Source organism: Bufo gargarizans, chromosome 2 (assembly GCF_014858855.1).
Source record: "Bufo gargarizans isolate SCDJY-AF-19 chromosome 2, ASM1485885v1, whole genome shotgun sequence".
Lineage (NCBI taxonomy): Eukaryota > Metazoa > Chordata > Amphibia > Anura > Bufonidae > Bufo > Bufo gargarizans.
The window spans coordinates 147,956,760-148,028,848 of record NC_058081.1 but is presented as its reverse complement, the minus strand read 5'-3'; the positions used below and the strand labels follow the sequence as shown (position 1 = coordinate 148,028,848).

Here is a 72,089-nt window from a genome sequence, read left to right as displayed (position 1 = left end):
ATGTCATGCCCCCTTTTTTAGACCTGACATGAGCGGGGGAAAAAGTAGCAGATTCTGCCACAACATGGCACACAACAGAATCTGCGCCAGATATATGCCACAAAAGCAGCATATATCGTTTCGTAAGTGACCCCCAATGTAATTACAAATTTTGTCAAATTTCAGTGCGGTTTATAAAACAGTGCATAAAAATCTATCAGTGGTAAAGTGTGCATGCCGGCTCTTACAGCGAGTCTTGAAAAAAAAATGAAATCAATTTACAGTACAGTTGTCGATTAATTCCTTCTCTCAATCTATGAATCCCTGTTCATACAGCTCATCTACAAACATGTATAACAACCTTGGGGCAAATGCTCTTTCTTTGTGATTTTGTCTCTTTGTTCTCCAGGTCTCATGGGGGGAGGCATGGATTTGCAATAGAGAACGTATAGGAGTGTTAAAGCCTGTCCCGCCTGATCAGGGACATTGACAGCAGGGCATTCATGCATCTATGTTTGCAGTGAAGCAGAAAACAAGATTTCAGTTTATTGAAATTAGATAATAGGAAGAATACTGTGACTGAATCGTTCCTCTACAAGCAAGTAAATATACATTTTTCTTCCTCCATTCTTCAGACTTAAAGGGGTTGTCCCACTTTGCTTTTTTAATCTTATCAGCAGTAGATGTCCTGATAACTTCCTGGTTCTCAGGCAGTTGAGTGAAGGCCACGCCTCCTCATGACTCACCCTGCGTGCTCGTTCATGTGTATGAGGTCATCCACATGGAGCCGTATGTGAGGTCCCGCCCCCCCCCCAGTATAATAAACATTGAGTGCGGCCCCCCCCCCCCAGTATAATATACATTTAGTGCGCCCCCCCCCCAGTATAATATACATTCAGTGCGGCCGCCCCCCCCCAGTATAATATACATTCAGTGCGGCCACCCCCCCCCCAGTATAATATACATTCAGTGCGGCCACCCCCCCCCCCCAGTATAATATACATTCAGTGCGGCCACCCCCCCCCCCAGTATAATATACATTCAGTGCGGCCACCCCCCCCAGTATAATATACATTCAGTGCGGCCACCCCCCCCCCAGTATAATATACATTCAGTGCGGACCCCCCCAGTATAATATACATTGGTGGCGCAGTGGGAAGTGCCAATGAGGGTTAAAAAAATAAATAAAAAATTAACTCACCTCCTCCAATTGTTCGCGCAGCTGCCGGTCTCCTGTTCTATCTTTAGGACCTGTGAAAGGACCTTTGGTGACATCACTGTGGTCATCACATGGTACATCATATGATCCATCACCATGGTAATGGACCATGTGATTAGCTCAGTGACGTCACCAAAGGTCCTTTCACAGGTCCTAAAGATAGAACAGGAGACCGGCAGCTGCGCGAACAATTGGAGGAGGTGAGTTAATTTTTTATTTATTTTTTTAACCCTCATTGGCACTTCCCACTGCGCCACCAATGTATATTATACTGGGGGGGTCCGCACTGAATGTATATTATACTGGGGGGGGGGGTGGCCGCACTGAATGTATATTATACTGGGGGGGGTGGCCGCACTGAATGTATATTATACTGGGGGGGGGGGGGTGGCCGCACTGAATGTATATTATACTGGGGGGGGGGGGGGGTGGCCGCACTGAATGTATATTATACTGGGGGGGGGGGGGGGGCGCACTGCGCCACCAATGTTAATACAAATGCAGGAGGTGGGTGCCGGAGTGAAATAGCCGGCACCCGACCTCTATGATAGGGGGCTGCGATCAGCGGCAGTTAACCCCTAAGGTCCCGCTCCCTGTCATAGAGGTCGGGTGCCGGCTATTTGATTCCGGCACCCGCCTGCTGTATTTGCGCATGCGCGGGCGTGCGCGTACTTGTAGGAATGGAGAGGCGGCCCGAGTACTTGTTCAGCCGTTGTGCGCAGGCGCGGCACAGCGATGCGGCCGGACGAAAGAGGCCGTATCCATGGGATACAGAAAACAACAAAGGAATCGCTTTACATGATTTTTTGAATGAAAGGTAGCTTTTGGATAATAACATGGATAGGAAGATATGTTGTGTGGGGGTAAATAGATTAGATAAAACCTATTTTATGAAGTGGGACAACCCCTTTAATAAAGAATGATGACCGCTATCTCTCTGGCTTTATCGTTTTAATGCCTCAGTTTATGTTATGGCTGATAGCACCATTATGAAAATGAGCAAGTATGCATGTAATATCTGCTGCTCTTTTTTATACATTAAGGGGGAAATTATTAGAGATGAGCGAATTTCTAAAAAAGTCTATATGAACGGTTCGCCGAATTTTCCAAAAAGACTCAATTCGATCCGAATTTGTTTGTGACAAATCACATTACAAGACAGTTATTTCCTGGCTGCTGAGAGCCTGTAAAGTGGTGTAGAACACTGTGCCTTGCAGTAACACGCATAGGGAGTCTGCTGTGGTAGTGAAATGATACTGTGAGTCAGTATGACACGCACCTGACAGGCGTCGCTCTTAGAATCACTGCACACTTGTTAGCGTCAGGAAGAAGCGCACTCTTTTTACACCGTCATCAGCTGATTCCACATAGATTTCTACAGAACCTGTTCTGTTACACGCTGAAACAATTAGTGTCCCCCTGACCGAGTGGTGAGGTGGCAACAGCATGAGGAGTCTACACAGTGGCCCAGTCACAGAGTATTGAGGGTGGGAATCGCATGAAGAATCACATGAGTCGCCAACACAGAGTGGGCCATGTCACAGAGTGGGCCATGCTGATCGTCCTCCGGTGGCTTGATGAAAAATTCCCACACCGCCGAGTATGGCATTTCCCCCCCCATCGGTCCCTGTTGACTGCCTGATACCGCTGCCTCCGTGAACCCATGCACCGCTACTTCTTTTTGGACAGGTAGGCTCCTACATAGAAGGCGGTCTACCCCGGGCACATTTGGCTACAGATCTCACACTGCTGCAACCCTGCTTACTCACGGCCACACTACCACCCTGCTGGCTCAGCCGCTGCCTCACACACAAGCTGCCACCCTCTTCTCCTGATGATGATGATGATGAAGCCCCCTCTTCACCCGGCTCCCACGTGTTCTCGGCCACATCATCATCCTCCACTGTCAGCATGTCACTGATGTCACTCTCACCAGTCTTAGGGCCACGTGTCTGATAACTCGCAACACCAGCTCCCACACGACTATCATCGTCACTACTTGACCGCCTACAGGAGGAAGCAGCGGATTTCTCCTCCTCACCTGTCTGTCTGACATACTGTACTCTGACATTAACGGCAAGGGTAAACAATAGCATCAAATTAAGTGTAAAAGAATTTGAATACCCTAAAATGTGTAGTATCAAACCAGGTTTGGGTCAAAAACACAGAACGGGGGCAGATCTTTCCATTACACCTTATCTCTGAGTAGGCTTTACTACTGGTTTTGGCTCACAAAAAATGATAGTAATAACTGATCAAATAACTGAAGTGTGAACTCACCCTAAAGTGTGTAGTATCGGCAGCTATTCCACACCAACTCCACAACTACTGACGCATAAAATTAAGAGTAAAACAATTTGATCATCCTCAAAGTGTGTAGAGAAGTGTTCTGCTTTGGTGAATAGCGGCCTCGGCGGATAACCCTTTTCAGGTTATCTGTTCTCGGCCTTTATGGTCTGATCATCTCTAGTATCTTTTTTTTTTTCTTAAGCCCGAGGAGCATGCTTTCTTCACCCATGCAGCATGCCAGACCGCAAGTACTTATATATAAACTAAATACACCTCAAAACTGTTTGTGTCAGAATGCAATTTCGCCCCAGAATGAAGGAGGAATGGATGTACATATATATAAACTAAATATACCCCAAAACTGGTTGTATCAGACAGCACTTTCAGTACAGAAGCAAGGGTAAATGGAAGTAGTTATATATCAACTAAATACACCCTAAAACTGTTTCAAACTGCAATTTAACCCCAGAAGCAAGAATGAATGGAAGTACTTTTATGTATTTAAAAGAAACACACTTCAAAACTGGTTGTATCAGCATACAAATTCACCCCAGAAACAAGGATGAATGGAAGTACTTTTATATATATATATATATATATATATATATATAAAAAATCCACCCCAAAACTGGTTGTATAGGACTGCACTTTCACCCCAAAAGCAAGAATAAATGGAGCCACTTTTATATATAAAAATAAACACCCCCCAAAACTGGTTGTATCAGACTGCAAATTCAAAAACAAAAATGAAAAAAATTATAATTTCAAATATCAGATAATGCAAAAAGAGACCTGCAGGTTAGTACATCCACTGGCATCTCATCCAAGCGCCATTGTGCAGTCTACAGAAATGATCCCCTGATGAACCGATTTACTGCATAAAGGGGAAACTCTTTGGAACGCATGCAACTTGGAGATGCCACGATATATAGGGTTGTTAAACAGGCAGTATAATATATGGAATTCCTTCTGGATAGGAATGGACTTCTAGGAGAGGGAAAGCCACCGATAAGTGGGGCTGCCCCTTTCGGGGCGATTACTCCGCTTTTAGGCAGGGACATCATAAAAAAATAGGGAAAGTATCCCACTGCCTACAAGCAGACTTGTCTCTTTTCCTCCTCGATGGTACAAGATCTAATAGAGCTGCAGCATCCAGTATGCAACTACTTCCAAGGAGTGATTTGGTCTATTGAATACCTCCATCTTTAAGGTCCAAAGAACCGTGAGTGACCACATGTGTGGCAATAGTTTATGTACACCTCATCGTACCATTATACTGTGATAATTGTCTCTTTTTGCATTATCTGATATTTTAAATTATATATTTTTTCATTTTTGATTTTGATGTGGGATTATTTGAGTCTATAATTATTAAAAGTGATGTTTTGAGGGTATTTTTGTTTTTCTCAGTGACAGTTTTCTATATACTTACCCAAGTTTTGATATTATTTTTCAGTGAAATTCAGACAGCAAATTCACCCCAAAAGCAAAGATGAATGGATCCACGCTTTACACTCTCCTATTGGTTCCTGATCTCTCCCTACAGTGTGGGTAATGCCTCCCTATCCTTTCTCTACACTATGAATATTCTTTCCTTGAACAGCTCAATCTTTTAGTTTTTTTGAATAAACTCTTTCCTAATCACTGTCCCTAGTGCCTGCAACATCTCTCCCTGTACTAAGTTCACTGGAAAATGGTGGAAACTGGGCATGAAGAGTCTATTTATAGGGCTGTGACATCACAGGGGCTGGCTGTCTGATTGGCTGCATGCATTGCATTGTGGGTGCTCCCTCATTCCTGGGCTTTTTACTTTCACTTTGTAACATGTTCAGCAGCCATTTTAGAAAAAAATTGTTTCGTCTTATACTCACAAATCATGGGCGAATCACTTTCATTTATTTTATTAATTTGTAGAGACTTCCATATAAGGGAAGTACCACCTTTGGAACTTCTAAAGGGAACCTGTCATTAACTTTATGCTGACCGTACTGAGGCCAGTATAACGTAGTGACAGAAATGCTGATGTCAGCGGCATGTCACACATCAGCTAAGAGTAAGTGGTTGCCGAGAACCAACATCACAATCATTGCAGACTGGGCCTTGAAAAGAGTCATGGCCACCTGAGAAGAGTCCTGGTTATTCATGAATTCCTGCTCTCCTGCCCACCTGCTGATGACTGACAGTCTAATACCAAGTTTTCTCCCTTTTTCTCTAGGAGAGAACTGCCAATCATCAGCAGATGGGTGAGAGAGCAGGAGATTAGGAATAACCATGACTCTTCTCAGGTAGATCTGACTCTTTTCAAGGCCTGGGCTGCAATGATTATGAGGCTGATTCTCAGCAACCACTTACTTTTAGCTCATGAGTGACACACCGCTGACATCAGCATTTCTGTCACTATTTAATGCTGCCCTCAGTACGGTCAGCATAATCAGTTAATGACAAGTTCCCTTTAATATATTGGCCTTGTATATAATGAGCAGTTTCTTAATATTATCTAATACCTGAGAGGCAATTTTTAAAAAGGGGATAATTAGCCATTGAAAATTCTTAGTGGCGGCCATGCCTGCGACCTTATGAGAAAAATAAGCAACTGCAGATGAACTCAGTGGGGAAAGCATATAAAGGTTTAACCTCTTGCGGTTCCTTTTTAAGGTGCGGAAGGGCATCTTCAGAGTGTACCAAGAGGCCAAAAACATTCAGAAGTGACTTAGAAGCACAGTCTTTGCATCAGAAATCAAAGGAGAACAGATTTATATTTAAAGAGGACTGATCCTCCATGACATACTCAACTTAAACCTTGAATGGAAATATACTGTATTGTTCTTTGATGATAGTTGGGTCCTGGTTAAAATGCCCTCACCTCTAAAGTATCGGATGATAAATATTATAAGTAATACAAGTCTGCAACTCAATATACTGATAAGAACCCATTACCAGCATTTACTGTGAGCTGTAAAATGATAATAATTACAACTAAAATAATGTAGTTAAGTACCACCAGCCTCAAAAAAAATCACGAACACGTCCATTTTTTTTTTTTTTACGGCGACGGGAAAAAGTCATCTATTTTTACAGACTGTCCAGAAATTTATGGACGGTTGGAAACTCTGCCAACCACGTGTGTTAATTCACAGAAAAAGTATTGGCACATGGAAAATTTGCCCAAAATTCCAAATGGTCTGGAATTATAAAAAAACAAAAAAAACACAATTCCGCCGCAGTTCTATAGGTTTTGTTTTTACAGCATTTCCTGTTTGGTAAAACTGACTTGTTACTTTCATTCTACGAGTCAGTACGATTACAACAATACCACATATATAGAGTTTTTCTTGTTTTTTAATACTGAAGAAAAAAAAAACTTTGGAAAAGACAAATTCTTTCTTTGCATCACCATATTCTTACCCCCATAACTTTGTACAGAGCTGAGTGAGAACTAATTTTTTGCAGAGTGATCTGTACGTTTCATTTATTCATACTTTTTGCAATTCATTGATACCATTTTGTAGTGTGTATGACTTTTTGGTCACTTTATATTACATTTTTGTGGGAGACAAAGCAACCAAAAACAGCGAGTCAGCCATTTTGACTTTTTTCCATTTTGCCATATGATATAAATATTTTTATATTTTAATACTATGGGTGTTTTCACACGTGACAATGTCCATGATGTTGAATTTTTTAAATTTTTTATGTATTTTTAATTTTGGTAAAAGGGGGATGATTAAAATTTTTATATTTTTTGAATAATTTTAAAAACTTTCTTTTTTTATACTTTTTAATAGTCCCCCTAGGGAACTTGAACAAGCAATCAATTGAGTGCTTCATTCATACACTCCATTGCATTAGCATTGGAGTCTATGAGAATTACACTAAGTTCCTATAGAGCCTTGCCACAGGAAAGCTCTCCATAGGACCTTATGTGTGGCATCCTCATATCACTCAGAGGACCGCTCCTGCCGCACACACCATCCGGTTCCCCCGATCCTCCCTAGGAGGAGATGGTGCACTGCTGGGATCATGTGCTCCTGGTTTTTATCTTCACAGATGCTGTGGTCACATTTGACCATGACACCTGAGGCGTTCAAAGTGTGTGATCAACGTTATCATCATTGTTTTAAAACAGCAGGCACCCATCGACATCTTTAAAGTCCCGACCACCGATGTATATATATATGTAAGGCGGTCAGGAGCAATAATTTATGGCATGGAAATATTTTTCCTTATAATATGTACTGTGGCTGCTGCAGTACTTATTTTATGGTGGAAATTAGAGCTTAAAAGGTTATTCCATTGTTTATGTCAATTTCAATTTGGCCAGTAGAGTGCTGATCTTAAAGCAAAAATGTCTCTCACATGTTCTCTGCCACTCCTTTCCAGTATTGTGGATCCAATTAAGCTCATTTTGGGTCTGTCTGTAAACCTCCGGATGAGGTCACATGTGCTGCTACAGAATATCACAGGCCTCAGGGGTTACGTGTGCACAAGCGGTATGTCAAGCATCTGCCTGACCCTAGCCTGTACACATCTGGACAGGTTCACATGCGCTGCTGTGGCCACTTTCCTTAGTGGTGACGTGTCCACAAGCGGAACATCGTTGGTGGGTCATGTGCTGCTTGGGGACATGCCACCTCTCAGGGCAGTGATTGGCCGCAGTGGCGCATGTGAACCCATCTGGGTGTGTACAGGCTGGGGACAGGAAGTTGCCAGACTCTCAGTACTGGGACTGAGCGGGAAGCAGGGAAGTGACTCTTTTACTTTGGGCTAGGCACTCTACTGGCCATTGCAAATTGCCATAAGAGTGGACTAACCCTTTAATGTTATATTTGAATAATATAAATCTGCAGCAGAACCCCATTCACATGCATGGGATTAGAACTGCATTGAAATATATTCAAACTGAAATTCGTATTTTGTGTTAACATACCCTAATGGTCGCTTGCAACATTTGCCACGTTTAATCTATGCTTTCAATGGAATTTTGCTAAAAATGTATAAATGATTTAAAAAAAATATATCTGAAATCTCCTATTGTTACAAAATGTATGCACCCTGCAGTAGAAAATGTCACACTTAAAGGGCTTCTGTCAGCCCACTAAACCGTTATTTTTTTTTGTTAATATTAATCCCTACACTGCAAGCTCCCTGTACATATGCTAAATATTCATTTTTGTTCAGTAGATTTTGTTAAAAATCAAGTTTTATAATATGTAAATTACCTTGCTACCAGCAAGTAGGGCGGCTACTTGCTGGTAGCAGCCGCATCCTCCTCTCATCATGACGCCCCCTCCGCCGTTTGATTGACAGGGCCAGGGAACGGGTTCGTTCTCTGCTGGCCCTGTTTGAATTCAAAATATCGCGCCTGCGCCGATGACGTCACATCTACACCCGGCGCAGGCGCATTGAGGATGGAGCGGCCGAGAGAGCGGCCGCCTCTCAGTGCGCCTGCACCGATTAAAGAAAGGTACGGCGCAGGCGCGATATTTTGAATTCAAACAGGGCCAGCAGAGAACGATCCCGTTCCCTGGCCCTGTCAATCAAACGGCGGAGGGGGCGTCATGATGAGAGGAGGATGCGGCTGCTACCAGCAAGTAGCCGCCCTACTTGCTGGTAGCAAGGTAATTTACATATTATAAAACTTGATTTTTAACAAAATCTACTGAACAAAAATGAATATTTAGCATATGTACAGGGAGCTTGCAGTGTAAGGATTAATATTAACAAAAAAAAAAACGGTTTAGTGGGCTGACAGAAGCCCTTTAAAGTCTCATAGTAGCTATAAAATATTTTTTGTACATTTTTCTTGATGAATCTAATGAAAAGCTAAGATGTCAGGTTGCACTTGTGTTTTCTTTGGGCTGTAAAAACACCAGAATATGTACATGTGTTTTTTTAATGGCACCTGCATTTTTTGCTTTCTGTTTTTGTATACAGTGGGGGGAATTTTATCAAAAACTGGCCTTTTACGATGTCTTTGATATCACCTGCAACACTGGAGCCACAAACTTACAGAGCATCCTTAAAGGGAGTCTGTCATCAGCATTTCACTTTTTTAACCCTTCCCATAGCTCCCTAGCATGCTTACAGTTAATAAAAACTTTAACTCTGGCATCAATCCTGGACTTATAAAACCATCAAAAACGATCTCTATAACATATGCAAATGAGGTCTCGCAAGTGCCCAGGGGCGGCGTTAACCTCGTAGGTGCCCTGCTAGCTCAGCCTTTTCATTGTTTCCCCCAGCCCCTTCCTACCCTCCGCTCGCCCATCCTTTCCCTCTGACCGCCTATCTACCAACTTGTTATTCCGCCAAGATCCCGCGCCTGCGCATTCATTCCTTTGGCCGGCGCATACGCACTGCGATGCCCATTCCTTGTATGGCATCACAGTAACTATTGCGCATGCGCCGCCTAACGATGCGAAAACACAACAAAGGAGGCGGTCCATTGGCACATGCGCCGGCTGCGGGATCTCGGCGGAATAACAAGTTGGTAGATAGGCGGTCAGAGGGAAAGGATGGGCGAGCGGAGGGTAGGAAGGGGCTGGGGGAAACAATGAAAAGGCTGAGCTAGCAGGGCACCTACGAGGTTAACGCCGCCCCTGGGCACTTGCGAGACCTCATTTGCATATGTTATAGAGATCGTTTTTGATGGTTTTATAAGTCCAGGATTGATGCCAGAGTTAAAGTTTTTATTAACTGTAAGCATGCTAGGGAGCTATGGGAAGGGTTAAAAAAGTGAAATGCTGATGACAGACTCCCTTTAAGGATGCTCTGTAAGTTTGTGGCTCCAGTGTTGCAGGTGATATCAAAGACATCGTAAAAGGCCAGTTTTTGATAAAATTCCCCCCACTGTATACAAAAACAGAAAGCAAAAAATGCAGGTGCCATTAAAAAAACACATGTACATATTCTGGTGTTTTTACAGCCCAAAGAAAACACAAGTGCAACCTGACATCTTAGCTTTTCATTAGATTCATCAAGAAAAATGTACAAAAAATATTTTATAGCTACTATGAGACTTTAAAGGGCTTCTGTCAGCCCACTAAACCGTTTTTTTTTTTGTTAATATTAATCCTTACACTGCAAGCTCCCTGTACATATGCTAAATATTCATTTTTGTTCAGTAGATTTTGTTAAAAATCAAGTTTTATAATATGTAAATTACCTTGCTACCAGCAAGTAGGGCGGCTACTTGCTGGTAGCAGCCGCATCCTCCTCTCATCATGACGCCCCCTCCGCCGTTTGATTGACAGGGCCAGGGAACGGGATCGTTCTCTGCTGGCCCTGTTTGAATTCAAAATATCGCGCCTGCGCCGTACCTTTCTTTAATCGGTGCAGGCGCACTGAGAGGCGGCCGCTCTCTCGGCCGCTCCATCCTCAATGCGCCTGCGCCGGGTGTAGATGTGACGTCATCGGCGCAGGCGCGATATTTTGAATTCAAACAGGGCCAGCAGAGAACGAACCCGTTCCCTGGCCCTGTCAATCAAACGGCGGAGGGGGCGTCATGATGAGAGGAGGATGCGGCTGCTACCAGCAAGTAGCCGCCCTACTTGCTGGTAGCAAGGTAATTTACATATTATAAAACTTGATTTTTAACAAAATCTACTGAACAAAAATGAATATTTAGCATATGTACAGGGAGCTTGCAGTGTAAGGATTAATATTAACAAAAAAAAAAACGGTTTAGTGGGCTGACAGAAGCCCTTTAAAGTCTCATAGTAGCTATAAAATATTTTTTGTACATTTTTCTTGATGAATCTAATGAAAAGCTAAGATGTCAGGTTGCACTTGTGTTTTCTTTGGGCTGTAAAAACACCAGAATATGTACATGTGTTTTTTTAATGGCACCTGCATTTTTTGCTTTCTGTTTTTGTATACAGTGGGGGGAATTTTATCAAAAACTGGCCTTTTACGATGTCTTTGATATCACCTGCAACACTGGAGCCACAAACTTACAGAGCATCCTTAAAGGGAGTCTGTCATCAGCATTTCACTTTTTTAACCCTTCCCATAGCTCCCTAGCATGCTTACAGTTAATAAAAACTTTAACTCTGGCATCAATCCTGGACTTATAAAACCATCAAAAACGATCTCTATAACATATGCAAATGAGGTCTCGCAAGTGCCCAGGGGCGGCGTTAACCTCGTAGGTGCCCTGCTAGCTCAGCCTTTTCATTGTTTCCCCCAGCCCCTTCCTACCCTCCGCTCGCCCATCCTTTCCCTCTGACCGCCTATCTACCAACTTGTTATTCCGCCGAGATCCCGCAGCCGGCGCATGTGCCAATGGACCGCCTCCTTTGTTGTGTTTTCGCATCGTTAGGCGGCGCATGCGCAATAGTTACTGTGATGCCATACAAGGAATGGGCATCGCAGTGCGTATGCGCCGGCCAAAGGAATGAATGCGCAGGCGCGGGATCTTGGCGGAATAACAAGTTGGTAGATAGGCGGTCAGAGGGAAAGGATGGGCGGGTGGAGGGTAGGAAGGGGCGGGGGGAAGCAATGAAAAGGCTGAGCTAGCAGGGCACCTACGAGGGTAACGCCGCCCCTGGGCACTTGCGAGCCCTCATTTGCATATGTTACACAGATCGTTTTTGATGGTTTTATAAGTCCAGGATTGATGCCAGAGGTAACGTTTTTCTTTATTAACTATAAGCATGCTAGGGAGCTATGGGAAGGGTTAAAAACGTGAAATGCTGATGACAGACTCCCTTTAAAGAGCGTCTAAGGGAAGAGAAATTACGTTTAGATATTTCCAAACAGAAATAACATATTAATATATGTCATTCATTTGTAGGAAAGCAGTGAATACCCTAATTAGGAATAAAATATCTGGCATAGGCATTTACAAAGCCCAAGCCAATTAAAATCTAACAATGTTGTCATGATTAGAGGCACTACTGCAAATTCTCCTGTGAGTACCAAACACACAAATAGCCACACAAACACTTAAATAAATAATGAATACATCAAGCCTGTTTAATAAAGTCCCATGTGATTTATAAGTGATAGATTCAGAGTGAAAGATAAATAGGCTGCTCTCTTTCTAGGAGTAGTATGATATATATATATATATATATATATATATATATATGTGTATGAATATATATATATATATATATATATATATATATATAAAAATATACACACACACAGTTACCTAACCACAGGTTGTGTGCACATAGTGTAGTGCTCTATAAAATATAGCTTATAATATTGAGTTAATACATGTATTGTTCACAGTCATATCTACAGCTCCTATCCAATAATATAGATATGTAGAGTAATGTATTTGCTAGCTACAGTAGGATGTTTGGTGCCTGGATGTAAACCACAATTAAAGGTAATGCAATGGTGCTTGAAAGTTTGTGAACCCTTCAGAACTTTCTATATTTTGAAATAAATTTGACCTAAAACTACATCACATTTTCACCTAAGTCCTAAAAGTAGATAAAAATAACTGAATCATACAAATGAGTCTGAAATATTAGACTTGGTCATTTATTTATTGCAGAAAATGACCCAATATAAAATGTCTGTGAATTACAAAAGTATGTGAACCTTTAGGATTAGCAGATAATTTGAAGTTGAAATTAGAGTCAGATGTTTTCAATCAATGGAATGACAATTAGGTCATGGCACAAACAAATCTCTAAGTTCTTCAGAAGAAGATTTGTTGATGCTCATTAGGCTGGAAAAGCATAGGAAACAATCTCTAAAGAATTTTCCACCAATCCACAGACAGATTGTGTACAAATGCAGGAAATTCAAGACCATTATTACCCTCCCCAGGAGTGGTCATGAGGTCACAAAGGAACGCAAGGTAACATTAGCTAGTGTTAATATTGATGAATCGACCATCAGGAGGACACTGAACAACAATAGTATGCATAGTAGAATTGCAAGGGGAAAGTTGCTGCTCTCTAAAAAGAACATTTCTGCCCACCTGCACTTTGCTAAAGATCACCTGGGCAAGCCAGAAGGCTGTTGACGCAATGTTTTGTGGATGGATAAGACCAAAAGAGAACTCTTTGTTTTAAATGAGAAGTGCTTTGTTTGGTGAGAGGAAAATATGCATTTCAGCATAAAAACCTCATGCCATCTGTAAAAAACAGTGGTAGTAGTATCATGGTTTGGGCTTGTTTTGTTGCATCTGGGTCAGGACGGCTGGCAATCATTGATGGAATATTGAATTCTGAATTATACCAGCAAATTCTAAAGGAAAATGTCCGGACATCTGTCCATTACATAAAACTCAAGAAAAAGTGGATCATGTTGCAAGACAATAACCCTAAGCACGGAAGTCCTTCCTAATGGTTAAAAAAGAATAAAGTTAAAGTTTTGGAATGGCAAAGTCAAAGTCCTGACCTTAATCCAATAGAAATGTTGTGGAAGGGCCTAAAGTGAGCAGTTGATTGAAGGAAACCATCAACATAACAGAGCTGAAGCTGTTTTATACAGACGAATGGGCTAAAGTTCCTCTCAGCTGATATGCAGGACTAAATAACAAGTACTGGAAACATTTGGTCCTAGTTATTGGTGCACAAGGGGGTCATACCATATACTGAAAGCAAAGGTTCACATCATTTTACCACTCACAAACATTAATATTGGATCATTTTCCTCAATAAATAAATTACAAAGTCTAATATTTTTTATTCATTTATTTCATTTGGTTATCTTTATCTACTTTTAGGACTTGTGTGAAAATCTGGTGTATTTTTAGGTCAGATTTATGCAGAAATATTGAAAATTCTGAAACTTTCAAGGACCACTGCAAATAGAAAAAATACATAAGAATAATAATTTAAGAAAACATATTGCAGTATCCGTCTTTAATAGTGGTTTTAAAGAAGTTCTCCTATTTCTTATCCTTAAAATGCCACTGTCTATCATAAGACAGTGGTGAATTATATACAAGCATGTATTAAGTGCTCATAAGGAGTTAATACCTGGCACACAGAACTGATGAGATGCTCTGCACCACTGATGAAGTGGGTTTGTGATCTGCAAGATACAACAAAAGACAGGACACGCACTAGAAAGCCCAAGGAAGGCCTTCCGAGTGTTTCTGTGGGCTTCCGATCTGTGCCTTCACACTGCAAAAGATAGGACATGTCCTATCTTTTGCTGCATCTTGCCAATCACAGACCCATTCAAGTCAATGGGTCCACACCTGTGATGCAGAGTTGACATGGCTGGTGCCCGTGTTTTTGTGGACCAGCTGTTTGCAGTCCGCCACACGGGCATGGTGGCCATATGTTCGTGTGAATGGGGCTTAATGGCACTGACTGACAGGGCTCTGCTGCTCAAATTTTGTCAGTATATCCTTTTTAGAAGGCCTGCTGGAGTAGCATGCTGTAATTACTCATTAAACAGTATCTTACAAATACCTGTATCATTTACATACAAATCAATAGTGTATACAAAGATAAATAATTTTGAGATTGTGAAATATCTTATTAAACCCCTTAACCCCATAACTTGAGCCTTAATTGGATCTTTCACCAGTAAATCCTTCACTTCCTTCTGGAGAAAAAGTACTTTTATTCTGTATGCACATGAGCAGTTAAGTGCACGGAGCATGGACCCAAGCCACTCTGTGCACCCTTGCTTCTCCTCCTGCATCCTCTGCCAGGGCTTCTCGCTCCTTTTTATTGACAGAGCAGGTGAGATGACTGTGCAGGAACTTGGCCCTATCAATCAAGAAGGAGGGGGAGGGTCTGGCAGAGGAAGCAGGAGGAGCAAGGGTGCACTGAGTGACTTGGGCCTACCCTCGGTGCCTTTAACTGCTCATTTGCATATGAAATAAAATAATTTGTCTCCAGAAGTTATCACGAAGTGAAATATTTCATTGCATTCAGCTGAGCTAGCCCTACAAGGCAGTATGCCTGGTTTAACAGTCAATTTTCCGGTGACAGATTTACTTTCAAGACTTCGACCACAAAAAAAGGTAAGATTATACATAACTAGCTTAATTGGGAATGTTGTGACATGACTTGTCTTTCTTTTTCCATAGTTTAGTGAGGTGTGACTGTGGTTCGCTCTTGCGGAGGAAGTTTAAATTTGAAATTAGTTTTAGTTTGAAAAAGTCTTATGGTTCTGGATTCTGAGACCATGCAGCAGCAAAACCTTCTCCCCCAGATTTCAAAAGGAACTGACACAGACAGACATTGCCCCTTCTGATGGTCAGTTTCCTCTAACAGCTCCAGCACTTTTCAGTAGAAAATGTAGCAATTGGAAATGGACGCCTCCTGAAAGATACATGAAGTAGAACATAGTAGGTGCATGAGAATTATGAGTTGTCATGGTAGAAGATATCCAATCTGCTATTATTATTTAGTCATCATCGGCCTTTTTCTTAGGTGGCCACTGATCCTGCAGGAGATTGCACGGGGGTTAAACACCTACTTGGTCCCAGTATGGTTTCTGATACTACATGGAAAGATGATTCCTATTCTAATAATCATATAAAACAATCATATAATTTCCATTGCTCTAAAAAAGTGACTTTAAAAAGTTGCAAGTGTTTGCGACTTTCTAAATGCAAAGTTCTCTTTTTACGCCACCCTCACAACTAGGGATAAGCGAATCGACTTCGGATGAAACATCCGAAGTTGATTTGCATAATACTTTGCTTCATACAGTATTAAAATGTATTGGCTCTATGAGCCGAAGTTATTACGCCTCGAAGTCTCGCTAGACTTTGCATAATAACTTCATAAATCTATTTCTACTGTAAAAAAACATTTCCCGAACTCGGGAAACCATTTCCCGAACTTCGCGAAGTAATAACTTTGGCTCATAGGAACCAATACATTCTAATACCTACAGAGCACTCGCTCCATACAGTATTCAAGCAAAGTATTAAGCGAATCGACTTTGGATGTTTCATCCGAAGTCGATTCGCTCATCCCTACTCACCACTTTTCCAAAAGGGACGTGGCAAAGGTAAGAATCAGACGTGGCCAACAGGAGAGACAAATTCATCTTCATTTACACCAGTTTTCTGGTACAAATAAAACCAGAAATCTACAACAGCTCTGAGCTGTCGTGGATTTCTGCTTAGGCACATGGACTATTGGAGGATGTGCCTAATTTATGATGAGACCGGCACCTTGTCATAATTGTGGTGCATCCTCCAACAGTGCAGGGGATATCAAGACCTTTGCAGAAAGCACCTGTCTTCATAAATCTCCCCCTATGAATGTAATTACAAATATATAAAAATGCACCTACACATACTACATTAAAGTCATTCATTACTTATAGACCTGTATATGAGCACTGAGTACCATAGGCATGCACAACCAATTTAGGGTGCACATGGAAAGAAGGGGTGAGGTTGTTTTCAGCAATTAACTTTTTTGCCAAGATACAGTGCCAGAACCAAGCCTACTACATCAACACAGCAACAGAACTCCAACATACAATACCAGAACCTAGCTCTGTGCATAAATATGGTACCAGAACAAAGCAACCTGTGTACATACAGGACCAGAACAGCAGGCAAACTACATAGATACAGTACCAGAATTATTAAAGACTGGACAAGTGAATCCATTACTTATCCTAAGCAGTCATGGGCAGAATAAACAATTAAACCCTGTGATTACTTTTCTAATTGTATTAATTATTTTTCCTCTTTTACTTTCCACTTAGCCCAGACCTCCATGATGACTTCTACCAGCCACAACTTTGCAGTCTGTGAGTCTGTGCCCTACACTTCATTAAATCCACCAATGGCTTCCAACTGTTCGTTAACTTCTGGACTCCTGGTATTAGATTAAGAAAATGAATCTGAATCTGGAAGCACTTATTCATGTTATTGTTACTATCATCATATTACAGCTAAATGTAGCTAATGTGTTTATATGAGTGTATTGATTGATACATATTTCAAATCTGTGCTTTTACAATGTCCTTAAACAATGTTGGTTGTCTGTGATTTTTGGATAAGTTGTCCAGAGAAAAGAAAAAATACAGGTTGGCAACCCTGTATCCACCTTAGGTGGGTATTGGTTACCAGCAATATTGAGATACCTGTTAGGAGGAAACAGAAGGCAGAGACAGTGAAGCTTATGGTGGAGGGAGAGAAGTAGCAAGAGTGAAGGCACCTGGTGGGAGGGGATGTCTGGTTGGATAGGGACTGCAAGACATTGTTGGAAGGAGGCAGCAGGAACAGAAAGGTACATAGTGGGAGGGAGTAGCTGGAATGGGGGAAAGGGCAATGGGAACATAGTAACATAGTTTGTAAGGCTTAAACAAGACATATGTCCATCCAGTTCAGCCTCTTATCCTGCAAGTTGATCCAGAGGAAGGAAAAAAAAACTGGAGGTAGAAGACAACTTTCCTCATTTGAGGGGGAAAAATTCCATCCTGACTCCAGTCAGTAGTGATGGCCTTGCAGTTCGCCCAGCGGTCAGGTTGGTGAAGAACTTTGCGCATCCGCCATCCGCCGAACATGCGAATATATCGTGATGTCAGCGCGAGCCATATTATTTTGCACTGCGCCGAACTTTGGCCCATGACACATCCATCAGGTGGGACAGGACAGCCAATTGAAACGTTTCAGCACATGGACACCCCCCCAACCCTATAATAGAACCAGATCTGGCAGCCATTTTAGATTATGTGTTTTGCCAGTGTAGGGAGAGGTTGCATTTTGGAGCAGGGACAGGCTGTTAGGGACACCAAACACTAGCTAATAGAGCCACAAAAGTCCTTTTAAGGACTGGTAACGTTGTGCTATCGATAGGTGTGATACACAGAGGGGTGTGATATTCTTATAATATACTTTCTAACATAGAAAGTATATTATAGTGCATTTGTATGCTTCCAGAAAATACTGATTGAGGGCTGAGATCTATCAGCTTCCACAAAATAGTGATTGAGGTTTTCCATTAATCTGCATCCACAAAATTACTGCTTGAGGGTGATATACCTGCTTCAACTAACAACTGATTGAGGCCTGCCATATATCAACATCCACAAAATAGTTATAGATGTTTTCCATATACCTGCGTCCACAAAATTACTGCTTGAGGGTGATATACTAGCTTCAACTAATAACTGATTGAGGCCTGACATATATCAGCTTCCACAAAATAGTGATAGAGGTTTTCCATATACCTGCGTCCACAAAATTACTGCTTGAGGGTGATATACCTGCTTCAACTAACAACTGATTGAGGCCTGCCATATATCAGCTTCCACAAAATAGTTATAGATGTTTTCCATATACCTGTGTCCACAAAATACAGATTGCGGGATTTGATATACCTGCTTCAACTAACAACTGATTGAGGCCTGCCATATATCAGCTTCTACAAAATAGTGATAGAGGTTTTCCATATGCCTGTGTCCACAAAATTACTGCTTGAGGGGGATATACCAGTTTCAACTAACAACTGATTGAGGCCTGCCATATATCAGCTTCCACAAAATAGTGATAGAGGTTTTCGATATACCTGTGTCCACAAAATACAGATTGTGGGCATAGGCGTGCGCACGGGGTGTGCTGGGTGTGCCTGGGCACACCCTAATCAAGCTGCTGGCCATCGAATACTAATGAAGCGCTCATTAGTACTGGAGGACCAGTAAGCGGTAAACGCTATGTACTTACCGCTTCCTGGTCCTCGGCTGTCGGCTGTGCAGGGCTGCACACACAGGGCGACGCTTTGTGATGTCACGCTGTGCGCGCCAGTTCAGAGCACAGCCGACAGCAGGAGGAAGAGGATCGCAGGTGGTGAGCAGCGGCGGCGCCCAGGAGCAGAGAGGTAAGCGTTTTTTTATTTTATAAAAAATGATGCTGCCGTGGGCATAAGGGAGGCTAATGAGAGGCTTAATGGGGGCTAATGAGAGGCATAATGGGGGCTAATGAGGCATATAGGGACTAATGAGAGGCATAATGGGGCTAATGAGGCATAATGGGGGTTAATGAGGCATAACGGGGGCTAATGAGAGGCAAAATGGGGGCTATTGAGGCATAATGTGGGCTAATGAGAGGCATAATGGGGATTAATGAGAGGCATAATGGGGACTAATGAGGCATAAGGGCTGATAATGGGGGCTATCAAGGCATAAGAGCTGATAATAAGGGCTAATGAGGCATAAGGGCTGATAATGGGGGTTAATGAGGCATAAGGGTTGATAATGGGGGCTAATGAGAGGCATAATGGGGGCTAATTAGGCATAAGGGCTAATAATGGGGCGCGCGAGGTGTGTTTGTTTGTGCTTTAGGGTGCATACCCTAATGCAATAGGCTGCACATGCCTATGATTGCGGGTTTTAAGATACCTGCTTCAACTAACAATTGATGAAGGCCTGCCATATATCAGCTTCCACAAAATAGTGATATAGGTTTTCCATATACCTGCGTCCACAAAATTACTGCTTGAGGGTAATATACCTGCTTCAACTAACAACTGATTGAGGCCTTCCATATATCAGCTTCCACAAAATAGTGATAGAGGTTTTCCATATACCTGCATCCACAAAATTACTGCAATGCTGTCAGAACCCACAAAGCCACACTCCCGGCGCTCCACGTCCTGCCTCTTCTCCTTCTCCTCTCTCCTCCCATTTGTCCTCCACTCCACCTTCCACAGTGCCGTCGTCGTGTTCATCTGGCACAAGGCAGGCTTCCATTGCCCAAATGTTTGAGCGTAAAAAAAATGATGACGCCAGATAATCCTCTTGCTCAACGACTGACCGCTGGCTTGTCGGAACTGCTAGCCTTCCAACTATTGTCATATAAATTGGTGGACTCGGAGGCCTTTAGAAAATTTGTGGCCATTGACAATGGAAGGTCCTCGGAAGGAAATATTTCTCCCAGAAGGAAATCCCTGAACTATATGGCCACGTTCAGCGGCAATTTAATATATCTTTGGCACACAGTGTTGGTGCCAAGATACATCTGATCACAGACATGTGGTCTAGAAAACAGGGGCAGGGAAGGTACATAACTTTTACTGCCCACTGGGTGAACCTTCTGATGGCTGTCAAGCATGCAGCCTGTGGCACCCGTGTGGATTTGTGTTACCGCCATGGATTGCTTGCAGGCCCGCCTCTTCTTCTCCTCCTCCTACTCCAACCTCTGTCTCCTCCTCGGCTGACTCCTCCTTTTCCACTACTACCGCCTCTTCTGCTGCACCCCCCAAGCTCCCAAGAACCTATTTGATGTGCCAGGTGAGAAGTTGCCATGCTGTGCTTCGGCTAATTGCGCCTGGAAGCCAAGAGCCACACCGGTCCTGCACTGCTTTCGGCTCTGTGGCCACAGGCCGATCAGTGGCTAACCCTGCTCAATTTGACAGTTGGTAAAGTGGCGTGCGACAACGGTGGCAATTTGCTGAGCGCACTGAAACAGGGCAAAATGACACACGGCACTGTCACACATCCTGAACTTAGTTGTGCAGCGATTCGTTGCCAAATACCCCGGGGTCCAGGACGTCTTGCGGCAGGCCAGGAAAATCTCTGGCTATTTTAGAAAATCTTACACGGCCATGGCTCGCCTTGCTGACATTCAGCACCACTTGCCCGTCATACGTCTGATTTGTGACAGCCCGACGCGCTGGAACTCCACCTTGTATATGCTTGATAGGTTGCTCCATCAGCAACATACCGTTAACGACTGCCTGTACGAACTCTGCAGCAGAACAGGTTCTGGGGAGCTTGGTTTCTTTTCACCACGCCAGTGGCTGCTCATGCGCGACACATGCAGACTTCATCATTATTCAATGACCGTCTAATATACCTCCAGCCACATAATCACTTGATCTTTTCTGTCCAGTGAATGCCTAATGTTTGGGGCCTGTACTCCACTGGCCTGCAGTAAAATTGTTATCCACTGACCGTCTAATATACCTCCAGCCACATAATCACTTGATCTTTTCTGTTCGGTGAATGCATAATTTTGGGGCCTATAATCGAACTGGCCAACAGTAAAATTGTTATATGGTGACCGCCTAATGTATCTCCAGCCACATAATCGCTTGTTCTTTTCTGTACGGTGAATGCCTAATGTTTGGGGCCTGTACTCCACTGGCCTGCAGTAAAATTGTTATGCAATGACCGTCTAATATACCTCCAGCCACATAATCACTTGATCTTTTCTGTACGGTGAATGCCTAATGTTTGGAACCTGTACTCCAGTGGGCTACAGTAACAATTTTTATCCATTGACCGCATAATATACCTCGAGCCACATAATCACTTGTTCTGTTATGTCAGGTGAATGCCTCATTTTTAGGGCACGTACTCCAGTGGCCTAAAATAAAAAATTTCTAGGCTCCAGCAGGGCACATTTTTGAGAATTTCCCTTTAAGATGCATAAAAATGGCCCCTGAGTAAAATACATATTTTTTGTGTGAATTTTTGTCATTGATTCCCCTGTAGTATGGCACTGTATTTGGTGGCTGCAAATATGACCTTAAAGGGAACCTGTCACCGGGATTTTGTGTATAAAGTTGAGGACATGGGCTGCTAGATGGCCGCTAGCACATCCGCAATACCCAGTCCCCATAGCTCTGTGTGTTTTTATTGTGTAAAAAAAACGATTTGATACATATGCAAATTAATCTGAGATGAGTCCTGTCCCTGACTCATCTCACATACAGGACTCATCTCAGGGTAATTTGCATATGTTTCAAATCGTTTTTTTTACACAATAAAAGCACACAGAGCTATGGGGACTGGATATTGCGGATGTGCTAGCGGCCATCTAGCAACCCATGTCCTCAGCTCTATACCCGAAATCCAGGTGACAGGTTCCCTTTAAGGTTTTCCAGGTTCGTCTGCCATTAAAGTGAATGGGGCCCGCGGCGAACATGCGGTTCACAAACATTTGATCGCGTTCGGGAACCATGCCGGCCGATGTTTGTCTATCACTAGTCTGCACGTCACTGATGTCCTCCTCAACGGTCTCTGGGTCGGGAGCCTGACCGCTCACAACAGAAGCTCCTGCTCCACTCTCTTTATCACTACTTGCCCGCCTAGCAGAGGGAGCGGCAGATGTCTCCTCCAGATCTTGGCTGGGCAGTAGCATCTGACTTTCCTCTAGCAGATCGTCCTCGCTGTATAGTGGAGCTGAGTAGTGTTGGGCGAGCACCAAGTGCGAGTACCTGAGCACTATGAAAGTCAATGGGAGAACACCAGGCACCCCCTGCTCTGAAGAAGGGAGGGTGTCGGGACTTTAGTTTGACTTAGGAGTCCCTGCTCCATATATAGTTATATCCATATATAGAGTCAGTGCTTGGGGACACCCCAGTGTATTTAAATCTAATTTCTGAAAAGTTTCTGCCATTATTTAAACTCCTAACGTTGTACATTAGAAGCAAGGACCTTATCCACTCAACTATAAAGCTGAATGCTAAACTATGTCAGAAAAACCTCATAGTAGTTTCTGATGTAGTGAGTATTCTGCATGGATTTGAACTACCAAGCTTGTACATTAGAGGCAAGGATGTTAACCACTACACTATACAGCTACATGTTAACATGCACAGAAATATAAAATAAGTCTTCTGCTGAATAGGAATACTCACTACATCAGAAACTACTATGAGATTTTTCTGACACAGTTTAGCATTCAGTATTATAGCTGAGTGGATAAGGTCCTTACCTCTAATGTATAAAGGGTTGGGAGTTCAAATCCTGGCAGAAACTTTTTAGACATAGATGCTAAATTACATTTAAATATACTGACTCGAGAACACGTGGTGTTCGGCTGGACTCCCCGATGTGCCAAGCATAGCGATGCTCAAGCGGAACTGGTGTTTGGCCGAGCATGCTCATCCAACACTAGAGCTGAGCCCACAGCATATAATACTTCTGTAGTTGAGGGAACAGCAAAGGACAGAGACAGGTGAGGGCACAGGGCCTGCTCCAAGGCCATGCCAACTAAAGGGTTGTGTCTGACGAACCCACCGACTGTTGGCTGGGGTTGTCACGACCGCTAGATGAGGCCTCTCGCTGCGACTCCTGCTGCCACACCCACTTAATCTGCTGCAACCTCTGCTTGCGCCCCAAACATTTAGGTCTCTGCCACTCCTCTGTGTATGGCCTGGCACTTCTCTGCTTGACATACTTGTAGCTAAACTACACAAATTAAAACGGAAATTAAAAAACCCCTAAAAGTGACGAATATATTTTTCTTTTTGTACTAAAATAGTCTGCTAAACGGTTTCACCACAATTAACTGCGGTACTGAAAAACGCCCCTATACGCTTTGACCAGAAAAAACTTAGAATGAAGTGCGTATATATTTTTCTTGTTGTACTGAACTACGCCCATATACGCTTTCACCAGAAATAACTGCAACAGTGCAGTGTGTATATATTTTTATTTTTTGACTGTAATACGCCCCTATATGCTTTAAACAGAAATAACTGCAGAAGTGAAATGTGTATAAATTTTTCTTGTAGTTCTGAAATACACCCCTATATGCTTTCACCAGAAATAACTGCAACAGTGCAGTCAGTGCATATATAGTTTTCTTTTTTTACTGTAATACGCCCCTATACCCTTTAAACAAAAATAACTGCAACAGTGCAGTGCGTATATATATTTTTTTTTTTACTGTAATATGCCCCTATACTCTTTAAACAGAAATAACTGCAACAGTGCCATGCCTATATATTTTTCTTGTTGGACTGAAATAGGCCACTGCGAAAAGAGGTTGAAAGAAATCCAGTTCCACTTGAATAAAGGAATGTAGATTTATTTTGCTTGCGGTAAAAACTCATCCATGAATTACAAAAATAGCAGTCTTGTCTACGCGTTTCGGGCTACCAGAGACAATTCCAGCCCTTCCTCATGACATGGCCATAAGGAAGGGCTGGAATTGTCTCTGGTAGCCCGAAACACGTAGACAAGACTGCTATTTTTGTAATTCATGGATGAGTTTTTACCACAAGCAAAATAAATCTACATTCCTTTATTCATATGGAGCTGGATTTCTTTCAACCTCTTTTCGCATTTGCTGCCCGTTACCTGACACGGGCCTTCCGTGCTCACAGCTGAAGGAGGGGCAGGTGAGAGCTGCTGAATTTCCTTTTTCTTCATATATGAAATAGGCCACTATACGCTTTGACTAGAAAACAAAGAGTGAAGTGTATATATATTTTTCTTGTAGTTCTGAAATACGCCCCTATACGCTTTCACCAGAAATAACTGCAACAGTGCAGTGCATATATATATATATATATATTTTTTTTTTTAATGATGTACGCCCCCATACGCTTTCAACAGAATTAATTGCAGAAGGGAAATGCGTATATATTATTCTTGTTGAACTGAAATACGCCCCTATACGCTTTCACCAGAAATAACTGCGGGAGTGCAGTGCATATATATATATATATATATATATATATATATTTTTATGTAATACGCCACTATACGCTTTAAACAGAAATAACTGCAACAGTGCAGTGTGTTTCTTGTTGGACTGAAATAGGCCACTATACGCTTTTGACTAGAATACAAAGAGTGAAGTGCGTATATATTTTCTTGTAGTTCTGAAATACGCCCCTATGTGCTTTCACCAGAAATAACTGCAACAGTGCAGCGCTTATATATTTTTCTTTTTTTAATGAAGTACGTTCCTTTACGCTTTCAACATAAAATAACTGCAGAAGTGAAATGCGTATATATTTTTCTTGTTGGACTGAAATAGGCCCCTATACACTTTCACCAGAAATAGCTGCAACAGTGCAGTGCGTATATATTTTTCTTTTTTTACTGTAATACGCCCCTATACGCTTTAAACAGAAATAACTGCAACAGTGCAGTGCGTATATATTTTTCTTTTTTTTTTATCTGTCCCTGCACTCTGAATGCTGGAAAATAGCAGAATCTAAAATGGATGCCGTATTTAAAGGGCTGTGACATCACAGGACTGGCTGGCTGATTGGCTGCATGTCAATCTGGGTGATCCCGCCTTCGCAGAGTTCCTTCCCCCATGTCCTCAGTCCTCACACGTGTAGCCGTCATTTTAGGAAAATTGTGGTTCGTTACCATGAAGCGCGAGGAAATTCGCATTCGATGCAAATCAAAATTTTCCTGAAATTCGGCTCGAATTCCACTTCGTCAGCTTCGATTTGCTCATCTCTAGTAGGTATAGTTCCACTGTAATCCCAAATAATCCCTAAACGCTAGTTCTTTTGTTCGCATGTATAATAGTGTGCTGCCATACAATTTTTATCTAAAATGTTAGCAACAGTTGATATCAAATATGTTTCTTCATGTCTAACACTGTACATTGTCTCCTTATTGGTAGGCTGTGTACATAGAACAGTAATCTATAGCATGTGGTTAGAAGAGAGACAAAAAACAGCTCTGTCTGAATCTAATTGCAAGCCCTGGAAAGCAGAGGCTAATAAGGGATAGTACTGTGATGCTCAACACAAAGCAAATTTCAATATCAATATACATCCAAAGAGGAAAAAGTAGTGTTACCCACCAATCCTTAAAATGTAACTTTTTATGCTCCAAAATATGTGGGAGAAGAGCAGGCACAAATAGGTAACAGCCGTTTCGTGTGGAACATGTTTCTTCTGACTTCAAAAGACGGGTGTTCCACGTGAAACGGTAAAGAGGGCTACTTTTCAACGATTATTGAGTGCTATTACTTTTTCCTCTTTGGATGTATAGAATAGTGATATATTTGCTAAATGTGATAAAATGTGGATGGTTGAAAAAAAAAAAGCACTATTAAAGGGGTATTCTAATTCAGCAAATACAGGTTATTTTTTGTTTCATGAAAAGCTTATTCTGTATCAATAATATTTGCAGGTTTCAAGATCCCGACTCACTGTCATTCAATGGGGACCTTTATAATTGCACTTCCAGTAAAAAAAAAAATCCATCCCGGGTATGCGATCACACAAGTGAGCGGCTCGTTACAGTACGGTTATCAGAGCTATGCTGACTGTAGGAATGCACTGCGGCCAGTATCATGATGAAGGTACTTACTATATTTGATATAATAATGTTATTGACTCATAGAATAAAAGTAACATTATTTATGATGCTTTGTGAGTCTTGCAAAATGTATAATGCAAAAAATAGTTGCAAAATTGTTGTTGTTTTACCATTTCTAACCAGTACAAATTAGGTTGGTGTAAGATGGCCATGTGTGGTCTGGGAAAAATGGTTCGTATATCAGCTGCATCTCCTGGACTGACTATGGCTCATCTGTTCTGAACTCACAGCACCATAGTGATTTATGATGCTGTCAGTTCCTGTCTGACTGGAGGTCTACTGTATTCTCTGGTGCAGTGAGTTTGGGTCAGATGATTCACAGCCAGTAGAGGTGGCTGACACATGGACCGGTTTCCTGGTCCACATGTGGCGATATGACACAGACCTTAATGAAAGTTAATCCATAAGTGATATGTGCCCCAAAGTGGTTCAGTTACACAATACAACTTATTCCACAAAAGAAAAAAACAAGCCTCATACGGCTACATACAAGAAAAAGAAAAATAGTCCTGGACAGGTTAAAGGTGGCTTAATAACATTGCTCTAAAGTGCTAAATAAATTGAAAATAAGGCGAGGATATGGGATATGCAATAACAGCCCAAAGTATGGCCATATTTCTGCTTAAATAGTATCTTCAACCTTCCTCCAAGACCCCCTCCCCCTAATAGCGTGAGCAACTAGAAATAGTCATACTATTTATCTAGTTTCCTCAGAAAAGAAAATGCAGTAGTAAATCTGATAGCTTAATAATTATTGGCAGCATTTCAGCTGGCACTGTCGTAGTCGCCATGAATGCAAGTGTTAATGTTAGTAATCCTAGAAGGTCACTGTCATCAAGCTGAGGAAGGCAGTTCCTGGACTGCTGCGGTGCAGCAAACAAAATCTCATATTGCAATATTATGCCATGATATGACAGGCTATTAACAACGTGTAAAGCTATGACAGACATGGGGTGCAGGGAAACATTCTGACTCTAAAATCGTATCAGTGTAGCATTATGCACATTGAAGTGATATTGGTTGGTACATGAACTGTAAAAAGCCAACTTTATGCACAAATATCAGTTGCTGTTATTATTAGATCATTTTTATGTGAACATAAAAGATGTGATTAATGGCAAATTCAGCATGTTCTCCTTTGTGGTTTATTCACTGAGCATGTTTGCACAATAGGGAGAAAATCTCTGTACAAATACACATTTGGCCGATCATTGGCCCGAGTGAAAAGGCCTTTATTTCAGTGACTAATCTAAGGTCTAAAGGCTATGTACACTCTTGGGGGCATTTTTTATGATGGCATATTACTCTTGTTGGGCTAAAAAAAAAAAAATATTCAATAGGTCTTGTAATAGATCGCTCTCTCAAGCAGCGGGGTTAAAGTCCAAATGGTGCTTTATCTGGCACTTCAGTGCCAGTGGAAAAGGACCTAAGAATTTTAGTGAACAGCAAACTAAGCTGTAGAAACCAGTGTCAGGCCGCTGCTGCCAAGGCCAATAAGATAATGGGTTGCATCAAAAGGGGCATAGATGCCCGTGATGAGAACATAGTCCTACCATTTTACACATCATTACTCAGACTACACATGGAGAACTGTGTACAGTTCTGGGCTCCTGTGAACAAGGCAGACATAGCAGAGCTGGAGAGGGTTCAGAGGAGGGCAACTAAAGTAATAACCGGAATGGGTGGACTATAGTACCCTGAAAGATTATCAAAAGTACAGTTATTCACTTTAGAAAAAAGACGACTGAGGGGAGATCTAATTACTATGTATAAATATATCAGGGGTCAGTACAGAGATCTCTCCCATCGTCTATTTATCCCCAGGACTGTGACTGTGACGAGGGGACATCCTCTGCGTCTGGAGGAAAGAAGGTTTCTACACAAACATAGAAGAGGATTTTTTAGGGTAAGAGGAGGTGGTGATGGTGAATTCACTAAAAGGCCTCTTTCACACGGCCGTTGAGGAAAAATGTGCGGGTGCGTTGTGGGAACATACGCGATTTTTCCACGCGAGTGCAAAACATTGTAATGCGTTTCGCTCTCGCGTGAGAAAAATCACGCATGTTTGGTACCCAAACCTGAACTGCTTGGGATCGGTATTCTGTAGATTGTATTATTTTCCCTTATAACATGGTTATAAGGGAAAATAATAGCATTCTGAATACAGAATGCATAGTAAAATAGCGCTGGAGGGGTTAAAAAATAAAATAAAAAATAATTTAACTCACCTTAGTCCACTTGCTCGCGTAGCCGGCATCTCCTTCTGTCTTCATCTTAGCTCTGTGTAGCAACAAGGACCTTTGGTGACGTCACAGTCATCACATGATCCATCACCATGGTAAAAGATCATGTGATGGATCATGTGATGACTGTCATGTCACCAAAGGTCCTTCTTGCTACAGAGAGCTAAGATGAAGACAGAAGGAGATGTCGGCTATGCGAGCAAGTGGACTAAGGTGAGCGCTATTTTACTATGCATTCTGTTCAGAATGCATTCAGAATGCTATTAATTTCCCTTATAACCTTTTATTTTTTCAGCCTTATAAACTATGTTACTATGTTACTAGTAATACAGATGATCACCCAAATATATTGTCACTGGATGAGGTGAGGTCAGGTTCCAGCACCCCAAAACACAAAAACTGCAAAATAAACTCCTGCCCGTCTGGGCTCTAACTAACACAAAGTTGTCTCTAGCTCACCTATTGAGTGCAGATCACACATGGGGAATCAGGCTTCAATTCCCCATGTGTGATTTTGAACAATTTGCATAGTTCCTTTATCCCTTAGACATAAAGGGTGTACCCTGGTCAGTAAGAATGTCCTTAGGTATCCTTGTGTGGGAAAACATGTGAAACAATTCCCGAGCAATATTTTTGGATGCCATATTTGGTTGGGGCACCGCTTCCGGGTACCAAGTGGCATAGTCCAATACAACCAAAATGTATTGGTGTCCCCTAGTCAACCTGACAATTGGACCCATCAAATCCATAGCAAGTCTTTAGAATGGTGCCTCAATGATGGGAAAAAGTACTAAGGGACTATGGAAGTCTGATGCTGGGGCACTTATCTGACAAGTGGGGCACAACTCGCAGTATGATTTTACTTCCTCATGCACTCCAGGCCAGTAAAACCTTTGCAGTACCCTCTCCTGTGTTTTGCTAGTCCCCAAATGACCCCCAAGTATGTGGTTATGTGCTAGGTCTAGTACCATACGTCAGTAGGGTTTTGGTACCAGAAGCTGTTCCACAATTTCGTTGTTTCATTTGGTAACTCCGTACACTAGGTTTCCATTCATGGCAAAATGTAGAAATTTCTGGTTAGCTTCTGGTTATTGTGGTACACCATCTAACACGATAACATTTCCTCGAGCATTCACAAGAATGGGGTCTCTCAATTGCTTAGTACCAAAGTTACCCTGAGACACTTCTAAGTCCAACAAATTTTGCCCAGATGGGGAAGCTTCTTCGTCCCCAGCTAACACCTGCAATGGAAAAGAGTCATGACCATCATGCATTTCATACATTTTCACTTTGCCTTTTATTTCAACCATTGAATTTAATCAGCAGTTCACTGAAATGACCATTTAAAGGGAAAGGCACAGATTCTGCAGGAATTTCTTCACCTGTTGCAGAAGAGTTTTTCTTCTCCCATAACTTCCAAAACAATGGTAAGTCCTGGCCCAATTTCACATCATGCATAAGTCTTTTGCCGACCCCGACTTCATATGTCACAGTTCCAGCAGGAGTCACCAACTTAACCCGAGCCACTGGGTAGGACTTGGCATCCTGTGGATGCACAGCACATTTATGCATTTATCTGGCACATAGTCCCCAGCAACAAAGCTGGCATGCACCAAGGTGACCAGATTACCGGAGTCCAAAAGATCCCTGACGGAGCAGTTATTTACCACTATGGTACATATCTGCGGCTCAGTCTCTGGTCCTGGGGATGCCTCACAAACAGGCACTGCATACAGCGACTGTCTCTGGCTAGCCTCACACTCCATGGGCTCTGAGGTAAGAGGGCAATGGGCAGCAATGTGTCTCCACTCACGGCACCTCCAGCACTGGAGTATCCTTCCTGGGTCTCCTCGGTGGGAAGACCTCTCCGTGACCCGACTGCCGCTGTGACTGATATCATAACCAGTCTTTTGCTTACGCCCAACCTCTAGTTCCTTGCTCCCTCTTGCACCCTTCCACACACCCCAACAGCCGGAACTCTCTTACCCACAGATGACATGGGTCTGATACTCCAGCGAGGTATTTGTGCAGCAGGGACATCACGGAGGTAGTCCTCAGTCACCAGGAACCTTTCCACCAGGTTGACGAGCTGGTCAGCAGTTTTGGGGTCTCCATGTCTAACCCACTGTTGTAGCTCCACAGGGAGGGCCCTGAAATAATAATCCACCACCACTTTCTCCACGATCTGGGTTGGTGTAGAGGACTCAGGATCCAGCCCACTTCTGTACGAGATAAATGAGGTCATACATCTGAGATCGGGCAGGCTTGTCCATCGTGTAGCTCCACGTGTGGACCCTCTGGGCCGAACAGACGAAGGTTCGCCGAAATGCGCGCCATCCCGGAGGAAACATAGCACGAGTAATATGTCCTGCCTTTGATATTTGTATTATTTGTATATTTGTATTTGCACTCACCTATCTACACCTACCTATTAACTTGTGGAGCAGTGAGGATATTACCAGCGTGTTTTCCCTCTGTGATGTTGCCTTGTCCCTGCACTTGTTTTTGTTTTGTGATGTAATTTATTGTATGTAATAAAAATCTTTTGTATTTCATGCGGTCTGGTAACTTTTTTGTAGGTTATATGTATTGTATTTTTACCATAGGCATGGGTTTAACTAGATAAAAGCAATAGGTTATTTGGTTGCGGTATTGGGCCTTTATTATTGGTGTAGTAAATAAAAATTTATATTCTGAACATAAATTTACCTCATTGGTCGCAGGAGGGAGGGAGCAATCCTGGATGTATTGCTCATTTGTCATGGGGATTCTTTAAATGGCCGGACGCTAGCGGCTTCGGCAGGTGACGTCATCACGCCGAGGTAGAGAGATCGCGCGCGTGCACATTAGTACCAAGCAATCGGTACACTGTGGTTATAGTGTGCGCATGGCAAGTAGGGAAGGATGATGAAGCAAGAGCCTGGCAATTAGGGCAAGAGAGAGCGGACATCTGAGAATAATTGGATTGAATATGGAATGGAGTAAAATGGTAAGGGGGGGATAATAGGAATAATGATGTGGATCAATTCATTATATAGCTTTCTGCAGGGGTGTAGTAAGGGCATAAATAGAGTGATATGATGGCACTTAGTTACATGATATACCATATAAAACGAGAAAATTTAAGAAAATAAGGAATTAAAAAATATATATATAATTAATGGATTATAATTAATCACCGTACATCATATACCAGTCCAAACTTAAGATGCAATATGTTTATTTCAGATCCCGCTGAAAAAGGTCTAATTACAGACCGAAATGTCTGGGGAAAATAACGTGGCTTTAATATTTTTTCTATTCCTGGATATGCACTATACTGTATGGAAATATACGGTAAGTGATGTTAACTTTTCCTTCATTATTAAAATAATTGCATATATTTGAACTGGAGTGCCGTGGATATTCCTTCTCTCTGATCTCCTGACTTCATAAACACTAATTATTGTTCAATTCTTATAAAACTGATAAGAATATGGCTTAAAGGGTGTATTAGATGGGCAGATTTTCTGCCCGATGATCATTAACGAGCGCTCGTATGAACACTCGTTTGCGATCATCTTGCCGTGTAATACGGCTGCTGATCGCACGATAAACAAGCATGCTGAAAGATCAGGATTTGTCAGCGGCAGATTGTGCTGTCTAATAGCAATCTGCTGTCAGCAAACCACCATACAGCATGGGGATGAGCGATGGCATAGTGATCGCTCCTCCTTATGTTACTGAGGAGATCACTACATGTAATAAGTGAGGTCTCCTCAGCAAGCAAGCAGGCGATTGCCAGAAGGGAACGCTTCCCTCCCAACAACAGTCTGCATGATCAGGGTGTCTAATACACCCTTAAATGTTTATGACGTCAGGTGATCAGAGATAAGAGCTACACATGAGCTGTCAGATAATGGGATTCAAAGATAACAAAAAAACTGACAGCCTGCAAACAGAATGATCTTTAAAACATTGTAGCTGGCTATGATATAAAAGTGCATTGCAGTGGCTGCATACAGTGGCTTCAAATTGATCAGACTGCCCATGCTGATCCCAGTTCATGTCTGAAAGCACCTACAATGGGAATGTGAGCATAAGAACTGGACTGTGGAGCAATGGATGAAATTGGTCTAGTCTGATGAATCACACTTTTTTCTTTAGCTCACCTTGATGGTTGGGTTCATGTACATCACTTACCTAGGAAGGAGATAGCACTGGGATGCACCATGGGAAGAAGGCAAGCTAGCGGAGGCAGTGTGATGACCTAGCCAATTTCCTGGTGTTCATATAGATGTTAGTTTGACACATACCACCTATCAAAACATTGTGACATACCAAGAACACCTCTCCTCTCCATAGCATCAGTATTCTCTAAGGCTAGTTTCACACTAGGGTTAAAACTATCTGGTATGCTGTTCTGGCAAAAGAAGCCTGCTGGAGTTTATTGTATCCGGCATAGCCAGATACTGCCTTCTCCCTTCCCCCCGGAAGCCCATTGACTATAATGGGACACAGTGGGAGTCCGGACGGTTTTTAGCACTCATGCCGGGATTCAAACCGACAAAAACTATTTCCAACATCATTTTTCTTGTCCGGCTGGATCCCAGCATGAGAGCCAGTAACCAGCAGCTCTCCACTGGGTCCTATTATAGTCAATGGGGTCTGACTGGGCTCTGACCCTATCTGGCTGTGCCAAATATGATGAACTCCAGCAGGCTGTTTCTCTGCCTGATAGTTTTTAACACTAGTGTGAAACTAGCCTAACTGCAAAAACTGTTTAGGAATGGTTTGAGGGACATAACAAATAATTCAAGGTGTTGACTTGGCCAACATATTCCTTATGATTTCAATGTGATCAAGCATCTGTGGGATGTGTTGCAAAACAAGTCTAATTTTAGCAGAGCTTTTTACACTTTTGCTTGTAGGACTTTTGTGCATTTGGTTAGGTGCCCCTTAAAATATTTTTATTTCTTCCAGTCAACTCTTTTAAGCTTGGATAATAGGACATGTCACGTTTGTTGGGTTTAGGTGATTTATGAAGTCCACTGTCAGGAGAAGTGAACTCACAAACAGGGATAGGTTAGCCCTAAAACTTCCCGGACCCACTGTCCCTACCTACTTGCACGGTCACCCCTAGGCAGTGACCGCACAAATGGGCGACAGTCCCTATGGGTACGGTAAAGGGTCAAATAACAGCTTGACAACAAAAAAAAACGCCAGAAGCAAACAGGAAAAAACAACACACCAAAACCAGGAGAGAACCAGGAGATCAATACAATACCAAGTTGCCAGAAGCCAAATTCGTAGTCACAATACCAGTACAGAAATGAGAGACTAAAAAGTTATCCTATCACAGTCAACACAACACAGAGTTGGTAGCTAGGGATCCACAAGCCGTCTGCAGCTTGCCAAAGTTTTTTAGTTTCTTTTTCAAAGAAATCTCATTTTTGAGATATTTGTTTTTGCTTTGCTTGTAAGTAACATTTCAGAAGTGAAAATCCAACTTGAGGGAAAGTGTTAAACTGGCCATATAAAGTAAAGAGTGACTAGATCCATCCAATGTGTGTATGTGGGTAAGTAACTGGCTCAGTGATAGACAGAGGGTGGTTATTAACGGTAAACACTCCGTTTGGGTCACTGTCACTAGTGGAGTACCACAAGGGTCAGTTCTCCTCAATACATTGTTCTCTTTAATATATTTATTAATGATCTTGTAGAAGGTTTGCACAGTAAAATATCAATTTATGCAAATGACACTAAACTGTGTAAAGTAAGTAACACTGAAGAGGACACTATACAGCTACAGATGGATCTGGATAAATTGGAGGCTTGGACAGAGAGGTGGCAGATGTAGTTTAACACTGACAAATGTAAGGTTATGCACATGCAAAGGAATAATGCAAGTCACCCGTACATACTAAATGGTAAAACACTGGGTAACTGACATAGAAAAGAACCTAGGAATTTTAGTTGACAGTAAACTTAACCCCTTAGGGACCCATGACGTACCGGTACGGCATGGATCCCGAGTCCTTAAGGACCCATGACGTACCAGTACGTCATGAGTTTAAAGAGAGATTGCGGCACCCCAGGGGTTAATCCGCACAGGTCCTGTCACAACACTGGGGGGGGGGTCATATGACCCCCCCGTGTCGGCGATCGCAGCAAACCGCAGGTCAATTCAGACCTGCGGTTTGTTGCAATTTCTGCAGTTTCTGAACGCCGCGGTCCCTGAACATCCGTGCACTGATAAAAACATCTGGTGTCAGGGAGGGGGGGGGAGCAGCCAATGGCATGCGGGGATGGGAACGAGCCTCCCTGGCATCACCCGCGATGCTAGGGACGCTCGTCCCCGTCCAGCATATGGGGGAGCTTTTTATAGTCTCGGATAACCCCTTTAAAGGATAACTGTCACATTTAGACCCTAATTTCAATTTTCATATATGTAGTTACTAATAACATGATATTCCAGAATCAGTTACTATTAGACTGACTTACCCCATATTTAATAAGATTCAGCCAATAGCAACCAGTCTGCATAAAACTGCAATTTCACTATTCAGTTAAGATGTCCGCCCCTGCCCTCACCCTGAGGCTAATCCCGCCTGCCCTCACTAGCCAGTAACAATAGCCCCCCAAAAGTGTCAATGACCAGAGCCCTCCCCCTAAAGGGTTAATCTCCTGCAGCACAAATGGGTCCTCTTACCACATGTTGCTTTCATTTATACACTGAGCAGACGGCAGATCTCCCTTCCCTGCTCTGCGCTGCTTCCACTCTGCATTGTCCAGCTCTGCTTAGTGAGGGAGCGTCTGCCAAGCGCAGGGACAGGGAGAAGTGCACACAGCTCAGGCACTGCTATCAGCTGCTGGGGAGGACCTGGCTTTAATCATTTACTTACAGTCCCTGGCTGTCAGTAATGTGACCTTGCACGCTGCGTGCTCCGTCTATCAACAGATAGACGGACCATGCCTAGCAACCCTATTTTAAGCACAGGTAAAAGTAGACAGTACAGGGAACAAAAATGTGGAATTAAGGGGTAATTGAATACACAGTGAAAAGTTGAAATAGGGCCACCAAGGTGATATTAATCACCACAATCCAATACTCCAAAAAAAAAAATATACAACAGTTATCTTTTAAGGTAATATAGTTTAGAAAAAAGTAACTGAGGGGAGATCTAATAACCATAAATATCTTAACGGTCAATAAAAGATCTCTTTCATGATCTATTTATACCCAGGACTGTGACTGTGACGAGGGGACATCCTCTGCATCTAGATGAAAGAAGGTTTCTATACCAACATAGAAGGATTCTTTACTGTAACAGCATTGAGACTATGGAACTCTGTGACAGAGTAGGTGGTGATGGTAAACCTATTAAAAACATTCAATAGGGGCCTGGATGCATTCCTGCAGTGTAATAAAAAATGAAAATTCGTTTTAACTAATATATATCAATATATTCTAAATATTCGCGAATTATCGAAGTGCCGATATTCGCAAGAAAAATTTGCAATTTGAATATTCGCGCTCAATACTAGAAATAATATTACAGGTTATAGTTATTAGATTTCTGGAGAAGAGTCATTGATCCAGGTATTTATTCTAATTTCCTGTTTGGAATCAGGAAGGATTTTTTTCACTCAAAATATGGAAACTTGGTGTTTCTTTTTTTGCCTTCACTTGGATCAACTTTACAGGATAACACTGGCTGACACTGGATGGATGGATGTCTTTTTTAACCCTTACAAACTATGTTACTATGTTACTTTGTTCCCAAAATGTGCCTGTTGCACATTCCCCTCTTCCCGTGAAACAAAAATGCATGCTGGGCTGACCAAGTGTGCATGTGGAGGATTCAGGAGAGAGATGTCAATATTTGGGAATGAATGTTTATATTAATGTAAATGTGTCACTGAATGAAAAATCATTGTCAGCAGTACATCGGGATGTGTACATGGGGATGTGCTGCTGACAAACAGTGAACCTGTATGGGGACGAATGATCATAGTAATAGAACAGAAGCCATAATTGCTGCATGTAAATGAGCTAAACGAGCAGGCAGTTATTGGGAACGGACAACTCATTCCTGATCAATGTAAATGGGCACTTAGTGATAAGTGAAGACATTAGTTGAAGACATTAGTTGGAAGGAATTTTACCCACCTAGGCAAGCAGACCGCCTGTTCTCTAAGCTACATTATAATATAGGGGTGCATGAATTGGAAAACACGTTATTTAATTAAGTGCTAGTCCTTTTATCTTATTTCTATCTACTTTTCATGTTTCTTCTTGTGGACCAAATACTACGATATCATGCAGCAGCTGCATGAATACATTGACTCCAGCCCCATCCATTTGAGCTCGTCAGAAATCTTCATTTAGAAAATAAAGAAATTCTAAATGGCCAAATAGTGTGTACAATGCAAGGTCCCCTGAATAAGCACAGTCTTAAAATATAATTACTGGTCCCTGTATTGCACCCCTAATGCACACTGACAATTAGTCAGTTGATCAGGCTTTCTGCCTTTGATCTGTCATCCATTCCAAGCTTTGTCAGTACAGACTGAGAATACAGGCGGCTGATTGTTCTGCATTCATGAGACCTCAGTTATGAAAGGTTAACATTGCAAAATTTAAGCTGCTAATGTACACGTTCTTCACCTCTATGGGGGAGATTTATCAAGACTGGTATTTCCTACACCAGTCTTGATCTCGTGTCTGCTGGAGTAAGACGCGTCTTATTTATTAAAAGGCTTGTCTGTTAATAAATCTGGCACATCTCTAGTAGTGTTGAGCGAGCATGCTCGGCCGAACACCAGTTCGTCTCGAGTATCGCAATGCTCGGCCGAATACCTTGTGTGCTCGAGCACGATGCTTGAGTCAGTGTATTTTAATCCAATTTAGCCTCTATTTCTGAAAAGTTTCTGCTGGGATTTGAAATTACAACCTTCTACATTAGAGGCAAGGACTTTAACCACTCAGCTATAAAGCTGAACAATAAACTCTGTTAGAAAAACCTCATAGTAGTTTGTCATGTATTCCTATACAGCAGAAGTATCATTTCATATTTCACTGCCGGTTAACATGTAGCTGTTTAGCGTAGTGGTTAAGGTTCTTGGATCTAATGTAGAAGGTTGTGAATTCAAATCCCAGCAGAAACTTTTCAGAAATAGAGGCAAAATTTTATTTAAACATATATATTTACATATATTATTATATATTTAGAATATATTATATATTATAATATGTGTAAATATATTATGTCTAAAACATGAGTAGTAGTTTCCCACATATTATGCATTCATATATATCAGTAGCCTCGATTTCTGAAATGGATTTGAACTCACAACCTTCTACATTAGAGCCAAGAACTTTAACCATTACACTGTACAGCTACGTTAACCTGCACTGAAATATGAAATAATACTACTTCTGCTGTATAGTAATACTTACTACATGACAAACTACTATTAGGTTTTTCTGACAGAGTTTATCATTCAGCTTTATAGCTGAGTGGTTAAAGTCCTTGCCTCCAATGTAGAAGGTTGTGAGTTCAAATCCTGGCAGAAATGTTTGAGAAATAGAGGCTAAATTAGATTTAAATACACTGGGTGTCCCCAAGCACTGACTCCATATATGGACATAGTTATATATGGAGTCAGAGCAGGGACTCACACTGGGGGATTCCCTCACTGCACAGCAATCTTCTGCATAGACCTCAGTGGGACCTGGCACCCTCCCCTCTTCAAAGCAGGGGTAGCCTGGTTTAATGCTTGGTGACTTCCATTGTGCTATGTGCACTTTGGTGCTTGATCAACACTAATCTCTAGCCCTCTGTGTGCCAGAAACTGAAATCTACACCAACTAGGAGCCCGGTGTAGACTTGAGCTATAATTTACACCGGTTTCTAGCATAATTGTAATAAATTTGATGGACAATGAAGACTTTGCCCTCCTCTAAGCCCTACCTTTTTTTTTGCCACTTTACAAAAGTGACAAAAAGTGCAAAATGTTACAAATTATAGCACAAATATGGCATGCATCATAAATTGTGACTTTGTCATGTCACCAAAGTGGTGTAACCACCTTCCTAAATCTCCCCGTCTTTTTCCTTTGTTTTAAAATTTTAAAAAGAATAGGTACAGCAGGTGAATAAGGCATTACTTAAATGACTGGATGATGATAGATCTACATTAGGGAGCTATAGATGCAGATCCACGAGATGTTGAAGCATTAGTCATACTCATAGTTGAATGAGGTTTAGAAAACTTCGATTCGGCTGCTTCGCCAAGTTTCATAAAGAAATTAGCTTTGTGATGAATTACTTAATCATGAAGCTCATTTCTTTGTGAGTCACAGATGCAGTGACGGGGAATGAGGATTGTGCCGCCCCTCGTCATTGATACTCAGCTCATCCATTTCACCGCAAAGAGGCCGCTGCAGCCACCTTGATTGAAGATTTGCGCAGGATCTTTAATCAAGATGGCCACGGTGGCCTCTTTGCGCTCAAATGGATGAGGTGAGTATGTTTTCTTTTTTTTACTGCCATTTCAGGGGGAAATTCTTTTGTTCCTACGAATCACGAGGAAATTTGGCTTTGCAGCGAGTAAAATTTTTCCTGAAATTCAGATCGAGGTCCACTTCGGATACTTAGATTCGCTCAACACTCGTCATAATTAGTGATGAGCGAACTTCTGTTTTAAGTTCGGCGTCTAAAGTTCGGCTTCCGGTTAGCGGAGAATCCCGATATGGTTCCCGATATGGATTCCGACTTCCGTTGTGGTCCGTGGTAGCGGAATCAATAATCGGCCATTATTGATTCCGCTACCACGGACCACAACAGAAGTCGGAATCCATATCGGGAACCATATCGGGATTCTCCGCTAACCGGAAGCCGAACTTTAGACGCCGAACTTAAAACAGAAGTTCGCTCATCACTAGTCATAATGTGTCCACATTCTTTTCCCACACCACCAAAGAAGTCTTCAAGATCCAATATAGACTCACCGGCGTGCAAGATATGCAATTTACCTCATCAACTGCATTTGCAGATTACAATCTGTAACACAGATCGAATTGCTGCAAAAAAATCTCTCTAGCACAATATTTGAAATTTCCGTTTCTTTTATCTTTCTTCTATCTTTCCCACATACTTTTTTCCAGAAAACTTCATAACAAACAGATTCAATAGTTTATGTAGACGAAAAAATGTACTGGATTAATAAACAGAATACTATTATTCCTAATGTTCTAAATAAGATAACGGAACTGGTGATATGATGAAACCATCTTATGTGACTGTATTTTCTTTTATTTATCGCCAGGCATCATACTCATCTTGTTATCTCAGCTCATTCCATTTATATATTCCTATGGATTATTTTTCCAATTGTGCTTTTTCAATCCATTGGTCTATCTACAGTGCCTTGTTCATACCCTTTGAACTTTGCCATATTTTTCATATTACACCCAGAAACCTAAATGTATTTTATTGGTATTTTATGTGATAGACCAACACAAACCAGCATGCAAGTGTGTAGTGAAAAGAAAATGATACATGGTTTTCAAAAAATTTTATAAATGAAAATCTGAAAAGTGTAGGGTGCATTTGTATTCAGCCCCCTGTACTCGGATACCCCCAAATAATATCCATTGTAACCAATTGCCTTCAGAAGTCACCGAATTAGTAAATAGAGTCCACCTGTGTGTAATTCATTCTCAGAATAACTACAGCTGTTCTGTGGAGGCCTCAAAGGTTTGTTAGTGAAAACTAGTGATCAAACAGCATCATGAAAAAAAAGGTACACATCAGACAGGTCAGGGGAAAAGTGTAAAGCAGGGTTAGGTTATAAAAAAATATCCCAAGCTCTGGACAGCTCATGGAAAATGGAGGGATTATGGCACAATGTAAACCTACCAAGACATGGCCATTCAGCTAAACTGACAGTCAGACAAGGAGAGCACTAATTAGAGAAGCAGCCCAGGGGCCCATGGTCACTCTGGAGGAGCTGCAGAGATCCACAGCTCAGGTGGGAGAATCTGTCCACAGGACAACTATTAGTTGTGTACTCCACAAAACTAGCCTTTATGGAAGAGTGGCTAGAATAAAACTATTTTTGAAAGCAAAGTATGAGAAGTCCCATTTACAGTTTGCCACAAGCCATGTAGGGGACACAGCATACATGTGGAAGAAGATGCTCTGATCAGGTGAGACCAAAATGTAATTTTGTGGCCTAAAAGAAAAATACTATCTGCAGAAAACTAACACTGCACATCACCCATAACACAGATCTATAATGGAATTGTTTACATGAAAGAATATTCATGTGTTAGAATAGCCCAGTCAAAGTCCAGACCTAAATCCCTTGAAAATATGTGTCAAGACTTGAAAATTGCTGTTCATAGACTATCTGCTTCCAATCTGACTGAGCTTGAGTTGTTTTGCAAAGAAGAATGGGCAAACATTTTAGCCTTTAGACATACAGCTATAATTGTAGCGAAAGGTGGTCCTACAAAGTATTGATTCAGGGAGGCTGAATACAAATGCACGTCATGTTTTCCAGATTTTTATTTATTAAAAACTTTGAAAACCATGTATTATTTATTTTCACTTCACACATACTTGCTACTTTGTGTTAGTCTATCACAATCCACACTACTCATTCCCTCCTTAACAGCCTAGCGCCTTTCTGTATTTCACCTCCCTCTTTCTCCCCTCTTTCATCTCCCATTACCCTCCGTCTTCCCTCATTCTGCCCAAACTTCTTTCCCCACCTAACTTCCACCTAACTTCCCCCAGCCCCACCTTTACTCCCCACAACCCTTCCCTCATCCGTACAGGTTTGTCGCTCATCCCTAGCAACCATGCGCTACGCTCCTTCCTTTTGACTGTAGCCATTGCTCAGTGATTATCAGCTCAACGTCTGTTTATTCAACTAATTATCAGTCCCCTCATGCCAGCGCTGATCCTTACCACTGCCGGACAGCTTCCATCCATAGGACCTCTCCCTTACTACTTTGATTGGCACGTCACCTCCAGGAGACTCTAGCAAGATCTCCGGCAAGATCTCTTGCTGGGGCTGAAGTGTGGCCCATGACCATAGCAACCACGATGCCACAGTGCGGCCCAGTCAGCGCTTGTAGAGCTCTTCCCACTGTATTAAAATACTGACATTTTTTTGGCCTTGAGAAGAGACATCTAATGGGGGACATGATTAACCTATACAAATATATAAATGGGTCATACAAAAAATATAGTGAAAAACTGTTCCATGTAAAATCCCCTCAAAAGATAAGAGGCACTGCCTCAGTCTGGAGAAGAACAAGTTCAGTCTCCAGATGTGTCATGGCTTATTTACTGTAAGAACTGTAAACCTTTGGAATAGTTTATCTCAGGACGTGGTCACAGAAGGAACAGTGGGTCATTTTAAAAGGTCTTAGATAAATTTGTAAAAGTAAATAACATTACAGCTTATGCAAATGTATAGAAGTCTGGGTCTCACTCCCCTTTTTTAAAATTCACATCCCCACCTATCCCTTTTTTGAACTTGACGGAATTGTGTCTTCTTTTAACCGTATTAATTATATAACTATGTTCTAAGCTTTTTCATCTCACAGCTGAGTGTGGCAGTTTAGCCACTTTCCCACTGTTTGATGTTACCTTTATACATAATTGCCACACTTTATTTTACATTATGAGTTGATTTTTATGTTCTTTTTGTTTTATTTTGTAATTTAGTGATTTTAACCTCTTCCCGCATTATCACATACATGTACGTGAGCGTGTGCATGTACATGATGGGATCTGCACCCGCCCCTGCCCTACTGTGTATTGTGCAAAATGTATTGTACTGAATTGAAACAGGGATCAAACCCTGAAAAGATGAAGTCCCACAGTAGGAAAAATATAAAAAGTAAAATAAAGTACAAAGAAAAATGTTATTTTTTATAATAAAAAAATGTAAGTTTCAAGTTAAAATAAAGCGTCCTTTTTTCAAAAGAAAGTAATTTTTTTTTAAAAAAATAGGGAAAAAAGGAATAGTAGACATATTATATATCGCCACTTCCGCATAGACTAGTTCTATAAAAATATCACATGACCTAACCCCTCAGGTGAACACTGTCAAAAAGGTAAAATAAAAACTGTGCTAAAAACAATTTTGTCACCTTACATCACTAAAAGTGCAACACCAAGCAATCAAAAAGGCGTTTGCCCCCCAAAATAGAACTAATCTAACCATCACCTCATCCCAAAAAATAAAACTATAGTTCTCAGACTATGGAGACACTAAAACATGATTTTTTTTTGTTTAAAAAATATTAGTGTATAAAACTTTAATAAATAAGTAGACATGTTAGGTATTGCCACGTCCAAAACGACCTGCTCTATAAAAGTATCACATGATTTAACCCCTTAGGTGAACAAAAGCCATTTTTTGTCACCTCACATCACAAAAAGTGTAATACTGAGCGATCACAAATCATCCTACCTAAGATAATCGCCCAAAAAATAAAGAAAACTATGCCTCTCAGAATATGGAGACACTAAAACATGATTTTCTTTGTTTCAAAAATGCTGTTATTGTGTAAAACTTTAATAAATAAAAAAAAGTATACATATTAGGTATCAACGCGTCCATAAACACCTGCTGTATAAAAATATCACAAAACATAACCCCTCAGGTGAACACCGTAAAAAATAAAAATGGTGTCAAAAAAGCCATTTTTTGTCACCTTACATCACAAAAAGTGTAATACAAAGCGATCAAAAAGTCATACACACTCCAAAATTATACCAATAAAATCTCATCCCTTAAAAAATGAAACATTTGCCCAAAAAAATGAATAAACTATGGCTTTCAGAATATGGAGACACCAAAAAAAATCATTTTTGGTATTATTGCGTCTGTAACAACCTGCTCTATAAAAATACCACATAATCTAACCTGTCAGATGAACATTGTAAATAACAAAAGGTGAAAATGGTTCCAAAACAGCTATTTTTTGTTACCTTGCCTCACAAACAGTGTAATATAGAGCAACCAAAAATCATATGTACCCTAAAATAGTACCAACAAAACTGCCTTATCCTGTAGTTTCCAATAGTGATGAGCGGCAGGGGCAATATTCGAATTCGCGATATTTCGCGAATATTCGCCATATATTTGAGAATTTGCGAATTCATAATCTCCAGGCATTATTTTCTTGATTGCGAGAATTCGCATAAACTTCGCATACAAATTTTTGCATAAAAATTCGCATGAACTGGTATTTTCACAAAAATCAAATATTCGCAATTAAAAATATATTTTGCGAAATTCGAAATATTCGCGAATTCTCAAAGTGCCGATATTTGTGATTAAAATTCGCAATTCGAATATTCGTGATCAACACTAGTTTCCAAAATGGGGTCATTTTTTGGAGTTTCTACTCTAGGGGTGCATCAGGGGGTCTTCAAATGTGACATGACCCTCCAAAAACCATATGGCATTCTTTTCCTTCTGCACCCTGCCATGTGCCCGTACAGCAGTTTGTGATCACAAATGGAGTGTTTCTGTAATCTACAGAATGAGGGTAATAAATATTGAGTTTTGTTTGGCTGTTAACCCTTGCTTTGTTACTGGAAAAAATTTATTAAAATGGAAAATCTGCCCAAAAAGTGAAATTCAGAAATTTAATCTCCATTTTCCTTTAATTCTTGTGGTACACCTAAAGGGTTAACAAAGTTTGTAAAACCAGTTTTGAGTATCTTGAGGGGTGTAGTTTCTTAACCACTTCAGCCCCGCTAGCTGAAACCCCCTTCATGACCAGAGCACTTTTTACACTTCGGCACTACACTACTTTCACCGTTTATCGCTCGGTCATGCAACTTACCACCCAAATGAATTTTACCTCCTTTTCTTCTCACTAATAGAGCTTTCATTGGGTGGTATTTTATTGCTGCTGACATTTTTCCTTTTTTTGTTATTAATCGAAATGTAACGATTTTTTTGCAAAAAAATGACATTTTTCACTTTCAGCTGTAAAATTTTGTAAAAAAAACGACATCCATATATAAATTTTTCGCTAACTTCATAGTTCTACATGTCTTTGATAAAAAAAAAATGTTTGGGCAAAAAAAAATGGTTTGGGTAAAAGTTATAGCGTTTACAAACTATGGTACAAAAATGTGAATTTCCGCTTTTTGAAGCAGCTCTGACTTTCTGAGCACCTGTCATGATTCCTGAGGTTCTACAATGCCCAGACAGTACAAACACCCCACAAATGACCCCATTTCGGAAAGTAGACACCCTAAGGTATTCGCTGATGGGCATAGTGAGTTCATAGAACTTTTTATTTTTTGTCACAAGTTAGCGGAAAATGATGATGATTTTTTATTTTTATTTTTTTCTTACAAAGTCTCATATTCCACTAACTTGCGACAAAAAATAAAAAATTCTAGGAACTCGCCATGCCCCTCACGGAATACCTTGGGGTGTCTTCTTTCCAAAATAGGGTCACTTGTGGGGTAGTTATACTGCCCTGGCAATTTAGGGGCCCAAATGTGTGAGAAGAACTTTGCAATCAAAATGTGTAAAAAATGACCGGTGAAATCCGAAAGGTGCACTTTGGAATATGTGCCCCTTTGCCCACCTTGGATGCAAAAAAGTGTCACACATCTGGTATCGCCGTACTCAGGAGAAGTTGAGGAATGTGTTTTTGGGTGTCATTTTACATATACCCATGCTGGGTGAGAAAAATATCTTGGTCAAATGCCAACTTTGTATAAAAAAATTGGAAAAGTTGTCTTTTGCCAAGATATTTCTCTCACCCAGCATGGGTATATGTAAAATGACACCCCAAAACACATTCCCCAACTTCTCTTGAGTACGGCGATACCAGATGTGTGACACTTTTTTGATGCCAAGGTGGGCAAAGGGGCACATATTCCAAAGTGCACCTTTCGGATTTCACCGGTCATTTTTTACACATTTCGATTGCAAAGTTCTTCTCACACATTTGGGCCCCTAAATTGCCAGGGCAGTATAACTACGCCACAAGTGACCCCATTTTGGAAAGAAGACACCCCAAGGTATTCCGTGAGGGGCACGGCGAGTTCCTAGAATTTTTTATTTTTTTGTCGCAAGTTAGTGGAATATGAGACTTTGTAAGGAAAAAAGAAAAAAAAAGAAAAATCATCATTTTCCGCTAACTTGTGACAAAAAATAAAAAATTCTAGGAACTCGCCGTGCCCCTCACGGAATACCTTGGGGTGTCTTCTTTCCAAAATGGGGTCACTTGTGGCGTAGTTATACTGCCCTGGCAATTTAGGGGCCCAAATGTGTAAGAAGTACCTTGCAATCAAAATCTGTAAAAAATGGCCTGTGAAATCCGAAAGGTGCACTTTGGAATATGTGCCCCTTTGCCCACCTTGGCTGCAAAAAAGTGTCACACATCTGGTATCGCCGTACTCAGGAGAAGTTGGGGAATGTGTTTTGGGGTGTCATTTTACATATAACCATGCTGGGTGAGAGAAATATCTTGGCAAAAGATAACTTTTCCCATTTTTTTTATACAAAGTTGGCATTTGACCAAGATATTTTTCTCACCCAGCATGGGTATATGTAAAATGACACCCCAAAACACATTCCCTAACTTCTCCTGAGTACGGCGATACCACATGTGTGACACTTTTTTGCAGCCTAGATGCGCAAAGGTGCCCAAATTCCTTTTAGGAGGGCATTTTTAGACATTTGGATCCCAGACTTCTTCTCACACTTTCGGGCCCCTAAAAAGCCAGGGCAGTATAAATACTGCACATGTGACCCCACTTTGGAAAGAAGACACCCCAAGGTATTCAATGAGGGGCCTGGCGAGTTCCTAGAAATTTTTTTTTTTTGCATAAGTTAGCGGATATTGATTTTTTTTGTTTTTTTCTCACAAAGTCTCACTTTCCGCTAACTTAGGACAAAAATTTCAATCTTTCATGGACTCATATGGAATACCTTGGGGTGTCTTCTTTCCGAAATGGGGTCACATGTGGGGTATTTATACTGCCCTGGCTTTTTAGGGGCCCTAAAGCGTGAGAAGAAGTCTGGAATATAAATGTCTAAAAATGTTTACGCATTTGGATTCCGTGAGGGGTATGGTGAGTTCATGTGAGATTTTATTTTTTGACACAAGTTAGTGGAATATGAGACTTAGTAAGAAAAAACAAACACAAAACAAACAAAAATTTCCGCTAACTTGTGCCAAAAAAAATGTCTGAATGGAGCCTTACAGGGGGGGTGATCAATGACAGGGGGGTGATCAATGACAGAGGGGTGATCACCCATATAGACTCCCTGATCACCCCCTGTCATTGATCACCCCCCTGGTAAGGCTCCATTCAGACGTCCTGTATAATTTTTACGGATCCATGGATCGGATCCGCAAAACACATGCGGACGTCTGAATGGAGCCTTACAGAGGGGTGATCAATGACAGGGGGGTGATCAATGACAGGGGGGTGATCACCCATATAGACTCCCTGATCACCCCCCTGTCACTGATCACCCCCCCTGTAAGGCTCCATTCAGACGTCCGCATGATTTTTACGGATCCATGGATACATGGATCGGATCCACAAAACACATGCGGACGTCTGAATGGAGCCTTACAGGGGGGTGATCAATGACAGAGGGTGATCACCCCCCTATCACTGATCACCCCCCCTGTAAGGCTCCATTCAGATGTCCGCATGATTTTTACGGATCCATGGATACATGGATCGGATCCACAAAACACATGCGGACGTCTGAATGGAGCCTTACAGGGGGGTGATCAATGACAGGGGGGTGATCAGGGAGTGTATATGGGTGATCACCCGCCTGTCATTGATCACCCCCTGTAAGGCTCCATTCAGACGTCCGCATGTGTTTTGCGGATCCGATCCATGTATCCATGGATCCGTAAAAATCATGCGGACGTCTGAATGGAGCCTTACAGGGGGGGTGATCAATGACAGGGGGGTGATCAATGACAGGGGGTGATTAGGGAGTGTATATGGGTGATCACCCGCCTGTCATTGATCACCCCCCTGTAAGGCTCCATTCAGACGTCCATATGCGTTTTGCGGATCCGATCCATGTATCCGTGGATCCGTAAAAATCATACGGACGTCTGAACGGAGCCTGACAGGGGGGTGATCAATGACAGGGGGGTGATCAATGACAGGGGGGTGATCAGGGAGTTTATATGGGGTGATTATGGGTGATTAGGGGTTCATAAAGGGTTAATAAGTGACGGGGGGGGGTGTGTAGTGTAGTGTAGTGTTTGGTGCGACTTTACTGACCTACCTGTGTCCTCTGGTGGTCGATCCTAACAAAAGGGACCACCAGAGGACCAGGTAGGAGGTATATTAGACGCTGTTATGAAAACAGCGTCTAATATACCTGTTAGGGGTTAAAAAATTCGGATCTCCAGCCTGCCAGCGAGCGATCGCCGCTGGCAGGCTGGAGATCCACTCGCTTACCTTCCGTTCCTGTGAGCGTGCGCGCGTTCACAGGAAATCTCGCGTCTCGCGAGATGACGCGTATATGCGTCCAGGAGGAGTAAAGCAACCACCTCCCGGACGCATATCTGCGTACAGCGGTCGGGAGGTGGTTAAATGGGGTCATTTTTGTGTGGTTTCTATTATGTAAGCCTCACAAAGTGACTTCAGACCTGAACTGGCCCTTAAAAAGTGGGGTTTGGAAATTTTCAGAAAAATTTCAAGATTTGCTTCTAACCTTCTAAGCCTTCTAACGTTCCCAAAAAATAAAATTGCATTCACAAAATTAACACGAAGTAGACATAAGTAGACATATGGAGAATGTAAAGTAATAACTATTTTTGGAGGTATTACTGTCTATTATAAAAGTAGAGAAATTGAAATTTGCTAATTTGCTAATTTTTCAAAATTTTGGGTAAATTTTGTATTTTTTTCTAAATGAAAATGAAATTTTTGGACTCAATTTTACCACTGTCATGAAGTACAATATGTGATGAGAAAACAGTCTCAGAATGGCCTGGATAAGTAAAAGCTTTTTAAAGTTATTACCACATAAAGTGACACATGCCAAATTTTCTAAAAATGGCCTGGTCCTGAAGGTAAAAACTACCTTAGTCTTGAAGGGGTTAATATATTCCAGCATTTTTTAGTCATTTGCTTTTTACCTGTGACCCTTGACCTGTTAGGTGGAGATGCATCCTTCCTGTTTTATGTATGTAAATACCTAGTGTTAGCCACATTGTTTTACTGTGTTATGGCTTGAGAAAGATGCTGGTCTGGTCATGAAATTTGTTGCCTTTTAAACTCCAATAAATAATTAAAGAAAAATACCCCTTTGACCTCCTATTACAGCAGTGCTTTGGCTAAGTCCATTTTCTCTTACTCCTACCAGTGCCTATAGTGCCCCAAGTAATATTGAAAATGCTCCCTTGTAGTGCCCCCGGTAATGTCCCTTATAGTGACACTAGTATTAAACATTATGTTTTATAGTGGCCCCAGTAATGCACCTTATAATGCCCCAAGTATTCAAAATGCACCCTATCATGCCTTCAGTAATGCCCCCTATAGTGCCCTCAGTAATGCCCCTATAGTAACTCAACTATTAAAAATGCCCCTATACTGTTTCCAGTAAATCCCCCTATAGTTCCCCCAGTAATGTTTGTCGGAATGTGAATAGGAATTACTGAAATGGTCGACTGTCCAGCACCCCGCTGTTTCAATAACTTCCATAGCAGTGAATGGGTGCTATGTAATTTTGGAAACACTGTAACTACAATTCACTGCTATGGGAGTTGCTGAAACAACATAGCGCTGACCACTCGTAACTCTACCTGTTCGGGCCAGTGACATATATTTATAGCCGAGCAAATTGAAGAGTTGTGAGCACCCTAAAGGCTTGTATGAGGCTTTAATTGACCTGATAAAAGTCTTTAACCCGGGAGGCCCTTTAGATGATCCTATCAAGATTTGGATGCCTCACCAAATCTGTATCCTTAGGTTGCTTGCCTTGCCATTTGACAGAAAAGGATGCACTTTACCATCTGAACAAGGTTCAAGCAGGGCTTTGTTATCGCACCTACCTGCACATTATTTTGTTACTTATCCCAAACTGGTCCCCCTATGACACTGAGTGTATCCTTAATGGTAAGCTCTTCAACTTCCCCTGCCTCAGGACTAAAATGAAAGTAAACAAGATGACAATCAATAACTTCTAGTATGCAAGTGACAATGCCATTTTTGCCTACTTTCATGAGGAACTCCATACCACACTGAACCTCTTCTCTGAGACTTACAAGAACCTAATACTGTCCCTGAATATTAGGAAAACCTAAATCTACTACCTAGATATTCCTGGACAGTACCTATCTCAGAAAGCTAATGATGAAGAGGAAGTTCAGTACCACCTGAGCTGAGCCAGTATATCCTTAAGGCCTCATGCAAACCATAGGTCTGTAAACCATGGATCTGCAAAATATGGATTTCTTCCATGTACAATCCACATTTTTCTCACTCCCATCACTAGAAATGACTATTCTCGCCTGCAATACTGGCAAGAATAGGACATGATAGATAATTTTCAAAATGGACATACGGATGTGGACAGTACATGGATGACATCCATGTGCTGGTTTTTTATTTTTTTTGCTGAGTTGTAGAAATGAATGGGTCTGTGTGCTACCTGCAAAAAATGTGTATAGGACACAGATGCAAAATACGGCTGTGTGCATGACGCCTAAGGAAGCTTTGTCGTTTCATGGAAAACCTTAAGAAGGAAACCAAACTAATGGTCTATAGAGCTGCTCGTGTCACTACTCAGGGGAGACTTGGGTTATTTACCTTTGCCAGCTTAAAACTCTTCAGAGTTAGGGTTCATGCCCATGAATGAAAGGGCTCCAGTTGACTTGAATGGGCCCATGATCCGCAAGATATTGTTGAAGATAGGACATGTCCTATCTTTTGTGGTGCTGAGGCATGGATCATAAGCCAACGGAATCACTATGAAGCGCCTCCATGGGCTTTTGGGTCAATGCCTCCACACCGCAAAAGATAAGACATGTCCTATCTTTTGCTGTATATTGCGATCGCAGACCCATTCGATTCAGTAGGTCCGCATCCCCAGCACGGAGTGCACATGGCCAGTGCCTGTGCATTGCGGACTGCTGTTTGCAGAGCCCTTACGTTCATGGCCATGAGTAGAGATTAATTTTCCGAAAAGATTTGATTCGATCCGAATTTATTCTTGGTGAATCGCATTAAGAAACAGCTATTTCCTGGCTGCAGAGAGCATTAATAGTTGTGTAGAACACTGTGCATTGCAGTAACACACATAGGGAGTCTGCTGTGGTAGTGAAACAATACTGTGAGTCAGCATGACACGCACATGACAGGCCTCGCTCTTAGAATCACTGCACACTTCACTTATTTGGGCAGTTATGGGGCCAAAACTGACTAAATAACTCAAGTGTGAACTCAGTCTTACAGGTCAATGTTAGCGTCAAGAAGAAGCACACTCCTTTCAGCTGATGACACATAGATGTCTGCAGAAACTGTTCTATTAAATGCTTATACAAGTAGAGCTCCCCGACAGAGTGGCGAGGGTGTCAGCAGTAAGTTTGTGTTGACGTCACTGATTATTTTGCCCTTCCTTGATCTGTCAGAACATTAACCCACAAAAAATGGATCCTGTCTGTTGAGCATCCGCCTTCACTCGGTCAGCATTTTGTCAGTAATACATCAGTATTGCTAAAGCCAAAGAAAAACAGGAGTGGATCCAAAACAGAGATGACACGTGAATGGAATATTTGCATGTCTTCTGTGTTTTGTACCCACTCCTGCTTTTGGCTACCAAATCATAAGCCAATTCTGATGGGACCATACAGGCCTTACAGCTGCTACATAGACAAGATCCATTTTGCGTCTCATTTTTCCTTCATTCTGACAGTTTAGAATAATGCTCAAATAAATGATGATGTCAACCAGGCCAAAAAGGCAAAATAGTGACCCAGTCATGCAGTGCGGAGGGTGGGAACAGCATGAGGAGACCACAGAGTGGCCCAGTGACAGTGGTGAGGTGGCATCAGCATGAGGAGACCACAGAGTTGCCCAGTGACATAGTGGTAAGGTGGCAGCAGCACGAGGAGACCACAGAGTTGCCCAGTGACATAGTGTTCAAGTAGCAGCATCATGAGGAGACCACAGAGTAGTGATGTTGCAGCAGCATGAGGAGACCACAGAGTGGTGAAGTGGTAGCAGCATGAGGAGATCACAGAATGGTGATTTTGCAGCATCATGAAAAGACTAAAGAGTGATACAGTGGCAGCAGCATGAGGAGACCACAGAGTGGCACAATGACAGAGTGTGGAGGTGGCAGCAGCACGAGAGTGCCACAGAGTGGGCCAGAGACACAGTTGTAAGTTGGCAGCAGCATGAGGAGACCACAGAATGGCAAGGTGAGATAGTGTGGAGGTGGCAGGAGCAGCAGCATGAGGAGGCCAGAAAGTGGCACAATGACATAGTATGGAGGTGGCAGCAGCAGCACGAGGGTGCCACAGAGTGGGCCATAGACACAGTTGTAAGTTGGCAGCAGCATGAGGAGACCACAGAGTGGCAAGGTGACATAGTGTGGAGGTGGAAGCAGCATGAGGATTCCACAGAGTGGCCCAGTGACATAGTGTTGAGTTAGCAGCAGCATGAGGAGACAACAGAGTGGACCAGTGACATAGTGGTAAGGTGGCAGCAGCATGAGGAGACCACAGAGTGGCCCAGTGACATAGTGTTCAGGTAGAATCATCATGAGCAGACCACAGAGTAGTGATGTTGCAGCAGCATGAGGAGACCACAGAGTGGTGAAGTGGCAGCAGCATGAGGAGACCACAGAATGGTGATTTTGCAGCATCATGAAAAAACCAAAGAGTGATAGTGGCAGCAGCATGAGGAGACCACAGAGTGGCACAATGACAGAGTGTGGAGCTGGCAGCAGCAGCACGAGAGTGCCACAGAGTGGGCCAGAGACACAGTTGTAAGTTGTCAGCAGCATGAGAAGACCACAGAGTGGCAAGGTGAGATAGTGTGGAGGTGGCAGGAGCAGCAGCATGAGGAGGCCACAAAGTGGCACAATGACATAGTGTGGATGTGGCAGCAGCAGCAGCATGAGGGTGCCACAGAGTGGGCCAGAGACACAGTTGTAAGTTGGCAGCAGCATGAGGAGACCACAGAGTGGCACATTGACAGAGTGTGGAGGTGGCAGCAGCAGCAGCACGAGAGTGCCACAGAGTGGGCCAGAGACACAGTTGTAAGTTGGCAGCAGCATGAGAAGACTACAGAGTGGCAAGGTGAGATAGTGTGGAGGTGGCAGGAGCAGCAGCATGAGGAGGCCACAAAGTGGCACAATGACATAGTGTGGATGTGGCAGCAGCAGCAGCACGAGGGTGCTACAGAGTGGGCCAGAGACACCGTTGTAAGTTGGCAGCAGCATGAGGAGACCACAGAGTGGCAAGGTGACATAGTGTGGAGGTGGAAGCAGCTGCATGACTCTAGACTCAAGCTGCTGCTGATGGAGCTGGTACTGCTCCTATCCCCCCACCCTGCCACAGCTGCCATGGCAGAGGAATGAGAGCACAGAGGGTCCCCCCGGTCAGACCTGCGAGAGGATGGAGGATGGCGCAGATAGGCAGCGGCCAACTGACTACATAGGATGTCTCTATAATAGTTCAGTTTGTCCTCCCTCTCAGCGGGTGTAAAAAAAGGCCCCCATTTTGGACCGGTAGCGAGGGTCCAACAAGGCGGAGAGCCAGAAGTCATCCCTCTGCCAAATGGTGACAATTCGGCTGTCACTACCCAAGCAAGTGAGCATGCAGTGGGCCATTTGCGCAAGTGACTTGGAGGGACTCCCTGCCTCCATCTCCACTGCATACTGCCACGGTGTGCCTGGGTCATCTGCCTTGTCTTCCTTATCTCCCTCTTGCTTCTCTGGCTGCTCCTGCTTCTCCTCTCCTGCCACCTGTGTAGAAAAACCACCCATTTTGCTACACATTGCTTGTGCTCCAATGTCCTCCTCCAGTTTATCCCCCACAGGGCTCATGTGGCTGTGAGATGTAGGCACCACGTCTCGAGTACCCTGACCAGACAGATTTGCCAGCATCTGTTCCAGGATATGAAGCAGTCGAATGAAGTTTTTCATCTCATAGTCGTGAGTGACAAAAAAAAAGGTAGCCTCCTCAAAGAGCCTGCGCAACTGGCAGGTGTCACGCATGAGCTGCCACTGGCTGACATCGAAGTTACACAGGGGAGTACTCCTGTCCGCTTGGATCATCAAGAAATCGTTTATAGCCTTTCTCTGTTCATATAGTCGGTCCAACATATGGAGGGTGGAATTCCAACGGGTGGAAATGTTGCATATCAGTCTATGTTGTGGGACGCCGTTCTGCCGCTGCAACTCAAGGAAGGTGTGCTTGGCGAAGTACGAGTGGCTGAAGTGCATGCAAATTTTCGTGGCCTTTTTTAGGATGTCTTGCAGATGGGTAGAAGATTTCAGGAACCGCTTGACACCAAGATTGAACACGTACGCCCTCCTTGACGCAGCGCCGACACCTTGTTCTTCCCGTTGTCTGTCACCATGGTTCCATGAGTAGTCGCGGAGAAAGCCAGGATTCAATGTCTTGAAGAAGGACATGGAGCAGTTCCTCACCTGTGTGGCTCAGTTCGCCCAGGCAAATGTGGTTAGAACATCGTGACACCACCTTGTCCTGCACATGTGGTATGCTGGAGGAGTACTGTGAATGTCCCTGCAGTGGAGGCTGAGAACACGGTGGTGGATGAGGAGGCAGAGGTGGACATTGTCGCAGGACCAACAGCATGAGAATGTGGAGGCAGAAGTGGTGTCATCTGGCCCAGTTGCTGGTGTGGCTGGGCAGGAATCACATTCACCCAGTGGGCTGTAAAGGACATGTATTGTCCCTGACCGTAGTTACAGCTCCACACGTCGGCTCTGCCGTGCACTTTGGCAGACACCGACAGGCTCAAGGACTGGCTCACCTTCTGTTCTACATATTTGTGCAGGGCTGGTACTGCCTTTTTCGCAAAGAAATGACGGCTTGGGACTCTTCACCTCAGCTCGGTACAAGCCATCATTTCTCTGAAAGGTGCAGAGTCCACCACTTGGAAAGGGAGGGACTGCAGTACCAGCAACTTGGCAAGGAGCACTTCCAGCTTCTGCACCATAGGAAGACCACACTCATATTGCTTTCTCTTGGCAATCGCTTCGGTGATCGACTGCTGACAAAAGGAGTGACGAGGAGTAGGAGGAAGAGGAGCAGGAGCATCAGGACCGGTAGATGATGGGAAGGACAGACAGCTACCTTTGTCTGAGCTGGTGGAGCCTTGACTGCCTGAAATGAGTGCCACTGGGTGATGCAGTGGTTGCTGCGGCAGGCTGGACCACCACATCAAAGTCACGGTTCTCCCAGGCCACTTTATGGTGACACTGCATATGTTGACGCAAGGCCGTGGTGCCAACATTGGCACCCTGGTCATGCTTCACCTTCTGCCCACAGATTCTACAAATGGGCATGTTCACCTCCTCGGGCGGCTTAATAAAAACTGCCACACCGCCGAGTAGGTGATTTTACCCGCAACACTTTGCACTGACTGACTGCTACAATCGCTGCCTCCGTGAACCCCTGCACCACTACTTTCCGGGCAGGTAGGCTCCTGCGAAACGGGTGATCTACCGGGCACGTTTGGCTCCCAACCTCCCACTGCTGCCACCTTGCTGACTCCCGGCCATGCTACCGAATTGCTGGTTCCGCCGCTGCCTCACGCGCAAGCTGCCACCCTCTTCTCTCGATGATGATGAAGCACCGGCTTCTAATTGCGATCGGCTACATAATCATTGAGTACTGTCTGCACGTCACTAATGTCCTCCTCAAAGGTCTCTAAGCAAGGAGCCTGACCGCTCACAACACCAGCTCCCACGTCACTTTCCTTATCACTACTTGCCAGCCTACCGGAGGAAGCTGCGGATGTCTCCTCCAGATCTTGGCTGGGCAGTAGCTGGTGACTGTCCTCTAGTAGCTCGTCCTCGCTGTATAGTGGAGCTGAGCCCACAGCATATAATACGTGTCTGGCTGGGGGAACAGAAAAGGACAGAGGCAGGTTGAGGAAAGGTGAGGACACAGGGCCTGCTTCCGGGCCATGTGTCACAGACGTTCCCGCGACAGGTGGCAGGAGATCTGTGAGGATGGCAACACATGGTTTGATCTGACATGTTTTTCTGTTTGGATCAAATGACGTCTGTGTTGTTTCTGGTGCTTGCCACACCTTCTTTCCCCAGGTGTGGCTATTAGGGTAATTCAACCTTCTCTATTTATAGTTGCTTCTCCCACAATGCTGTGCGGTTTATAGCTTCTGTTTGCACCTTTAAATAGATTGTGGTTGGATCTTCCCTGAGTTCCTGGTGCTTCCATTGCTCCTTTGAAGTTAAGTCTTTTCTTTCCCTTTTGTATTTTGTTTGGTTTCTGTGTGTTGCTTTTCCCTATTGGTTGTATTAGGCCTGTAGGTCTCCTGGTCATCCTTCCTTTTGGAGGAACAAGTAGTCTCATCCCTGCCATTTGCACCAGGGTCCTATAGGGATAGATAGGACTCTAGGTATTCCTGCATATCATACCACAATGAGAGGTTTGGTCTGGGAAAACAAGTAGTTTCCTCCCAGCATGTGCTGCTGGGCTGATTTACAGCCAGGTGAGGTCAAATACCGGACCGGATTTTAAGTGCCGTTCTGGGTTTTGGCAGCACCTGGCTGTCCTGAAATAGGCAGCTGGGCTCAGAAGCGAGGTCTCTGTGTTGGGATCTGGGAGCCTTGTGTCTGGATGAAGGCTTGCTACCTGTTTGGCGTGAAAACAGGTTGGTGCTGCTATGCTCAAGGACTCTTTGAGGCAGAATTGCTGCATGGTTTGAATTACCACCAACACTGCAAGGTGACTTTTTGTTTGTTTAACTGCATGTTTTGTCACTTGCCTAAAGTGTGAATAAAACACGGAACTATTTGATCCAAAGATCTTGTTGCCTCTATACTGCATCCGCTAATCCTGTCTACCAGAGCGAAACCCCACAATTAGTGGAGGATGCGGGCAAGAGCAGTGAGGCTGGCGTGAACACCAATATTTTTGGTTTCTGCATTTTTCAGGCACGGTTGTATGTAATACATTAAACCAGCTGTATTGCAACCAGTGCCCCATGACAAAATGGAGGCTGTTCTGAAGGCCCTCATGGAGGCTAATCTGCAGCAGCGAGAGACAAACCTGCAGCAACACGAGGCTAATAAGCAGCAGCAGGAGACTAACCAGTTGCTGCTACAACATGTGATGGCTTTGCAGACACCAAGAGCAACCCCTAGCGTCCACAATGCCCGGAAAGAAGTCTGTGCTGCGATTCCTAAGATGACCACCGCAGACGACATCGAAACCTACCTGGCGGTGTACAAGAAATTAGCCATCAGGGAATAGCTATCCCGTGACCAGTGGGCTGAGGTCGTCGCTCCATTCCTGGCATTTGATTCCCAGTGGGTGTATTTCGACTTGCCGAACGATCAAGCGGCCGACTACCAGAAATTCAAGGGTGAGATTCTGGCAAGACTGGGGGTGAATGTGTTGGTCCGGGCCCAGCGGGTGCATCAGTGGCGGTTCAACCCGGCTGAGCCTGCTAGACCCCAGTATTATAACTTACTTCACCTTCTGCAAAAATGGCTACAGCCTGACGTGCGGAGTCCCACTGCTATGCTGGATCATCTGTTAGCCGATATGTTCTGGAGGACTTTGCTATACCCTCTCCAGCACTGGATCGGTCAGGTGTCTCCTGGCAATGCCTTTGAGATGGTGGACCTGGTGGAATGCTATGAAGCTACCAGGAATCTAAAGGAGGGTTCTGTGAGGAAGGGGATTGGCAAACCCTGGAAATCTCTACCCCAGGCCCAGAGATTTGAGCTGATAAAACCCGCCCGAGATGTACCCATGGTGGACCTGGCTCCAATAGTCTGCTGGCGGTGTCAGGAGCCTGGCCATGTAAGGGCTGACTGTCCCCATCGGGTTGAGCCCATGGACACTAACTATTGCTACCGTCAGTCGCTATATGCCAGGAGGCTGTCTGCAACAGGTACCCCAGTGTCTCTAGATCATTTGTGCCAGGTTGAAGTGGGAGACACTCCGGCGGAGTCTTGTGACCCTAATAAGGGCTACCCTGGTGCGGTCCCCTGAGTATACTGGCCAGAAAGTCGGGTGATGTGCATCCACGGAGACTTAAAAGACTACCCCACCGCGCTGGTGTTTCTAACCACAGTGGCCGGTAGATGGACCCACGAGGTGGCTGTTTCCACAAATCCACAATATGAACTCATAATAGGGAGAGACTTCCCGGGCTTCCCGACACTGTGGCCTGCTATGAGAGTGACTGATACCCATGAGACAGTGGTAACCCTAGCAGAGTGGCCCAGCTCAGGGGGAGACCAGAATGCTGGGAACCTGAGACCGAAGGGCCAGTGGGAGGGGTGACCTCCACTTCGCTAAGTGTGATGGTGGGAGACATGGAGAACTTGCCGCTGGTTCCTGAATTGGCAGACCTCAATGTCTCCGGAGATAATTTTGGTACCGCCCAACGTCAGGCCCCAACCCTATCCCGCACCTGTGAAAATATGTTAATAGTAGATGTTAAACCACGACAACCTGGGGCAGAGTCAGTGTTTCCCCGTTTTGTGGTTCAACAGGATATGTTGTATTGGGTAAACCAACTACGGGGTGAGCCTATTGAAAAGTTGGTGGTCCCCATGGCTTATCGCAAGTGTTAGATCTAGCCCACCAACACGTTCTCGGGGGTCACCTGGGGCTACAGAAAACTCAGGATCGTATTCTACATCGGTTTTACTGGCCCAGCATTTTCAAAGAAGTGGAAGAGTTTTGTAAGTCTTGCCCGACCTGCCAGATAACTCGCCCCTAGCCACATTTCTGTAGTCCCCTAGTACCTCTCCCGATTATCGAAGTAACGTTTGACCGAATAGCTATGGACCTCATAGGCCCAGTGCCAAAGTCCACCACAGGGCTTCAACACATCTTAGTCATTCTAGACTACGCAACTCGGTACCCAGAGGCAGTGCCACCGCGACATACTTCGGCCAAACTCATAACTAAGGAGTTAATAGAGATTTTTTCCCAAGTGGGACTACCTAAAGAGGTTCTGACCGACCAAGGGACCTCTTTTATGTCCAAGGTGATGAGGGAACTCAGTAAGTTGCTGCACATAAAACAACTACGGACGTCCATTAACCATCTGCAAACAGATGGTCTGGTCGAACAGTTTAACCAAACATAAAAAAATATGTTGAAAAAGGTAGTGTCTAAGGATGGGAAGGACTGGCACCTCCTTCTGCCCTATCTCATGTTCGCAGTGCGAGAGGTACCCCAGGCCTCTACTGGGTTCTCGCCCTTCGAACTGCTATATGGAAGACACCCTAGCAGTCTCTTGGACGTGGCCAAATAGGCATGGGAACAACAACCCACTTCACATAAAAGTGTCATTGAGTACGTTACCCAGATGCAAGATCAGATAGAGACAGTGTTGCCTCTTGTTAGGGATCATATAGAGGCAGCTCAGCGAGCCCAGAGTCGGGTCTATAATCGGCAGGCTCGGGGCCGGATCTTTAACCTGGGTGTTCGGGTTTTGGTTCTGGTGCCGGCTGTGGACAGTAAGTTCCTGGCTAGGTGGCAGGGGCCCTACGAGGTACTCAAGAAAATTGGAGATGTAAACTATACCAGGCAGGGTGGCGAAAGCAGTAGCAGGTTTACCATGTGAATTTACTCAAACCGTGGATAGATAGGTAAACCTGTACAGAAGACAGCCCGCGGCCAGGTTTTCTAGGAGAAGAGGTTCCGGCCCCCCTGTCTGATACAAGAGAGGGGGCTGCCACAGTAAAAATTGCTGACAGCCTCTCCTCTAAACAGACTCATGAGGCCAGGGAGTTCATTAGTCGTAGCACAGATGTGTTCTCGGACCTCCCTGGACACACTTCCATAATCCAGCATGAATTTGTCACTGAGCCTCAGGCAAAAGTCTGATTAAAACTATACCGGGTACCCGAGGCTCGGCGACTAGCCATATTGGAGGAGGTGCAGCTAATGTTGCAGCTAGACGTCATTGAGGATATAAAAAGTGAGTGGGCCAGTACTATAGTATTGATACCCAAGCTGGACGGGACGTTGCGGTTTTGTAACGTTTTTCGAAAACTTAATGAGGTTTACAAGTTCGATGCGTATCATATGCCCCGGGTGGATGAGCTCATCGAGAGGTTAGGACAAGCCCAGTATTTTTCAGTTTTGGACCTCACTAAAGAGTACTGGCAGGTGCCCTTAACCACCTCAGGACCGCCGTACGCAGGATTGCGTCCTGCCGGCGGCCCTGCTCTTCTGGGTGGACGCATATACGCGTCCTCCCGCGAGAGCCGAGATTTCCTGTGAACGCGCGCACACAGGCGCGCGCGCTCACAGTAACGGAAGGTAAGCGAGTGGATCTCCAGCCTGCCAGCGGCGATCGCTCGCTGGCAGGCTGGAGATCCGAATTTTTTAACCCCTAACAGGTATATTAGACGCTGTTTTCATAACAGCGTCTAATATACCTCCTACCTGGTCCTCTGGTGGTCCCTTTTGTTAGGATCGACCACCAGAGGACTCAGGTAGCTCAGTACAGTCGCACCAAACACCACACTACACTACACCCCCCCCCCGTCACTTATTAACCCCTTATAAACCCCTGATCACCCCTGATCACCCCATATAAACTCCCTGATCACCCCCCTGTCATTGATCACCGCCCTGTCATTGATCACCCCCCTGTCAGGCTCCGTTCAGACATCCGTATGATTTTTACGGATCCACGGATACATGGATCGGATCCGCAAAAAGCATACGGACGTCTGAATGGAGCCTTACAGGGGGGTGATCAATGACAGGCGGGTGATCACCCATATACACTCCCTGATCACCCCCTGTCATTGATCACCCCCCTGTCATTGATCACCCCCCTGTAAGGCTCCATTCAGACGTCCGCATGATTTTTACGGATCCATGGATACATGGATCGGATCCGCAAAACACATGCGGACGTCTGAATGGAGCCTTACAGGGGGTGATCAATGACAGGCGGGTGATCACCCATATACACTCCCTGATCACCCCCTGTCATTGATCACCCCCCTGTAAGGCTCCATTCAGACGTCCGCATGTGTTTTGTGGATCCGATCCATGTATCCATGGATCCGTAAAAAATCATGCGGATGTCTGAATGGAGCCTTACAGGGGGGGTGATCAGTGACAGGGGGGTGATCACCCTGATCACCCCCTGTCATTGATAACCCCCCTGTAAGGCTCCATTCAGACGTCCGCATGTGTTTTGTGGATCCGATCCATGTATCCATGGATCCGTAAAAAATCATGCGGATGTCTGAATGGAGCCTTACAGGGGGGGTGATCAGTGACAGGGGGGTGATCACCCTGATCACCCCCTGTCATTGATAACCCCCCTGTAAGGCTCCATTCAGACGTCCGCATGTGTTTTGTGGATCCGATCCATGTATCCATGGATCCGTAAAAAATCATGCGGATGTCTGAATGGAGCCTTACAGGGGGGGTGATCAGTGACAGGGGGGTGATCACCCTGATCACCCCCTGTCATTGATAACCCCCCTGTAAGGCTCCATTCAGACGTCCGCATGTGTTTTGTGGATCCGATCCATGTATCCATGGATCCGTAAAAAATCATGCGGATGTCTGAATAGAGCCTTACAGGGGGGGTGATCAGTGACAGGGGGGTGATCACCCTGATCACCCCCTGTCATTGATAACCCCCCTGTAAGGCTCCATTCAGACGTCCGCATCTGTTTTGTGGATCCGATCCATGTATCCATGGATCCGTAAAAAATCATGCGGATGTCTGAATGGAGCCTTACAGGGGGGGTGATCAGTGACAGGGGGGTGATCACCCTGATCACCCTGATCACCCCCTGTCATTGATAACCCCCCTGTAAGGCTCCATTCAGACGTCCGCATGTGTTTTGTGGATCCGATCCATGTATCCATGGATCCGTAAAAAATCATGTGGATGTCTGAATGGAGCCTTACAGGGGGGGTGATCAGTGACAGGGGGGTGATCACCCTGATCACCCTGATCACCCCCTGTCATTGATAACCCCCCTGTAAGGCTCCATTCAGACGTCCGCATGTGTTTTGCGGATCCGATCCATGGATCCGTAAAAATTATACGGACGTCTGAATGGAGCCTTACCAGGGGGGTGATCAATGACAGGGGGGTGATCCGGGAGTCTATATGGGTGATTACCCCCCTGTCATTGATCACCCCCCTGTCATTGATCACCCCCCTGTCATTGATCACCCCCCCCTGTAAGGCTCCATTCAGACATTTTTTTTTGGCACAAGTTAGCGGAAATTTTTTGTTTGTTTTTGTTTTTGTTTTTTCTTACTAAGTCTCATATTCTACTAACTTGTGTCAAAAAATAAAATCTCACATGAACTCGCCATACCGCTCACGGAATCCAAATGCGTAAACATTTTTAGACATTTATATTCCAGACTTCTTCTCACGCTTTAGGGCCCCTAAAAAGCCAGGGCAGTATAAATACCCCACATGTGACCCCATTTCGGAAAGAAGACACCCCAAGGTATTCGCTGAGGGGCATATTGAGTCCATGAAAGATTGAAATTTTTGTCCTAAGTTAGCGGAAAGTGAGACTTTGTGAGAAAAAAACAAAAAAAATCAATTTCCGCTAACTTATGCAAAAAATAAAAAATTTCTAGGAACTCGCCAGGCCCCTCATTGAATACCTTGGGGTGTCTTCTTTCCAAAGTGGGGTCACATGTGGGGTATTTATACTGCCCTGGCTTTTTAGGGGCCCGAAAGTGTGAGAAGAAGTCTGGGATCCAAATGTCTAAAAATGCCCTCCTAAAAGGAATTTGGGCCCCTTTGCGCATCTAGGCTGCAAAAAAGTGTCACACATCCGGTATCGCCGTACTCAGGGGAAGTTGGGGAATGTGTTTTGGGGTGTCATTTTACATATACCCATGCTGGGTGAGAAAAATATCTTGGTCAAATGCCAACTTTGTATAAAAAAATGGGAAAAGTTGTCTTTTGCCAAGATATTTCTCTCATCCAGCATGGGTATATGTAAAATGACACCCCAAAACACATTCCCCAACTTCTCCTGAGTACGGCGATACCAGATGTGTGACACTTTTTTGCTGCCAAGGTGGGCAAAGGGGCGCATATTCCAAAGTGCACCTTTCGGATTTCACAGGCCATTTTTTACAGATTTTGATTGCAAGGTACTTCTTACACATTTGGGCCCCTAAATTGCCAGGGCAGTATAACTACGCCACAAGTGACCCCATTTTGGAAATAAGACACCCCAAGGTATTCCGTGAGGGGCATGGCGAGTTCCTAGAATTTTTTATTTTTTGTCACAAGTTAGCGGAAAATGATGATTTTTCTTTTTTTTTCTTTTTTCCTTACAAAGTCTCATATTCCACTAACTTGCGACAAAAAATAAAAGATTCTAGGAACTCGCCATGCCCCTCACGGAATACCTTGGGGTGTCTTCTTTCCAAAATGGGGTCACTTGTGGCGTAGTTATACTGCCCTGGCAATTTAGGGGCCCAAATGTGTGAGAAGAACTTTGCAATCAAAATGTGTAAAAAATGACCGGTGAAATCCAAAAGGTGCACTTTGGAATATGTGCCCCTTTGCCCACCTTGGCAGCAAAAAAGTGTCACACATCTGGTATCGCCGTACTCAGGAGAAGTTGGGGAATGTGTTTTGGGGTGTCATTTTACATATACCCATGCTGGGTGAGAAAAATATCTTGGTCAAATGCCAACTTTGTATAAAAAAATGGGAAAAGTTGTCTTTTGCCAAGATATTTCTCTCACCCAGCATGGGTATATGTAAAATGACACCCCAAAACACATTCCCCAACTTCTCCTGAGTACGGCGATACCAGATGTGTGACACTTTTTTGCTGCCAAGGTGGGCAAAGGGGCACATATTCCAAAGTGCACCTTTTGGATTTCACCGGTCATTTTTTACACATTTTGATTGCAAAGTTCTTCTCACACATTTCGGCCCCTAAATTGCCAGGGCAGTATAACTACGCCACAAGTGACCCCATTTTGGAAAGAAGACACCCCAAGGTATTCCGTGAGGGGCATGGCGAGTTCCTAGAATTTTTTATTTTTTGTCGCAAGTTAGTGGAATATGAGACTTTGTAAGAAAAAAATAAATAAATAAAATCATCTTCCGCTAACTTGTGACAAAAAATAAAAAGTTCTATGAACTCACTATGCCCATCAGCGAATACCTTAGGGTGTCTACTTTCCGAAATGGGGTCATTTGTGGGGGTTTTCTACTGTTTGGGCATTGTAGAACCTCAGGAATCATGACAAGTGCTCAGAAAGTCAGAGCTGTTTCAAAAAGCGGAAATTCACATTTTTGTACCATAGTTTGTAAATGCTATAACTTTTACCCAAACCATTTTTTTTTTTTGCCCAAACATTTTTTTTTATCAAAGACATGTAGAACAATAAATTTGGTGAAAAATTTATATATGGATGTCGTTTTTTTTGCAAAATTTTACAGCTGAATGTGAAAAATGTCATTTTTTTGCAAAAAAATTGTTACATTTTGATTAATAACAAAAAAAGTAAAAATGTCAGCAGCAATAAAATACCACCAAATGAAAGCTCCATTAGTGAGAAGAAAAGGAGGTAAAATTCATTTGGGTGGTAAGTTGCATGACCGAGCGATAAACGGTGAAAGGAGTGTAGTGCCGAAGTGTAAAAAGTGCTCTGGTCATGAAGGGGGTTTCACCTAGCGGGGCTGAAGTGGTTAAAGGAGGCTGCCAAAGAGAAAACTGCCTTTATCACGCCTGAGGGGCTGTATCAATATAAGGTCTTACCCTTTGGTCTGCATGGTGCCCCCACCACTTCTCAGCGACTAATAGACATTGTGCTTTGTCCACATCGTCGGTACGCTTCGGCTTACCTGGACGATATTGTCATCCACAGTACCAATTGGGAAAGTCACCTACCCAAAGGGCAGGCTGTAGTGGACTCCCTTCGGAAAGCTGGCCTAACCTCTAACCCAAAAAAATGTGCAATAGGGTTAGAAGAGACTAAGTACATGGGGTATGTCATTGGACGCGGAGTCATCAAACCCCAAGTGAACAAAATAGAGGCGATACAGAATTGGCCCCGACCTGTCACCACTAGGCAAATAATGTAATTCCTGGGAATGGTGGGCTTTTACATGAGGTTTGTTCCCCACTTTGCTACTCTAGCCGCTCCTTTGACAGGACTCTTGAAGGGACACAAGTCAACAATGGTTCGCTGGGATGATCGGGCGGAAGAGGCTTTCTCCACTTTGAAGTCGGCCCTGTGGGGGTCCCCGGTTTTGGTGACGCTTGACTTAAAAAGAGAGTTTATAGTACAGACCGATGCCTCTGAAGTAGGCCTCAGTGCTGTACTGTCTCAGGAAGTCAATGGGGAGGAGCATCCCGTTGTCTTCCTCAGCTGTAAGCTCACCCCAGCCGAGACCCGGTATAGTATAGTGGAGAAAGAGTGCCTTGCTATCTAGTGGGCACTAGAATCTCTCCGCTATTATTTATTGGGGAGAAAATTCTGCCTGGTGATTGACCATTGCCTTCTCAAATGGATGAGCCAGGTGAGTTCAAATACTGGACTGGATTTTAAGTGCCGGTCTGGGTTTTGGCAGCACCTGGCTGTCCTTAAATAGGCAGCTGGGCTCAAAAGCGAGGACTCTGTGTTGGGATCTGGAAGCCTTGTGTCTGGATAAAGGCTTGCTACCTGTTTGGCATGAAAACAGGTTGGTGCTGCTATGCTCAAGGACTCTTTGAGGCAGAATTGCCGCATGGTGTGAATTACCACCAACACCGCAAGGTGACTTTTTCCTTGTTTATGACCGCTTGTTTTGTCACTTGCCTAAAATGTGAATAAAACACTGAACTGTTTGATCCAGAGAACTTGTTGTTGCCTCTATACTGTGTCCGCTAATCCTGTCTACCAGAGCGAAACCCCACAGTATGAACCTTTGGCGTCTGTTCATACTGGTAGTCAGTCATGATTTTTGTTAGGGTTTTCACTAGAAGGTGTCCATTTTCCTTCCCTAGTTCTCAGGCCTGATTCCCTGTTCCCCCTTCCCTCCTATGGTCGGTGTGGTGTTTCCTTCCCACACCGAAGTGTGACACTATGCCAACTAAGGGTTGTCTGACGAACCCACCGACTCTTGGCTTTAAAACATATAACTGCACTGCTGAACAGCTAATAAGACTTCTTTTTTCCACTAATACACCCCAAAAAAGGCTTTAATTTTGTCACTTCACTGCATAACGGCTAACAAGCCTTTTTTTCCCACTAATACACCACTATAAAGGCTTTAGAACAAATAACTGCACAGCTGAACAGCTAATAAGACTTTTCCCCCCCACTAATACGCCCCAAAAAAGGCTGCAATTTTGTCACTTTACTGCACAACGGCTAATAAGCCCCCCTACACTAATACACCCAAAAAAAGGCTTCAGAACATATAACTGCACCACTTAAAGGCTAATAACACTTTTTGTTACACTAATACACCACAAAAAAGGCTGTAATTTTGTCACTTCTCTGCACAACGGCTAACAAGCCTTTTTTTTCCGACTAATACACCACAAAAAAGGCTTTAGAACATATAACTGCACTGCTGAACGCAAATAAGCCCTTTTTTCCACTAATACACCACAAAAAAGGCTTCCGGCAAATAATACTTCCCCCCCCCCACTAATACACACCCAAAAAGGCTTTAAGTTTGTCACTTCACTGCACAACTGCAAATTAGCCCTTTTTTTCCAATAATACACACCAAAAATGCTATATAGCATATAACTGCACCAGACAATGGCTAATAAGACGTACAAATATGATATAAGCAGTATTATGGCAATTTGGATCCCCAGTCAGTGCAGCAAGGTGTAACATAATTGCCCCTATTACCCAGGCTGTACACTCCCCTATTGGACTCTCTTCTCCATTTATAGTGTAGATAATGCCCCCCTATTCTTTCCCTAGACTTCTAATGATCTTTCCCTGACTTCTTATTCAGCCAGAAAAAAGTTTGAAAGTCTTTCCTAGCACTGTCCCTAGTGCCTGCTGATGTCTCTCCCTGCACTAAGCACACTGGAAAATGGCTGAATCCAAGATGGCTGAGGGCATATATAGGGCTGCTGATTGGCTGCATTCATGGCATTGTGGGTGATCCCTTGTTTCCAGAGTTCTTTGCTCCATTTCCTAACATGTGCAGCAGCCATTTTAGAAAAAAACGTGATTCGTTACCACGAAGCGTGAGAAAATTTGGATTCAGCGTGAATCAAATTTTTCCTGTAATTCGGATCGAATTCCACTTCGTCAACTTCGATTCGCTTATCTATAGTCATGAGCCCTTACTGGGAGGATTAGGAGTTAGTTGACCAGTATCGAAAACAATAATATTGCAGAACCAATTTTGCTGCTTCGGCCACTGCAGAATTCACATCTTTTCAGACAAGCCGAGGCCAGAAAACATGGATTGGCCTGAGGAAAAGTTGTTAGTGTCCCTCGTATCACTATTGAGTGACAGTCGGGTGACCAACTTTCATATGCAATGGTTCCACAGATCATCACACTGGCAAGTGGGGCAGTGTGTCACTTCACAGCAAAGGCAGGAATAAAGTGCACACCATTAGCCCTCCATACTCTACCTTAACCATCTAGGGATTCCAAACAGAACCTGGATTTGCCGCTAAAGATGATAAGGTTTCAGTTCATTTCAGTCCAGGTTTCTTGTTCGTGACACCAATGAAAATGAACTAGGTGAATGAGCGAAGGTGGTTGACTGTCAATGGCAGGACAAACAATGGGTGCCATGACACCAGATTTCCTTCTGCTAAGCACCTGGAAATGGTCCAGGCAGAGTCAGTGGTGTGTAATGAAAATGCCACCTGTGTCTGGATGGTGGACAACAAAATTGTGGATGCTGCTCATGCTTGATGGCAGATCAAATGATCCTCTCTACTGGTGATCTGTCTGTGCCAGCTGTGTGTGTGTCCTGACATGACCACTACACCTCAAACTAGGTCAGAACAGAAAGGCTTAGCTTGCATGCATTTTTTTTATATGACCATCCTGCTCCTCTCAGTCCAATGATGCTCCCCCTATCAAAGTCTGTTGACTGGGTAAAATGTCTTGAGGTGCGTCATGTCTAGCAGTCAATGATCTCTCACCTAGAGGAACACTAACCTACAGTACCCTCTGAGAGCCTTTTTATAGGGCAGCGGGGGAATCACCACTTTTACAGCCTCTTGTGGTAAGACCCAGTGTCTAATCCAGACCACAACTGTAATAATTTACATATCTGCCTGAGACACTGCATGTCAACTTTTGCAGCAATCCAACACTCTTTCTGAGTGCATTATTTCAATGAGTCTACATATATCCAACCACATATATAGGTAAACTGCACTGATTCCTATTTTCCATATAAACAAATAGTACCTATCTAAAAAATTAGATCCAGTAACTAGTTAGTCAACAATGGTCCACAAAGGTACAGTGTATATCCTCAATATACCTGTAATATGTGCTAATATGCAATAACTGTATATAGATAGTCATATTAATATAAAAACAAAATTCCTGGCATCAGCAATTATAGCTGCTGAGGACTATGATCCCAACAATAAATATTTCACACAAATACACTATTATATCCTGTATAGATATGCTATATTCCACCAATGTCAAATAGGTGCGACTCCCACCTATCTTGAAAATAAAGCCTCCAAGGTGAGCAAGAGCACACTGCGCAAACGTGGACTCCTTCCATTCACTTCTTTTGGAGTTCCAAAAATATCTGAGCACTGCCTCAGCTATTTCCAGCAGTCCCATTGAAGTGGATTGAGAGGTGGCTGTGCATGCATTGTGCACTCTCCACTCACCTCTACATGACTTCCGAAAATAGCCGTGCACGCTTGCTTGGCTATTTTTAGAACTTCCGTAGAAGTGAATGGAGGGCAGATGCTGTGCTCTATTGTTCACTTTGGTGGATCCACACCCATCAGACATTGGTGGCATATGCTAGCGACACCCAAGACCATGAGTGGCCCTGCCAGAGCCCTGACTTGAACCCAATTGAACATCTCTGGAGATACACGAAAATGACTGTCCATCAGCCCATACAACCTGATGGAGCTTGAGAGGGTCTGCAGAGAAAAATGACAGAAAATCCCCAAATCCAGGTGTGCAAACCTTGTGGCATCATAACCAAGAAGACGAGACTGTAATTCAGGGGTGGACAACCTTATAGACACAAAGAGCCAAAAGAAACAAAACGTATGACTACCAGGAGCCACAAGCTATACATTTACACACGAGTCACCACATTTTTCACCCTACAAGATGCACCTAGGTTTTACCAAGCAAAAATAAGAAAAAAAAATGTTTTTTCATCTGATCTGAAGTCTGATAAAAATATATTTTTCTTATTTTTCATTAGCAGAGAAAAAAAAGAAAACTATCTATTTTTCATCATACCTTAAATCAGACTCCTAAATCAGATCCCCAATCCTCATCTGACCTAAAATAAGATCCCCAAACCTCATCAGACCCCCAAAATAAGACCCCCAATGCTCGGATCAGACAACACAAATTAGGCTCCCAGTGTCAGACCCTCAGTGCTCAGATCTCCCCCCTCAATGCTCAGATCTCCCCCCTTCTCAGATCTGACCCCCCATGCTCAGACCTGACCAACCCATGCTCAAACAAACCCCCCCATGCTCAGATCTGACCCCATGCTCAAATCTGAACCTCCATGCTCAGATCTTCCCGCCCATGCTCAGATCTGACTTGCATGCTCAGATCTGACCCCCATGCTCAGATCAGACCCCCATTGCTCAGATCAGGACCCCCCATACTCAGATCACACCCCAATTGCCCAGATCAGGACGCTCCCACCATGCTCAGATCAGAACCTCCCATGCTTAGATGAGACCCCCATGCTCAGTTCTAAAATTTTAAAAAATCTCTTCCCTCTCCTGATCAGGCATTGGCCACCTGCTACTTTGCAGGTCTAACACACTCGCCACTCTGACCTAATGAGCACAACGTCAGGTCATAGTGCGTGTCTCTACGTACTACGTTCTCACACTGTATGCATCAGGACGTAGTAATGAGTGAGCTGGAGCTGCAAAGTAGCAACAGTGCCCGATCAGGAAAAGAGATCTGAGCATTGGGCGGAGAGTGAGCCGGCCTGATTACTTCTAGAGCCGCACTTGAAGAAGCAAAGAGCTGCATGCGGCTCAAGAGCCACGAGTTTGCCACCCCTGCTGTAATTGCTTCCAAAGGTGCTTCAGCTAAGTACTAAGTAAAGGGTCTGAATACTTATGCCAAGGCAATATTTAAATTTTTCCTTTTCAATAAATTAGCAAAGATTTAGAACATTCTGTTTTCACTTTGTGATTATGGGGTACTGAGTATAGAATGATAGAGAAAAACTTGATTTTTTTTTTTACTTTTAACAATGCCGCAACATAAAATTTAAAAAGGTGAAAGGGTCTGAAGACTTTACAAATACATTGTACACCCCAGGGAATGCTGCCATTAGCTGGGGACAAAATATCCTGTGGGGACTTGCACCAGGGAGAAGAAAGCAGCGAAGGCCACTAACAGCCTGAAACGTGGAACAGCCAATGAAAGGAGTACTCCGATACGCATACCCACCGGAGGAGATGCTTGCACAGACTGTAAGAATGAGGCACCCATTTACCCTTATCTCTCATTTTGCAATCAATCCCAAGGTACAACTCTTCCTTTCATTTATGTATGAAGAATCTGAAACATGGTTTGATTTCATTGACCAAATGTTTATTTGCATACCAGGATATTATTTTAGGTTAAAACCCTGTGTTTGGGTACCTGGACCTGCTCAATTTGTGCTGTGTTGTTGGCTGATTTCTGTATTGCTTCATTTATTTTAAAGACATGCCCTCAACTTGGGTTCCAGCAAATGAACAACAAGGCTGTTCTCAAGCCGATATATGATCAACCACAAATAATCGTAAGGTCACAACAACAAGGATTTTGTGTTTATGAGCTTTTCTTCATAGCAATATTAAATGCTTTTATTTGAGTATGTTGGTCAGGCACCAATATCTTATTAAACAATGTATTATGTTTATGATCCCATCTGAATTTGGGACATAATGTTGAGCATCCCTGCACACAGAAGATAACTTACCACATTCACACTAGTTTTCCAGTGATTGCCATATTGCTCTAAACATCACATATAATTGAGACAATTATATTGATGCCAGGATTCATCTAAAAGTTTCATATTATTTTGTTGACACATCTCCCAATTATGTGACCATAATGCCGTTTCTCACAGCACATATCACCTACAATCTATTCCCAGTCACAATCCAGCAGTTCTCTCTAATAAGTATGGCATACCACATGTCAACGCCTCTTTAGCAAGAACATAGAACCGGGGTTATCAGAGATCAACTTGCTCCATAAGGGCAAACAAATGTAGCTGTCCATTGGTAAAGTAAAGTTATATTGTGTACTAATTTAACAATGTTCAACAAAAATTGTAGAATACTCAAAAATATATACATTTTTCACTTAAACGTTTTCTAATACACTTAAAGGGGTTGGTCAGCTTCCTATATTGATGATCTATCCTCAGGATAGGTCATCAATATCAGATCAGGGAGGGTTGAAACGCCCGGCACCCCCGCCGATCAGCGCTGTGTTGTTCTCATTGTTTACCTGTTCGCTGTTGACTTCAAATTGGCAAGCAGGTGTAACTGCAACTACTCTTTCCTCTTACACTTCAATGGGAAGGTGCAGTTACACTCCATCTGGAGAGCAGGTAATTAATGAGGAGAACACAGCTCTCGTACAAGCACTGCGTTCTCTTCAAAGAGTGGGAAACCCACCAATCTGATATTGATGACCTATCTTGAGGATAACTCATCAATATGGGAAACTGGCCAACCCCTTTAAAGGGGTTGTGTTAGCATGGAAGCCCTTCCTGATCTGCCTAGTGGCCCGGACCTGCTGACCCTTCTCTTCCTCACCCACAGCTGGCCCAGCTGCTGGAGTCTTGGGCCTCTACTGCACGTCGCAGGCTGTGCTTCCCTGTTTGGCCAGTTCTCCCCCTCCGCAACAAATCACAGGCATGTCCACACTGTCCTCCAGCGCCTTCGTGAGAACTGGTTATTTGACAAATTTGAAAA

General features: G+C 43.3%; 1 long non-coding RNA gene across 1 annotated transcript; it reads left to right on the top strand.

Moving 5' to 3' along the window:
• The first annotated feature begins 26,362 nt into the window (after positions 1-26,362).
• LOC122929614 lies at positions 26,363-70,538 on the top strand. The gene is made up of 3 exons (XR_006387987.1): positions 26,363-26,450; positions 31,939-32,046; positions 70,432-70,538. It is a non-coding gene; the product is annotated as an uncharacterized LOC122929614 (long non-coding RNA).
• The last annotated feature ends 1,551 nt before the right edge of the window (positions 70,539-72,089 follow it).